The following is a 71,292-nucleotide window of genomic DNA, read 5'->3' as shown; positions in this document are numbered from 1 at the left end:
AATAAGTGTATACAGTCACTCAGAGATCTAACTCAGACGATTTCAAATATTCTGCATGCTTTTTGACAGTGTGAAGGAATTAAAGGTGACCTAGAATCTCCCTGAAAAAAGACACAGGCAGCACTCAGACTGTATTCAGAGTATTTGACTCTTGTAGATACTGCATGTAACACGCTTGTGTCTAGAATATGGCACTGCACTCACTTCATGCTAACCCAGAAGTTCCACTATTTCCATTTCTCCACGTAAACCAGCGTTTGATTTTCTAGTTACTGATTTATGACAAAAATCTAATCTTTTTGTCTTAAATGGGAGAAATCCCAGTGACAGCTCTTAAACTCTGACAAGATTATTACACCTTATGGTGTAGAATCATCCTTACAACACACCATCTTTTACAACATCTGCAGTAACATAAACTGGCTTTGTCTTGCACGCAGGGAGTTTCAAGGATAACTCACTCTCTGCCGTAACTGTTCTTCTCTAAACACAGAGTACCCTGAACCTAATGGTCTCCTACTTCCATTCCTTAGGGCATTTTAGCTTAATAATTAAATGCTTTCTCAGTGCCTGCTCCCTGATTCTTCTTTAAGGTAGACTTTAATACAGTTCAATAAGCATATCTGCTTCTCCCCTTGTCAAATGGAAATTATGTAAACCAAAATTCAGGGTCTGTGAACAATTTTAAATACTAATATGTTCCTAAAGTGCAAGGTCTCTCTGACTGGTTATTGAGGATGGTCAGAAAACACTTCTGATAAGTGTTTATGTAAGTTTACAGCTCACTTGCTATTTTTTTTTTCCTTTGATGTAATCAGTGATGTCCAAATAGGTCTAAGAACATAAAATACCTGGCTCCAGGGTGATTTGTGGAAGACTGGTTTTGCATAAGTAACTTTCTCTTCTCCTTGTCTAGTTCTGCCAGGATTGCAACCCTATTTTTATTCTGGAAACCTGGTGGGAATGACAGAAAAATATTAGAGAGATTTACTTTATTTCTGTGGCCCAACTCTAACCTTGTGGAATTAAAAGCCTCTGTACAGTATGACATTATGATGAATACACTGATCTTCAAAGCTTTGCACCCATCTGAAAGGCCATTAATAAATAGGCTTCATTTTTCCTTTTCTCATTTTACAACATGAAATAGCTTCCTTAAGCTATCATACATATTAATACATTTTCAAATACAAGTTAGATCCTACCCCTTCCCAAGCCAGCTCTGGAGCTACAAGCAAGGTACATGATCAAATACTTGCCTTTCAAAAAAAAAGTAAACTTACCAGGTTCTAGATTTAAAATGCAGTCACTAAACATACAGCTCAATGATAATAATGGAGTAATATTACTCAATGATAATAATGGAGTAATATTACTCAATGATAATAATGGAGTAATGGAGTAATCACAGGGCCTAATTCTTCATGCCAGTGAACTCAAACTATATTAAGTTTTACCTATGTAACAGGTAAGAATGAGATGACCACTAAGCTTGCACAAAAGCTTAGTGCTTATACAAAAAATTACAACCTTTTATTCAACCTATGCAGAAAGGTTTTAGTTTTAATATACTGGTGTCCTTACATATACAGACTACCCTTATTCTGAGTATGACCACAATGCTGGAATGGAGAAGCAAAATTAAACTGTCTGGACACAATACAAGAACACGGCCTTTATTTGCTTTGTACATCATTCTCCCAAAGGGACCCTGTATACTAGAGAAGGGGTCAGGAAGTAGAATGACTGAGGGAATTTAGAAAATGCCTAAAATAGCTGCCATTGGTGTATTTTCAAAGTTGCCTTCTAAATGAAAATGTGGCAAAACTGCTGTACTTACACAGGACTCCTATATGGTAAAGGATCTCATTGCGGCCACCAAATAAACCAGATACACAGGTCCCTGCTGTTGCCCAGTATGCCCGTACAGCACAACTGAGGACAACAGCTACAGAGCTGACTCTTACTGGCCTTTATGCCACTAAGGACATTCCTCATGTCAAAATATACACTTTTTAAAATCTCTAATTTGCTGCTATTCTATAAATATCAAGCCACTACACTGTCATTAAAAAAAAAGATATAAAAGTCAAGTTATCGCCTTTATTTCCTCCATACAAAAAGTCAAAGTTATTCCCATTGGAAACTGCTGCATGTTGTGCCTCCGATCCCGTCTTGAGTGCTGTTTTAGTAACACCACTAAAAAATGGTAGTCCACAAGCTGTTAGGAAGGCCAGACATGGTAACTCTTAAGGGGAGTATTAGCATGTCAAGGTAAAATGATTTCAAATTTATTTTCAGTAGCTGCACTCAAAGTTCATTCCCTTTGAGAGATCTTCTGTTGCTGCTCAATTATATAATCCAATATTCCTTTCATCAGCATGGCTCAATGAAGGAGAAAATTATCAGGTAGAAACCTTCAACTCTAAGTAATAATTTGCATTCATACTGCCTTGCTATCACACCCTCAACTTTTTCTTTTACTATGCCTAACATACGCACCCCTGAATCTCAATGTCTCAGAGTTCTCGAAAGGAGCAGAGTCATTTGATTACATTTTACTGTGGTTTTATGCAAGATCACCCACAATCATCTCTACATTTGTTAACAGATTTTTTTAATTAAATTTAATTAATCGCTATTTTCCCGTCTGTTAATCTCTCCTTCCCACATGGCATTAGTTCCACTTAAACTCTGTTTTGTAAGAGTATTGATTCAGGTCTTTGATGTTTCCCCGCTCTTCAGGTATTGTACACTATCTTTTTTTGAATATCCTGCACTTGCAATGAGTTTGAAACATTAGAACACAGCTGAATGTGTGCTCTAAGAGATACAAAGGCTGAAAGATCTTACTAACAAGCCAAGATTCAACATTTCTGAGTTGCAGCTAGCTCAGACTTCACTTTCTTGTAAATTCTGGAGACAATGCTGTAATAGGATGACTGAAGTACCTCTAAGAGAATCTGAGCTAAAGTGGTCATGTCTGTATGCTCATTCCACAGTCTTCAGCCAAAAAGCTTAATACTTGACATATTACTCAGCAGCCTTCTGCTAGTGCTTGTTTATCCCGAACTGCATAAACCTAAATGCATGCTTGGAATTCAGACGATATGGTGATTGAGACAAGAAAAAGGAGACCACTTTTTAATATAAGTTGCTGTCAGCTAAAAAATAAAGACTAAATATGCTTACATTTATCATGAAGCAGATGGTATGATTCAGAAAGGCTTGAGACACGTAAGAATAAAATTTTAAATGCTGTTTTCAAACTGTGATCAGAAACTGTGCAAGATTATCACTGTCTTCTATTTTAGTATGAGTCTTGCTATAGTATCTTACAGCAGAAACTCTAGAGGGATTTAGAAGAAACCCAAGTATTTTGTCTTCCTTTTCTTATCCCTCTACTAAGAGAGGTTTGTTTTTTTTTTTTAAAAAAAACCAACCCAGTAGTATTTTGCTCTAGAATTCAGACAGCGCCCATCAGCAACCTGCTGTACTGAAAAAGTAATTTGTTTAAGAGAATTTGTTAATGGTAAGTAGAAAAAAAGCCTAACTGAGAAAATGGAGGAGGACATCCAACATGTACATGTTAGTGCTCCTCAGCTGAGCAATGTGAAGTTCCTACAGCTATTTTAAACTTTTTTAAAATGCAAAGTAAAACCTGTTCCTTTAGAAGTTAACAATGGAGGGGTCAGGACATGAGAAATCCATTTTAGAGAGAAAATCTGGCATCCTTACAAAATAATTCATCATATCTGGCAATACATGAGCAAGACTTCCATTTAGATTCTTCCCTGCCCAGGACCCCAAAATGCTTCCATAAAGACCAACTTGAAACAGCTACAGAAGTTTCCCACTTCAGTTTTAAAGAAAGTAATTTTTCATCTGTAGATTTGATATGTCTGTTCTGCTTTCTAGTACTAAAAATGCAGACATGCAGAAAAAAAGCCATGCTTAGTATAGACTGGATTCTCATCTGTGAAAGGAAGTGTAGGTTTTCAAACACAGCAATTTCTTAATAAAGCTTTAAGTTTAGACTTCCCTTAACTGAGCTGAGTTGCACTCCTATTTTGAGTTTGAACAGTTTATGAATATTGCAGTTCATTAATATTCTTCTCTGCAGACACAAGAGTCCTGACGCAAAATGACACGTTCAAGGCAGCTAAATAGATTAATGGCAGTGTCAGATGTCAAACTAAGCACCTGGATCCTCGGAGTACTCGCTGAGGTAGCGGATTCAGGACATTTAAAATTTAAACCTGTTCTTTCCGACACCTCTATTGCTGACATCAAACATTGTATTACTGCAGGAGCTGAAAGTTTACTTGCACTGATGTTTTGCATGTGAAAGGCAAAAAATTAGAGAAAGTTGAAGCCTTGCCGAGTGATACTGGTAGCTTTAAGAGCTCACAGCAAGCTTCGCTCTTTAACCTAATCCGACTACCCTACCTCACTGATATCTATGTCAGTTAGTTCTACTAGCTAACTTTACATGGTAAGAAACAGTATTACCTTTATCTGCTTTAAAGTTCTTGCTTTTCATCTCATATCTTTTCCCTCATCTGTTGGTTGCTTCAAATTCACAGTATGTGTAAGTTTTTTCTAATATGCATTATTTATCATTTGTCCATAGATGTTGTCATGGTTTAACCCCAGCCAGCAACTCAGCACCACGCAGCCGCTTCCCCCTCCCCGCTCCCAGTGGGATGGGGCGGAGGATCGGAAAAAAAAGATAAAACTTGTGGGTTGAGGTAAGAACAGTTTAAAGTAAAATAAAATATACTACTACTACTACTACTACTAGTAATGAAAAGGAATGTAACATAAAAAAAGAGAAATAAAACCCAAGAAAAAACCAGTGATGCACAATGCAATTGCTCACCACTCGCTGACCGATGCCTGAGCAGCAATCCACGCCTCCCGGCCAACTCCCCCCACTTAATATACTGGGCATGATGTTCCATGGTATGGAATACCCCTTTGGCTAGTTCAGGTCAGCTGCCCCGACTGTGCTCCCTCCCAGCTTCTTGTGCACCTGCTTGCTGGCAGAGCACGGGAAACTGAAGAATCCTTAATTTAGGATAAGCACTACTTAGCAAAAACTAAAACATCAGCGTGTTGTCAGCATTATTCTCACACTAAATTCAGAACACAGCACTGTGCCAGCTACTAAGAAGAAAATTAACTCTATCCCAGCTGAAACCAAGACACATGTGCAACAGCACAAAAGAGCCCTCCGCCACTTTGTGTTCAAGATAGACTTCTATTTGGAAAAACGGTTTCAAAGCTGGATGTCTACTCTAAGCTCTGTACATTAAAAAGCACTGTCACTGCACACTGTTCTGCCTGCTCAATTCAGAAAGCATTTCACAGCAATTTCTTTACTGAAGTGCATGCTTTTATAAATGGTAGCCTTCACGAAGGAAGGCAGCAACCTCTTAAAAAGCAGAATCTAAAGACCTTATTAAAGAAACAATGCTTGGGAAAAAGGATGGAGTAATTGTATTTTGATTTCCTCTTCTGCTTATGACTACTGGCATCACAAAACATCATCTAATAGTCTGCTGCACATCAATACTTTTCAGTAACAATTTACATTCGGATATGCTTTCATATCTGTTGTGTGGCACTGAAACAAAAGGCATATTAGCAATTTAGCAAATTAACTTGAATTACTAAAAGATATATTAATATATTTTGTCTGTCCCTCCAGAAGACAGCTGCATGCATAGCTGAATGTAAGTCATTAACTGCTTATGGCCGCAAAGTTCTCCAGGGAAGAGATATGCTACAGCCCTCAAGTACTATGCTTGCACACAGATCTGACTCAGATGCAGAGCAGCAAAGTTTGTAGATGATGACATAATTCAATGCAGAACAGCACGATCTTCTGTTTTAACACAGACTTGGTGAACAGAATGCTATATCTAGCTGCTCAGACTGTGTTACATGAGTGCACTCACATACCTTTAGGCCAAAAGGATAAACAACCACCAGGACAGAAAGAGACCTTGCAGAATTGGTACAGCCTGAAGCTTAGAATTCTGTACGTATTTCAAGAGCTTGGTTCTTCCAACGTACTAGAACTCTTCTTTTCTGAAAAGTTCAGCCGTGTCTGAAACAAGACTTGTATTTCTTCCACCTTTGGGGACCTAAAGGAGAGTTCCTTCCTGAACAGTCACATTTCTCTCATCTCAGAGGGCTTCCTCTAGGAGAACTTACACATGGAGTCTTTAATTTAGTAACATGCAAGGTATGCTCTGGCCTTGCTGTGCACAAGCAAAAGCACTGCAAGAACAGCCTTATTAATGCATGTTGCGTAAGTACTGTGAAGCATTGCTGCAGAAGCAGTATATTACCAAGCACCTGAAAGTAATTTCTGTAATTCAGAAGCTGATTCTGCCCCCCCTCGCCACCCCCCGCCGAAAATGCACCACTCTGGTCTATGAGCTCATCTTGTGGACAACACACAGCATGCTAAAAGCTTTTCCATTTCCTGTAAATGCTGTAATCAGTCTCATGCAATCAGTTCCATGTAGTACTAACAGCCTGAAGTAAGGCTTTCATTCTATTCGGTTTTGCTGCACTCATATGCAGCTCCTCATCTTTGAAATTCTAATCAAAAGAGGGCTTTCCTAAGATGCCACTGAATTAAAGGAAGTCCAGTCCACAAAATCTTAACCTTTGTAGTCTGAGTCTGCAATTAACAGAAAACTCAGTTAACTCCTAGGAAAACACCCGGTACTGATGACAAGGGAAGAAACAACTCCATACAAAAATTTACAAACACAGTCTACCTGTGTAGAAGGCTAATGTTTAATTCCTCCTTACAGTTCTGTCTGATTAGGTGCTACCATTCATAACCCTTTCAGTGAGGGTTTCAGTAAGTCCCTATTCCTTTTGTCCAAGAAGAGGGAAATGAGAGAATGAATTGCTTGAATGGTACCAATATGGGTGCCATGCAGCAAGCTGAAAATGCAGTATTTGTCTCAATCATTTTCACTACTAGATTGCACCTGGCCAAGAGAAAGATATAGAGGCCTTGAACTGTTGCTCATGTTTACCTGTTCCTTTCTGATTTTCCTAGGTGTGTTATTTATAGGCTCATTTGGGTGATTAAACTTGATAGTGTTTCTTGCCTGCTTAGTGCAAATAATTTTCATATGATAATGAAACAGTTCCTTTAGTGAGTGTCTAACGGGTATCTCAAAGTATAAAAGCAGATTCCAAGGCTCTATTAAATTATAAGCCTCTGGAATGTGAAGGGAAGCAAAGGCAATCTGGCACTAAAATCCCATCCTACTTCTCAGTAAATTCACATATTTAAGAACAAGTAGCTTTTAACTCTCTATGACAACATTCTATTCCTTGCAAGGATGCTGACTTGGTATTCACAGAATAAAGCAAGATTTACCATTACATACCAAAAACTTCTCAGAGTTAAAATTTGCAAACAGACAACTACCTGCAATCTGCAGTACTCCTCTCTCAACACTTCACAAAAGCTCAATGAGCGTTCCAAAAACTACCTTCTTTTCATCAAGCAGCAAGTAAAATCTGTCTTTTGGACTAACACATTTCTTCTGTATTTGTTTTGAAAGCAGAGGGCCGTTGCGGGGGGAGGGAACCACACAAGCGATCTGGTACCCCTTCAAAGTATCCGGACTTCAGAATTAATTATACCCAGCTTTGTGGGTCTCCTTTCCCGGATAAGGACACTCACACACAAATGTGCACGAAGAATTCTCTGGCTGCTGGGAAACTGAATTCATTTCTCATAACCAGTAAGTGAAGAGCCATACCCGAGAAGCTTCTTTCTCCTCAGCTCTTCTGTAGAAGAGACAAGCCTCAGAGTTCCACTAAGATTTTCCAGAAAGCACCTCTAGAGGGCGATTTAAGACCCTCCTTAATTTACCGTGTGACCTTCCCCAGGCCCTCAGCTCCCTCTAATGCACGTGCCTCGGCTAGATAGATGGACAATTTCCACGTCTTGAACGACTTTATGGATGCAATTCAGATGCACCATCATGCAAAGAAACATTTCATCGGAGTTAGTATTATGATTTCATTTGGGTTTTCCTCCTAGGCCTGGCCACTTGCTATCTATCTTTTCACAGCTATTACTGCCTGGGTCTTGCTGCTCCCATCGCGACATGGAATATATTAGATTTCTGACCGTTCCCTGATGCTGAGTGCAAGAGCTGCAAGTCATGTTCAATGCTAAGTGTTGTAAGTATCTGAAATATGCTTCAGGAAGTAACCACAGCACCACAGGTACTTCATAACCTGAGCGTGAAGGAATGCACAGTAATTCAGAGCTCCCCAGCCATCAGTGGTCTTTTTCAACCATTTAATGCGTGTGTCTTCTCCCAGAAGGCATGCTCACATTCTGCTACCTTCAGCCCCACCTTCCTGCTTGTCTTCCCATTTTTGCTCTTTCTATAAAATAAACTTACAGTTTTAGTGACCTCACTGACATTCTGCACAGTCTTTCCCCTTGAATACTTAGATTAAAACCTACCTTGTCCTGAAGGATTTGCTGCCATCCTTCAATTTTCAGCCCTCGTTTTATTCAGCTGCAGTTCAAATCTTTTAAACCCACAAATACCTGCAAAACAGGCACAATATAAGATAAACATATTCCTTTAAAAGAAAAGGTTGGATTTCATTCTGTTATAAATTTCATAAATGTGGCAACTGTTACAAAGCATAAGCCAAATACAGCATGCGTACTGCTTAAAATATGTAATACTATTTATATTGTTCTGATTGAAATTTTTAGCTTGAACTATCAAGAGTTGTGATCAATTCTTTCTCAGATTCTAGTAACTTAGGAATAACCTTTAGAGTCATTCTGGAGTCATATACACTTTTTCCTAACAGAACTTCTTCCTGACAAAGTATGTCAGACTACACCTAAGAATCACATTAAAGCATTATGCTCCTTAAATGCTAAAGCCCTGGAAGGCCTCAGTTTAGGCTCTAACTCAAGAAAACTGATTATTTGAGGAAAGACGATTTAAATCCCAGCTACGAGGCCTGCTGAAGGCTACCATCCTCACAGCTGTGGCAAAACAAAAAGGGATGCCCGCTCCTCAGCCGTACGTCACCTCGGGCCACCATCAACTTCTGTCTCCATTAAGGTTGCCCGGCTGTGAGGTGCAGTGGTGAAGGGCTCCAGCTCCGCCGGGTGGAGGGGAGGGATGGGAGCACTGAATCCTGCGGGAAACGCCAGTCAGAAGTCTCAGTCAGATTTCAACAGGAGACGAGGAAACAGCTACACCCCGGAACTGCGGGACCCTGAGCAGCGACGCCAGTGCAACGAAAAAGGAATTCGACAACCGTGTTCAGAGCAGCGACGCCGGTCAGAATGCGTCTCCCCCAGAGGAACGGCCTGACCTTGCACCGCGGCAGCGGGCCGGGGAGAAGCGCCCGGGAAGGCCAGGCCCCGCTGTCCCCGCTGCGGGTCGCCAAGGTCCGCGGGGCCCCACAGACCGCCTCTGCCCGGCCGCTGACGGGCTGATTCCACGCGGAGAGCCCCGCAGGGCCGGGGCTGTCCCCCGGGCTGGGAGGCGGAGAGCCCCTCCCAGCGGGAAGGCAGGGGACGGGGACGGGGACGCCACGCTCGCACCGCCCGCCAGAGCGGGCTCTCCCGTCGCTGCCTGCCCCCGCCCGCGGGAATGGACTCTCCCACCCATTCTTCCGCCCACCCCCCCCGGTGCGTGTGGACTCTCCCGCTCACCTTGTCCCCCTCGCCTACAAGGGACGGACTCCCCCGCTCTCTCGCCCTCCCCGGGCCGGCGGGGACGCACCGCCCGCCTCGCCTCGCCTCGCCCCGCCCCGCCCCGTCCCGTCCCGGCCGGGCACCTGCCCTCCCACTACCCACCTGCCCGAGGGCTCCTGCTCCCTTCCTCCCTTTCCTTTCCTTTCTCCCCCGCCCGCCCCTAGCCGCAGCCCGGCGGGCAGACGGCCATCCCGCCCCACCCCCTTCCCAACTTGGCTCTCCCCGCCCAGCCCCGCCACAGCCAATGAGCTCGCGGCACACGCTCATGACGCACACACTGCGCGACGACATCCACCCCACCCCACCCGCGGCGTCTAGCTTCTTCCCGGGCGGCGGCGAAGCGCGTTACGTCGCGTAGCTTGACGGACAGGTCGGAATGGCCAGTCCGCTTAAAGTGGGGGGAGGGGGACCCGCCCCCGCTTCGCTCTGGGGCCGCCCCTGGTCTCTAGGCAACTGGCAGGGCCGGCGGGCGGGGCCCGGCATGGCGGCCCGGCGGGGCCCCGCTGTGGGGCAGACGTTTGCCCAGGCCTCTTCTGCCTCCGTGCGGTGCTGCGCGGGGCGGAGCACGGCTGAAGGGGTCGGGGCCAGAGGACTCGGGCTTGTGCATCGCGAGGCTTAGTTCGGCCTCAGTAAGTGTTCAGTTCAGGCTTTAAATGGTAGTTGTGCTTCAGGGCTCCTGCAAGGGGCATCAGCCTGCGTACGGGAGGGGTTCGGGAGCAAGTGTGAGGATCAGCCTTGGATCACACTAAGGGGGCTTCAGGCATCAGCGTAGTTAAATGGGAAAAAAAAAAAGAAAAGCGGAAGGGAAGGGTTGTTTCATTTTTTATCACAGCCATGGAGTCTGAGTTTCAACACAGCGAGAATGATTATTTGACATGAATTCCAGAAAGGGTTGTGCATTCATGTTACTAATGCACGCTTTGTTTTTGAAATGCCAAGTAACAGCTTTATAAATAAGAGTATCTTTCCTGAAGTGATCAAGACTGTCCTGGAGGATAAGCGGTAGTCTTAAACAGCAATCTGTGACTTTTATTTTACGTCCTTGTGGTTAAAATACTTCAGCTTGACTCAAACCAAGCTGAGTATTGATTTGAATGGTGGCCCTTAACAGCTGTACCTCTGATCATACACGAGTAAAATCAATTCTTAAGAATGGCAATAAGTAAAATAATATAACAGGCTGCAAACAGATGGGGCCAACGCTGACCTCTGGCTAGCCAAGAAATCAGTCACATTGCCTACTTAAGTTTTATACGCAGAGGTTTTTTTAAGGCAGTAAACAATTTTCATGAAATAAAGGCCTTTTTTATTTTAGAACCAAATTTAAAGATAAGTCCAGAAAATCAGTTACTTTTTTTTAAAATAAGTCTTAGTTCAAGGTGTCTCTAGTTAGATAGGCTTTTATTGCAGGATACTAAACTTTTTAATACTGAGATTTTGGTGGTGTATGTAACAGCCATTCCTGAGTAAATGACACTTACGGCAAGGGCGATCTTGGATCTGGTAGTCCAACCTTCTGTACACTGCAGGGCACTTAGTTTCATCTGCTTCCTCTTCCATCAAGTCTTAGAAGCCCATAGCCTCATCACTCTCCAGGCTTAAAGTGGAAAAAGGGCTTATTAAAAACTGTTGTTTTAGTTATGATGGAATTATTTAGACTGGCAAGAACATATACAGGGTGTACACAGTGCTAAATGCCACACTAGTCCATTAGCTTGGACAACCAAAAATATATATAATTGTTGAAGGCAATTAACAATTTTTTAAGATCTGCTGCTGCAGCCAGCTATACTAGATGACGTAGAAATAAATTACATTTTTGAGAGTGGACAGAATGTATAAAAATCCTATCATTATCAATAACAATTCATTTGACTTAAAATAGTGTGCATTAGTATTATGAATAAAAATTCTGTGAGATAGGGAATGTTCTGCTAACCAAATATGCTGTCTGTCCATGCATTTATACTTACTTTTCAAAGCCTCACTAAGTGTGAAAATTGTAAAACTGAACAAATTTATGTCTAGAGACTTGTAATGTCCAGACTTAGAATTTGGTTACCTAGATTGTTTGCCCGGTAAAACCAGTCTCTGTGTGTTTGTGTGTGTGTGTGTGTTAATGAAAACCCAAACCAGCACCTGAGCAAGCAGCAAACATCTGACAATCTCAGGGAGATTTCTATTTGCTTTAAAGCTGTGTTAATTAATACTGTGGAAGGCAAACATTGCTGCCTTTCTCATATATGGGCATTATTTTCAACTCTTCTCTTTGCCTGAACAGCTGATTGAGGGCCTTTCCTCCTTCCGATGTTTTGTTGGGGTTTTTTTTCATTTTTCTAATTTCTAATTGTGCCTTGAGAACTGTCATATGTGCTATTTTTTTTTTTCCTTTTAATTATTCTCTCTTGGATGATCTGCAGTCCATTTTACCTAGATATCTCGCTTGTAATCCGTAACTGCTGAGAAGCATTGCGAGTGAAAAAAGCACAGCGCCCAAGCTAATAATCCTGCCTGGAGCATTTCTCTGCATTGTCATGCCAGGACTGAGGACGTAAGTGATTCTGAAAAGCTGCAGTTTGAGACAGACGGGCTTAGCTGCTGGGCTCTTCTTTGACACAGCTAACACTGGTAAGAAGAATTAAGTAGTGGACAGTGGTCCTTGGCTGGGGATTGAAGAAGGAAAGTAGAAAAGGAAGAGGTAGCAGGGCAAGGAGCAGGAGTCATCAACAAGGAAACTCAGGTGCAGAAAGGTTGGGACTCATTAATTCTGCGGTTCTGTACAAGTGTGACAAAAATTGATCATAGTAGTAACTTTGAGCATCTCTACGAAAACATAGTCCTGCCTCAAGTCAAATGATCCTTTGGCTTTGGGAGGAGTTTCATATCAGTAAATTAATTTCCTCCTTGGGTTGTAGAAACAGGAAGGAATGTAGCCCTTGAAAGGAATGGAGTCTAATCTCTCGTGCATCAGAATACTTTCATTTTCCCTGGAATTCCTCTTTCTTGTTCACCATAATCAAATAAAAAAATTATATCACGTATATAGCGTGTCTATTGGAAAGTCATTACAAATCTTCAGTTTAAAAAAAGGCTCTTCTCGAATATTGCCTCACAAATCTGGCCATGCTGCTTCTTGAGCCAATAAAATGTTGGTTTTCAGGCTGGCTGTTCTGGTCATCTTGGTGTAGAGGGAGCGGTGTACCTCATGAAATAAACAAAAGCTGAGTTAAATTGGATGTGATACTGAATGTTCATAAACTGCAATATTTCAGAATGGCCATGGGCAGTTCTATTCACTACAGGCTGCTTGCAGTTGACAAAGCTGAGGTAAAACAGTGATCTACTCTTTTTTTTCTTTTTTTTTTTTTCACCTAAGTGAAAATGGGCTGTGCGGGATGTCTCCTTGGCTTGAGACAAGATCTTCTAGAATGCTGCTGTTATTTCCAGCTGGCAGTGCTACTCATACGGATCCATTCTAAACACTTCCTTTTCTTTCTATATTTATTGTGCATGTCACCCCCCCCCCCCCAAACAAACAAATTAGAATGTTTTGAAGCGTCTCTAAACATTTTAGTTGGATTACTTTTTTATATCTAATAGCCTTCAGATACTGTATCCGTAGTTGCAGTCTTTCTCCATGGTTGGACTGCTGATTTTTCATTTGATGGCCCTTTAGCACAGACTTCCACTTTCTGTCACAAGTGCCCTGTCTTCCCACAGTCATGTTTGTTGCTTCCCCGTCAAACTTGACAGCTTTGAAGGCTTTTGATGCAGCAAAAGCTTACCCATTAGTTTAAATGTGTGCATGAATAGTGCTGTTGACTTGAAAGTGATCCCATCTCTGTACAAAGTCAACAAGTACATGCATAAGATTTAACTGGGTCGGGTCAAAAGCCTGCTCTCTTCAATCTCTGCAGTACAAGACATGAGCTGTAGTAGCATGGGGAAGGAAGGACCTTTTCTCAAAAGAGAGCTGGATTTTACTTTTTTTACATCCTCTAGAATGGTCTTGTTTCTTACTGGTTTCATATGTGCTCATGTGCAGACAGACACAAACATTATCCTCGCCAGGTAGAGCACAGGGGGAAAACGATAAAGCTGTGAAGGAGAGACTGTCGACAGTGGGGAAAAAAGCTTTTACTGCCATTGGCCTGGCAAACCAGGCAAGCCTGACAGTCTGGCTGGTGTGGCCTCCAGCCTACCTTATTGTTTGTTGCCTGTACTGTCTGGAGTGTGCTGTAGAGATGAATCCTATAATTTAGGCTTTAAATAGAATACATGATGAAAAGCAGGTGGGTTTTACATGTCTGGTCTAGTAAATAAATTCAACCTGAAGTTAGCCTCCTGCTATTCATTGTAAGCCCTATTGCCATTTTATGTCTCATTATCTGAACAAGATGAAGATCCATTACGAAAAGAATGTTACGAAACAACTGAGAGTCCTTTTCTGGCTCACACTGAGCACTCACAAAGCCATCTGCCATTATAAAAACATCCTGAGTGGTATTATTGGAGTACCTGGCACTCCAGATCAGAACAGCAGTAAACCACTGGTGCTCCGTATCTTTAAATTTGTAAATAGGTTTTTCTACAGGTGACTTCCTGTTATTATTAAGGAGCTGCTCCAATTCTTGCTTTGAAGAAAAGCACTTTGCCACCTAATATTGTATTGCTGCCATGTAGTATATTTGCTGCTGTCTGTAACATCTGTCAACCTATTTTAAAATTAGGAATTGTATTAAATAAGAAAATGCTCTTTTTTAGAGGATTTAGGCAGTAGAGAAAGCACCCAGATCTCAGAACCCACCACTGAACTGCTTCTATACCAACAACTGCAGGTATGTCGTACATAATGCAACTCAATAGCACTGCATAGAATCTCTTCAAAATGCCTGTGCTTACTTATGTTGGTCTATGTCCCACACTTAGTAAAAATGACAGGAGATGTAACATACACAGAATGATCTCCAGTTGGTGCCAAAGATGCTTAATTATCATATATATCAGCCCTGGTTGGGAAGATACAGCTAAACAGCACAAGTAATATGAGTACTTCCTGAACTTAACACTGCCTTAGTGGAGGTGCAAGAGTATCATTGAAAAGGCAGGATGAGAAGGCAACCTGTAGATCCTTCCTCTATTTATCCTAGTAACAATCCAAAGAGGTACGCTGTAGGACTTTAATTTCGGTGATACAGGGGCAAAACTATTTTCTTGAGAAAAGAACATGTGAAACTGGTGACCTTTGTCTTGAATTAGTGAGATTCTTGATCCCCAAATTGACCATTTGTCTTCTTGCCCAGTTAGTATTATACGCATACCTATTCTGTTTTATCTTGCTTTTCAGCTGAAATTATGTAAACATAATAAATAGTTAGGATTTTGCTAGGAGAGTGTGCCAGTTTTTTCAGGTTAACTTGGGTTAAGAGGTGGGCATTGAATAGCAGTCTCTCTTCAGCCAGTCACTAATTTTAATTCTCATTGTGTATTTTATTTTGCTGGTTGCATGTTTCATGTGCTGATTGGTTTTAGCTTGGTCAATGTTTAATAAAAAGAAAACTATAAAAAAAAAATCAAGGAAATATTAGTCATAAAATTATAACACCACAGTTGGTGGTATGGAGTAGGAACTGGAGAATGGAACATTACCATGTTTTTAATCACTCATAATTTCTTAGCAGAATTAAGACATTTATTCATTTCAGTGCTGCTACTATTAGAAAACCAGACACTTTCCTTCCTCAGTTTTTGGCTGTACATTCTTGTGCCTGCTGCTGGTGCCAGATGACCCACATGCATTTAGAGGGTTTCTATTTGTGTGTGGAAAAAATTTCCTACAAGAAGTCAGCTACATAGTGTACCTTTTTTCTGTTTTGTTTCATGCACAAAAGATGTGGAGTTGTTTATGGCCTCTGTTGATAATGCGTGACTAGTTCTAATCAAGGTACAAGAATTTGCGCCTAACTGTAATTTTTCAAACGCAAGTCTTAAAATGTTCTGTCTTTTTGAAGTTCCAGCTCTTGAAATCAAGTACATAAGATTGTCATCTTCCTGTTAAAAAAAAAACAAAGAAGGGTTTCTCTCATGGCTGAAGAGGAAGCTAAAAACTCACCTCAGTCTGTGATACAGACTTGCAGAGAAGACGGCAAAGAAAAGGCCAGCCAGTTGTACAGATTTTTCAGATTACAAATTTAAAGTAAGTTTCATATATTTTGAGATACAATTTATGATTTTTGAACTCTTCTGGTTCTCAGTATGACAGTTCGCATCTGCTACTGAAGGTATACATCATTGTTAAACCTCGATTGCTGCCTACACAGACACTTACAGACTTAGTACTCACTGAAATTAGAGGAAGATAGACATCTTCAGTCCTTAAGAAATTTACACATACCCTAACCCTGTCTGTTTGGTTTCACAAAATGCATGTTATTATCAGAAATGAGTTGTAGTGAACATTTATATTGAAGTGACCTAGGGATCAATATAGGAAAGAGACCTGCTCAACAGTTAACCATCTTGACCTTATAGCATGCTATGGTGTTGGAATTCTGAAATTTAAACATAACTATCATAGGCAGAATTCAGGAGTATCACCGTAGTAATCACCAGGTTTGTCTATTTTCCTGGATAAAAGTCCTTATACTAATGTCTTCTGAACTTTTTCCAACCAGACCCAGCTTGCCTGTACTCACAGGTGCACAAATATTCCTCTATTTTGCATATACTGATCCAGTTAGTTATTTGAAAATGTTCCTAAGTAGTTTGTGTCAGATGAAAAGACTAAGGATGAAACCTTTCAGCTCCAAGCAGAAACCATCTAGGTAACACAGGGAAATGTGATTAGTAAACAAAGAGGCATATGTTGCCTGTACATACAGTATTCACAGGGAGCTAGACTAGTAAGTGAATCACTGGAGCTTGGAACTTCATCCTTGTATACAAGAAAATTGAGAGGTCACCTCACATCGCTTCAGAAACTAGACGTACGACTTCCATAGCAACAAGCATTATCTGAATCACTGAATCATTCAGGCTGGAAGGGATGGAGGGAGGTCTCCAGTCCAGCCTCTTGCTTAAAGGAGGGTCAGATGTGAGATCAGACCAGATTGTCTTGAAAATCTCCAAGGGTGGAGACTGCACAACCTCTCTCCGCAACCTGCTCTGCTGCTTGGCTGTCCTTGGGGAAGAAGTTCTTCCTAACATCCATCAGGAATTTCCTGTTTCAATTTATGTCCTTTGTCTCTTGTCCCCCTGCTATGCACCGCTGTGGAGAGCCCGGCTCCATCTCTTCCATCCCCTCCCTATGGGGTACTGGGGGCTGCAATTAAGTCTCCTTGAAGCCATGCCTGCTCCAGGCTGAAAAAGCCGCAGCCTGCAGCTGCTGCTTGCAGGGTGAGTCCTCCAGTCACCAACCATCTCAGTGCCCTCCTCTGAACTTTCTCCAGTTTGTCAGTGTCTTTCTTGTATTAAAGGGCCCACAATCAGACACAGTATTTCTGATAAGGTCTAACGAGTGCCAAGTAGAGAGTGACAAACCCTGCCCTCGATCTGCTGCCTGTGCTGCTTGCTGTTTAGGCAGCCCAGACACCGTTGGTCTTCCTTTCTGCAAGGATGCAGCAGGCATATGCCCAGCTTGCTGCCCACCAAGCCAATAGATTTAATGAGTAGAACGTTGTTTGTGCCTGCACAGATCTCGAAAGTCCCCAGGCTTCCAAGTTTTGATGGCATTGGTGTAAGCGTCCCTGACAGGCTTCCTTTGGAGAAGGGTCCGAGTTGGAAACACAGCTGGGTGAGGATGCTTAAGGGAAAAGATAGGAAGAGCTCTTGGTTAAGTCATACACCTTTGAGATACAGGCTTTCGCAAAACTAAAGGGAACTGGTTCCTGAGCAGTGTGGCAGATACATGAAGCCTGCCTGCTGCTTTATCACAATAGTTTCCAGTTACAGTGTGGATAGTCTAGAAGAAAGCTGGGGTGTATGTATTTATGGTGCCTAATTTGTACTGTTTCTTTTTCCTGATAGATAAATATTTTTTTTTTTTCTTTAGTGTAATGAACAAGGCGTATTTCACAGCCTCTTTCTCACTGGGGCCTGGGAATTGGTTGGGGCTTTTGATTGTTACTGGAGTTCAAACATTACGTAATACTAAGTAGTCATTTATACTAAGGAATGATTTTTTCATGTTTTTTTTTTCCTGTGACAAATCACGTTTCTTTTTGTGACGGAAGTCCACAGTGTTGCACTCCCGTCTTTGTCCTGCTGCGCGGCACCTGGCGTTGACACCTGTAAAATGCGCAAGCTTAGCTTTAGGTGGCCGTGCTGCCCTTTTGATTTCAGTGGGCTGTACTCCCCCCTGGAAAAGGTAAACACGAGCAAAAATGTTTACAGCATCCAAGTCCTGTTTGCTCACATACTTCTATGCATATCTTTATACATCTATATATAGCCGGAAGGGATTATGACAATCTTGCAGTGATCCATCTCTTCCCCCAGTAGCATGTTACTCTATTACGTCTAATTAGTGCCGAGCAAATTATTCACAAAGAATAATTTATCAGACAAATGTAGCTGCTTTATCTGCTCAGGGAATATCTTGAACCAGACTATGATTTTTCTCCTATTTATTAATTATTCAGCAGTCATCAACACTTTTTTCACATTGTTAACTGTGGATGGATCACTGAATTTTTGTAATTGATACATACTGTTACACAAATTCGCATGGAGCATTTCTACAGGACTCGATATAATCTTTCAGCTCATTTTAGCAAATCATGAGAGCCTGAATTTAAGGTTGCCTGAAAAAGTACAAAAATTCCGTCCACACAGGGTAAAACTTTTCAGTGCATCTTCTGTAAAATTCTTTTTTTCAAATATAAAAAGAATTCTCTGCAATGAATTTCAAGCGGCTTCAGTATGAGACATCATTCTACAAAAATGTGAGATCTCTCAAGTGCGGTGAAAGTAAACCACCTGGCAATCGCTGAAAGCACATTGCCGTAGTTCGCTCGCCTCAGGCCCAAGACATCTCCCTGCGCCTCTGCTTGCGGCGTGCGCCCAGCCCGTTGTAAACACGAGGTCCCCACGCCCGGCGGGGTGGGTCGGCCTGGCCGGTGGGACCGGAGCAGGCGCCTCCTCAGCCCGACTACCCCTTGCGCCCGCGTCGTGCCCATATCGCGACCGACACGGGCTCCCCGTCCCGCACGGAGACCCGCGGTTTTTGCAGAGTTGCCCTTCGAACGCGCGGACGGTTTGAGGTCGGCAAGCTGAAGCCGAGCAGTTGGTTTGCTGTTCCGGCGTTTAACCGCTCTTCGACACCGGCGTTCGCGCTGCAGCCGGCGGGTCACCGTCGGGGCCGCCCGATGGCAGGGCGCGGGCGGCAGCGCCCGGCCGCCCCGCCCCGCCCTTCCCGGGGGCTTCGCGGACCGCGCGGCCTCCCCCGCCCGCCGCCGAGCGGCCCGCCCGGGCGGCGGCTGGCACCGGCCACCGGCCACCGGCGACCCCCCCACCCCGCCCCGCCGGGGCCTGCCGGGGCGGGGCCTGCGCCCGCCGCCCGCCCCGCCCGCTGCCGCCGGGGGGGGGGGCGGCCCCGCGCCTTCCGCTCGTGGCCCGGGGCAGGCGCGGGCGGGGCGGGCAGCTGGGCGGCCGCCGCCGCGCGGCGCGGGGCGGGGGAGGCAGGTGGCGCGGATGGTGCTTTGTAAAGGGGCGGGCGGCGGCGGCGCGGGCAGGCGCTGCTCTCGCTCCTCCTCCTCATCCTCGTCGGCCTCCGCCTCCTCCGCCTCCGCCTCCTCCTCGTAGCGCGGTGGCGGCGGGCAGGCTCCGGCCGCGGCCCCGCAGCTCCCCGCCGAGGCGGCGCGGCCTCCGCTCCCTCCTTCCTTCGGTCGCTACCCGGCCCCGGCGCGATGTCGGGCGGCGCGGCGGGCGCCCCCAAGCCTCTCCCGTCCTCCGGGCCCAAGTCGCTGCGGGAGATGCCGCATCCCCTCGCCACGTCCAGCAGCGAGGAGATGGGGCCGGCGCTCACCCCCAGCCCCGACCTGCTCCTGCCCCGCAGCATCGCCGACAAGGTACGGCTCGGGGAAGGGGGGCGCGGCATTTCGGGGGGGTGGTGGTGGTGGTGGTGGTGTCTCTGCTTTTGAAGGGGAGCGTGGAGAGGAGGGAGAAGGGCTGTGTGTGTTTCCCCGCCACGTCCCCTTCCCCGGCTGCGTCCCTGGCTCCCCGCGGGGCAGAAGCCCTGGGCGCTGCTGACATCCGTTGCAAGAGCCCGGGGCTGCCCGGGGGGAGAAGGCACCCGGTGTGGGGGCTGCAGGTACCGTGCCTCTCCCTGCGAGGGACCAGCTGGGACACCGGTGCTCGCACTCTCACCGGAGTGGCTGCGAGAGGCAAGATTTTACTGATCGTATCTTCCTGTGGCTCATACCCTCTACAGATGGGTCTGAATGCTTCAGGAATTGCTGCAACTCCCTCGCCGTCTCCTTCCTGTAGCCCTCACGGGGAAGGCTTGGAGCTGCCGTTGTTTCCTTACCACTGAGCTTGCCATCGACTTGTCTGTGATTGTCCTTTCCAGAGCTGAGCTCCTGCTCGCTTCTTCACGGCGGTGTAATAGGGAAAGGATGCTGTAGCAGGAATATCTGTGCCTGCTTTCCCTTCCCTAGCTGTGGCATGTGTCCACAGGACACTAGCAGGCTTTGTAAAGTGGGCCTTGGATGTAGTAATTCCTGAGTGTGAAAGCAATAGTGGCAGCACAGCACTGCTGATAACCTTAACTACTCGTGCAAGGACTTAATCTCACTGTGGGCAGACTTCCTGAAATGTGTTAAGGTAGGATTTCCTGGGAGCAAGGATTGCAAGGGGTGAGATTGGTTTGAAACTTTATAATAAACAGTTCTGGGCTAGCTGGTGTGCGTTACAAGATGTTACAGAGCTGCTGGTGGCAAGAAGTGCTTCCTATGGCTGTTGTCCTGGGGAACGTGGAGCTGCTTCTGGGCAGGACAGATCTGTTAGCCTCCAAAACCTTGGAGCTGCCAGCAGTATCTGGTCCGATACACTCCCATGCTCTAGGGGAATGAGTCAAGGTAGTCTGGCTTCTTCCATGTGTCACCTTCTTTTGCCCTGTAACTGTGCTGTACAGATTCAGCACTTGTTCCTGCCCATGTAAGGAGCCCTCTCCTTGAACATTTGCCCACTGTTGCTCAAGTGAGAAGCCAGGCTTACCTTCCCTTTGGGAACGTATGCCTTCATCTAAGAAACTTACCAAAGAGTTGATGGCCCTCTGAGAGAAGGGGGTATGTGAGTAAGGTGGGAGTACGAATTGTGGTGTTTTTTTGTCTGTGATAGATTGGATTTACTCGTGTAACTAGGTTGCTGTCTGATCAACCTGTAGCAATAGGAGTTGGCAGCTGCTGTCATGGGTCTTCTCACAGCTCAGGAGTGCACTTGCTCTGTTAGCATTGTCCATCCACACTGCTGTGTAGCTGGTGAGAAGCTGTGTTCTGAGGAGTAGCTCACACCCTATAACTTCTTTCCTCAGCTGTATTAAAGAGCTTTTTTGCTTTTGGAGCACAAGCAAGCTCCTCTGTTGTACTGCTTTGAGGTGTCTGAGAAGTGTATCAGCATCCCTGATAACCTAGGAGCAGAAGTACCTCTCTAGCCTCAGGCTGTGGTCAGCTAACTTCTCATCAGTAGGAAGGTTCTTGCCCAGTTTTTCCACCAGCAACACAGGTGAAGTCCCTCTTCTAGTACCTGTATGTAGTACTGTCCTGTTCAAGGCACTTGGCAGCACAGGAGTACTCTGAAGGGGAGAGCAAAAAGGGGCCGAGGTAAGTGATTTTTAGACTTGAGAGCAGTTCTGTGGTTGACCTGGAAATGGCACTAGGGTAAGGAGGCTTGCAGAATAAAAGGATTTCCAGTAGGAAGAGAGCAGCATTCTTTTTTTTCCTTCTAGCTGAATTAGCAGAAAAAGCCAAACGTCTTATCCTTCTAATGGAAGGAGTCCAACAGCTCTGCTGTGTGAGGGATGTCCCTTCTGCTTAATACCTGATGCATTGGCAAGAAAAAAATAAGTTTACTTCTTTCCCACCTCAGGAAAAACTTCAGTGATCAAACAGGTGTTCCTAATTTTAAGGCAATAGTAAACTTCAACTGCTTGCACTGTGTATTGAGTAGTCTAGGGAGCGAGTATGGTAAGTGGAACTAAATAGGTAAAACCGCCTTTTAGGTGGTTAGTATGTTTCTTGGTCTTAATCTCTGGTGGTGGGCCATGAATCTCTTGAAAGGCTGGCTCACTGATCAGCTAACAATGTGTGGGTAGCTCCAATAGTTGGGTAACAGAGGGAGGTCAGTATTCAAGTCTGACTCAGGCTTAAAGCTCTGCAGCTGTTCTTTATTGGTTCTTGAATAGGAGCTGTGCGCTCCCTTGGCCTTTCCAAGGGCCTTTCTGGAGAGTCTTGTGGAGATTGGCACTGAAGGAGAAGTCTGGGTTGAAGTCTCGGGCTTCAAAGTGGCTCTGAGTCGGTAAGCTTCTGTAAGGACCACTGTCCATAACCAGGCCTGTACTAGGACATCCCTGTGGCAGAGGAATAGTGGCAATGGCTGACCCATCAGCGTGAACTGGATAACTTGCTTTTTCTGGCTGCTTCTTACCTTCTCTGAGCAAATACTTCCTAAACACTGCCGCAAGATAAAAGTACCTAAGACTGAAAGCCTCTGAGGGGAGAAAGTGCAGAAGGGAAGTTGTCTGCCCATAAAGCAGTGCTTCAGTTTCCACTGCCACAGATGTGCAGCCTGAAGTGGTTGAACCTGTGCCATCACTGCTTTGCATTCTTTAAAGCATGCTTTCCTTGCTTTTTTGGAGCCACTGAGTAAGAACACTACTTTATCCTGAGTCAGAGGAACCTGGAGGACAGGAACACGGCCTGTGTCTCCTGTTGGTTTTTGATTCAAACATGGGAGTAATCTAGTAGCTTAGACCCCGTCTAACTTTGAAGTCTCATAAACCTTTGGTTGCTGTTTGAGAACAGTGGCTAATGCTACTAGAGCAGTAGGTCATGGGAAAGGGAAGGAAAACCTTCTGTGCTGTTTTCTGTGGCTTCTGTGGTTCTGAGGCCCTCTAAGTAGACTAGTCCCATGTTTTCTGAATCTTATGAAGAGGGCTGCAGAGCTTGCGTTGTCTGAAATAGCGTCTTCATCCTGACTTGTAGGAGACCGCTGTTCTAGGAGCCAAGAAATCTTGACTTCTGAGCAGCATCTAACCTCTTAAATGAAATGAACATTTCTGGCTAAGTACTTGGCTTTCACAGTGATTCTGCAGCAAACATGAAACACTTGAGTTGTAGATTCTTGTCTCTGAAGAATTTCTGTATTGGCCAGATCTTTCTATAAAGATCTTTCTGTTCCTCTGAAGTCTAACTGCGTAAAACATTGTTTGTTCTGATACCTGACCACCATCAGCTTTTTTGAGCTTATTCTCTCTTTACCCTTGCTAACCTGCAAATGAGGAGATGGCTAAAGCGGAACCTAAGCTGTATTGACCCCCCATTTTTTGGTTTGGTTTTTTTTTTTGATATCAGGTGAGAGGGAAACATGCAGGAGGAAACAATCCCTCAGGATGCATGGCAGGGTCCATTGCAGAGTTAACTGTAAAACTGAGTTCTTGCTCTCTTACAGAGCTTTTGAAAGGCCTGCAAGCTAATTGAGATCTGCTTTTCAGAGCAGATCCTCTGCAGAGGAAGGTGAGACAAATGGCGAAGTGTCACTGTGAATTTCTCTCCCTTTTTTCCTTTAAAAAAAAAACGGAAGTTCTGCTTTCATGTGACTACTTGACTCCACTAGTTTGTCACTTTCTGTAGTGAATCTGCTCTGTGCACCAGGACGAACACTTTGACGCTGAGGAGAAAGGCATTATTAATGGGCTACTAGGTTCAGAGCAGAGGTGAGAAGTAGATGGTATTCTACTGTGTGATTTTACCCAAATGGTTGTAGAACTGTAGTAAGACGCAGGATGCAGCCCCACTGAGGCTGTGCAGCTTTAATAGCATGCTGCTAAGTGTTGGAAGTGCTAGGCTGTGCAAAATTAGAAATAGTGTTCTGTATGGCTTACTACCACTGTCCTCTAGCTGTGGTCCTTGTAATCCCTCTAGACTTGCGTTGTGAGAGTATCTTCCTAATAGGGTGAGGTTCGCTGTTCTTGCTATGGTTTGCCTTGAGACTGGCAGGTATCTGATGGGGTCCTGACTCCCAGTACTGGTTTCTTGCCTATCACTCCAAAAGCTTTCATATCTCACCTGTCCTAGGGCTCAGACTCCCTTGTCCTCTTTCAGACATCTCTGACTACCTGTAACCTGTTCAGCTTTTCTTCTTTGAAGATGCGCATGTCTTTTGTTTGGCTCTGTTAATGCTAGACAGCTGAAGTGAGCTTCAAGGCTGTTTTACAGGTAGTAAGTATGTCAAGCAGAGCTGATGTGGAATACCAGGCTTGCAATGAATGTATAGCTTGAATTGGCTAATTCATGGAGATGGATGTTAAAACTGCTACTGCAAACTTCTCATTACTAACTGAAAACTATTGCTTGCGTATGACCCCCTGCTCATCTACTTCCAGGCTACCACCCTGGTGAACCCCTAGGCCTGTATTAGCACCTGATCAAGTATAAATACTTGGTGTGTTTGCTGGAGTGCTGTTACTTAGCACTCATATTCTGGAAGGGAGCCTGGCAGCTATCCAAGAAAAAATATACCGAGTCTGGAGCTCTACTTCCAGCCTCCTTGGTTGCTAGTTTATAATTATTGCTCTTAACTTCGTCCACCCACAGATGAAACCAGTTTGCAGTATAATCTGAAAGCTTAAAATAGATCTGCCTGAACTTCTACAAACCTCTTCCTTCTCTGAGTAAATGAGAACTGTTAGACCAGCACCATGTATTGTTCTTAAAGCAAGCTGGAGGTAAATTCTCAGTCTTGGGAGAGACTGAGGACTACAGAAAGTCAGAAACTGAAGTTGGTGAACTTGTGAAACAATGTCAGATGGATGAGTTGCTCTCAGTTCCAATGTACAGGAATACAAAACTGACAATCCCAGAGAAGTTGAGGCTGGGAGGCACCTCTGGATATCTTGTAGTCCAACCTCTTGGCTCAGAGCAGGGTTGGCTACAGCAGGCTGCCCAGGACGCTGTGAAATTGATTTTTTAATGTGTCTCTGGGCAATCTGTTCCTGCATCCAGTCACCCGCAAAGTAAAACTTCTTTCTCACATTTAAGTGAAACTTCCACTATTTCAATTTGTGCCTGTTGTCTCTTGTTCTGTTGTTGCATCCACTGAGAAGAGTCTGTCATCACCTTCTGTACACACTCCCATCAGGTATTTATCCATATTGGTAAGATCCCCTGAGCATTCTCCTCTCCTTTGTTGGCCTTCTTTGCCATGAGGCATATTGTTGGCTCATGGTCAACTTTTCCAGCGGGATCTGTGGTGTGGGATTTTTTTTGTGGGTGGGTTTTTTTCCCTTTCCTTCTGCCAAGCTGCTTTTCAACCAGTCAGCTCCCAGCACCCACTGCTACATGGGGTTATTCCTGCCAGGTGCAGGACTTTGCATTTCCTCATGTTGAATTTTATGAGGTACCTGTCAGCCCATTTCTCCAGCCTGTTGAGGTCCCTGTGAATGACAGCACAGCTATGTGATGTATCAAGCACTCTACCCAGTTCTGTACCCTCAGCACACTTGCTGAGGATGTTCCCTGTCCCATCAGTTAGGTCATTAATGAAGGTGTTAAACAGCAGTGGCCCTATTACTGTCTGCTGGTGTACTGTGCTAATGACTGCCCTCTCCAGTTGGAATTTGTGGGACCACAACCCTTTGAGCCCAGCAGTTCAGCCAGTTTTCAGTCCACTTCGCTGTATGTCTGCCTAGCTTGTACCTCATCAGCTTGTCTAGGAGGATGTTATGGGAGACAGTGTTGAAAGCCCTCTTAAAGTTGAGATCAACCACATTAAAGCTCTCCTCTTGTACACCAGGCTAGTCATATCTTCATAGCAGGTGTTGGGTTGGTTAAGCATGACATGCCTTAAGTCCATGCTGAGTTCTCATCATCATGTCCTTCGTGTGTTTGGAAATGATTTCCAATAGTTGCTTGATCACCTTTCTAGGGATTGAGGTGAGGCTGACTGGCCTGTAGTTTCCTGTATCTACCTTCTTGAAGACAGGAGTGACACTTGGTTTCTTCCAGTCCTCAGGAACCTCCCCTCAGCACCATAATAAGGATAAGATAATTGAAAGTGGCATTACAGTGGCATCATCTAGCTCCCTCAGCACTTTTGAGTCCATCTCGTCATGGGTTTACATCTGTCCAGTTTGTTGAAATGCTCCCCAACCTGGTCCTCCCCCACTGATAGTGAGTTTGCCTTGTTCCAGAGTTTCCCACGGGGCTCAGGGGTCTGGGATTCCTGAAGGCTGGTCATCTCAATACTGAGGCAAAGAAAGCACCAAGTACCTTGGCCTTACCTGTGTCGTTTGTCATCAGGTCCGCTACACCATCAGGACTGCATTTTCCTTGTTCTTCATTTTGCTGCTGATGTACCTGTAGAAGCCTTTCTTGTTGCTGTTCTCATCCTTTGCCAGATTCAGCTCCATCGCACTAAACCCATGCCTGCATGCTCAGACAGTGTCTCTGTATTCCTCCTGGGTCAACTGTGCCTGCTGCTGCCTTTTTTATGCTTCCTTTTTATATTTGAGTTTAGTCAGGAGCTCTGTGTTCATGCATGCAGGTCTGCAGCCACCTTTGCTTGACTTCCTGCTTGTTGGGATGGACCAGTTCTGGGGCTGGAGAGGTGTTCCTTCAAAATCAACTAGTTCTCCTGCATGCCTCTCCAGGGCCATGTGCCTTCTTCTTAGCAGATCCCTGAAGAGGCCAAAGTCTGCTCCCTGGAACTCTGGGGTTGTGATCCTGCTCTTTGCTTTACTCCCTCCTCTTGGGATCCCAGACTCCACCAGCTCATGGCTGCTGTGGCTGAGGAGCCCGCTACCTTCACATCCCTGACAAATTCCTTCTTATTTGTAAGACTAAAGTTCTGCAAAGCATCTCCCCTTGTCAGCTTATCAATTACCTGTGTCAGGCAGTTGTCATTAATGCAATTCAGGAACCTTGTAGATCCATGTCACCTCTGCTGTGTTGTCCCTCCAGCTAATACCATTGTGATTCAAGTTATCCATAAGGACCTGTGAATGTGAGGCTTCTTCCAGTAAATCCCTGTCCTTGTACGCGGAAGAAGTGCTTGAAGGACACAGGAATGTTGTTTTCTACCTTGGACAGTAGGATTGCTGGTTTGGTTGAACTGTCTCCTAACTGTTTCAGAATTCACCTATTTATGAAGCTATTCCCCTGGCTCTTGAGAAAGCCTGTGGTTCTGTTCCCCCAGTCACTGCACTGAATGGGGAGGTTACATTGCATAGTAGATGTGTGTTAAATCGCTGAACCATGATTCTTAGCCCAGGAAGCTTTTAGGTACAAGCAGTTGTCTGCCACATGCTCCATAAGTGGTCCATCAGCTCTCAAAGGCTGAGCTTAGTTGTCGTCTTGTTTAAAGGAACGGCTGTCTCTTCTCCTGTTGCATAGTGTGCGTGTGCACTCTTCTAGTCTTCTAGTTAAAAGAACTCTTAAACCTAGCATGGCTTTCAGCTTGCCATCAGTGCTCTACCCACAGCCAGGCTGCTGGCTGAATCCAGTTTCCCATCTTTCATAATGGTGGTAGCTAGAACTGCTTTCTTTAGCTGTTTCACCTCTCAAACTCATGGTATAACTTGGATAGGTTAATGCCATGGTATCTTACCGAAAAGGTAGAGTGCCTGCCTCCTTTTTGCTTGTAGCTGCTCTGGAGTTTGATGGTGTGGAAGCACATACAACAATGCATTGGTGTGCTTGCTTACACTTGCCTTCATTTATAGAAATAGGGTTTTATTGGTAAGGGTGTTTAATGGTATCTTATAATGTAGGTGCTATAGTACTGTCGTAAAACTGTACTTGGTGGTCTCTTTATGATCCACAACTTCCCAGTACAGTGAGTTTCTCTGGAATTGGGAATTCCCATCTCTTCTGAACAAGATGAAGGATAGCTAACACTTAACTTGGGACAAACACTTGCATCAGCATAACTGTCTTAGTACCATTACGTTTTTAATCTGTCCATCTGGTAAAACTGAACATAGCTTCTACTGTATAACAGTATTATTACTTTGTGGTTCTTATTTCAACTTAATGGAGGGAGGGGTATACTTTGAGGTTGAATTCGGTGTTGCACAGCTTTCATAATCTTTTCAACAGGATTACTTCATACTTAATGACACAGACTATTGAAAACAGATACTCAAAATGTACGTAGAGGAACTTGGTTCTTCAGCTGGGTTTCAGAAGGGTGAGTCTTGGCAATAACTTGTCAGCCATGGTGGAAAAAGTTATGCTTGGTGGTCGGAAAGAATCCTCTGGGCTGCCTGTGCTGGAAGGCCTCAAACCTACCCAAGTTGCTGGATGCTGTCTGAGCTCTTTCATGGGGAGAAGGGAATAAACAGATTGATTAAGAAGCTCTCTTTTTACAGCTGTGTGGGCACATCATTCTCCTATTGGTGCCTCAGGGGTTTGTGATAAGCCTCAGGCAGCATGTCCCTGTAATTAATGATGGGAGGGGCAGAGGATAAAGAGGCTTTCCTATTGACACACTGTGATCTGGGAGACAGCGGTTCCTAGATTAACCTGCAAACTATTGTCCTGGTGTCTTCTAGCATTGTGGACTACTCTTGTGGTATCTCAAACAGATCATCTGGCTGTCACACTAGCCACGCTCTTCCTTATCTGAGTGGAGAGGCTAGTTTCTGTAAAGTAGGTCAGGAGACAAGACAGGAGCTCTTACGGTGCAGTGAGACTTAGCTCAGTACTGCTACATGAAAATCTACTTGCAACACCTGAACTGCATCTTTGAGATTGCAACTTGCATGTGCCTTCAGTGTGCAGAAGACAATATGCCAATTAAACCCAGCATTTCATCTTGTGTATGTTACTCAGAAGTAACTTCACTGAGGCTTGTTCTCTGCCGACCTTGAGCAAGATCCTAAATGCTGAGCTGTACTGACTCTTTAAGCTGTGGCTAATTTGACTGACTGAGCCTGGGTTGCAGCGCAGCTGAGACTCCAAGCTCTTGTGGCTGCAGAAAACTACTCTCATCACTAGGATGAAATGGGGCAGAAAGCTCCAAACTCTACCTTGGAGGTGGTGGCAGCTGCAACCCTGAGATAAAAGCTGAGTGAATTTACTTTTAGTAAGAATTTACTCCTAGTAAATTATCAAAAAACTGTGGGGGACTTGTTTCTTTTTAAGTTACTAAGGGCAATAACTGACAGCAGGGTAGCTACTAGCAATACTGCAATGACCAACTGAAGATGGAAAACAAATCCAGTGAGCTGCAACTCTTCTAATGAGTTAGCATTCCCAATCCCAGTCCAACTTAAATGGTTTTTGTTGACAGGTGAATTTATGGCACATGTTTTATTTTCTAAATTGGGAGGAGCAGGGGGCAAAAAGAGGTGTTACCTTCAGCTGTAGATGATGTTATAGTGCCTAAACCGTTGATTCTCAACCAGATATTTCACAGAAATCACAAATATCTGTCTGAATAAGCATGTAGGTGACATGAGTTAGTGAAATGAGCTGAAATTGTTCTGAAAATAAACAAATAAAGGCAATAATCCAAAATTCATACAGCAGGCAAGGAAAGAGCTCAGCCAAGAGCTGTATTTAGAGTGGTCCTCAAAGCATAAATTCCTTTGGAGAACATCACTGTCTTAGAGCCGCATTAAGAGCTCCTACACTGCTGCTTCTATGAAGCAATAAGCAGTAGGTGAGAAGTTACTCAGGAAGCAAAAGTGGTGGTGTCTCTAACCCCTAAAGATGGGCTTCTGCTGGACTTAGTTTTGTAGTTTTATGTATCTTAGGTTGAAGAGAACTACACTAGTGTATAAGAGCAAAGACATCACAAAAATGTGTAGTACTCTCCAGGAAAATGAACAAAATGTAAATAGCAACTGTCTTTACTTGCTTCTAGATGATACCCGCAAAGTAAGGAGTGCAGACCCTACTGTGAGGATGACAACCTCTCTCCCTGTCTTGGAAAATAATTGTTACAGTGGTCTGTAGTGTTATTGGTGATGGGATGGCTTATAGCACTGAAGCACATGCTTTAATCCTGATTCTCACTCTTAGTCTGTGCTCTAACCTCAGGTGGAATTTAAGCCTGAAAAAGCAAGCTCCTTTAAACCACCCTAATGCTGCATATCTGATGAGAGTAGCTAGTAGCCTCTCAAAACCAAAATACTAGCAAGGGGTGAAGCTTCTCTGTGTCACATCTGCCAGGAAAGCTGTTACTACACTGGTTCAATGCCCTGTCCTCATGGGAAAGTGTTGGCTTACACTGCTTGAATGGAACTTGGTGTATCCTTCTGAAGGGCCTCTTAGGGTATTAAAAAAACCTGTCTTAAAGTCTGTCTGCATAGTTGGCCTCACTTTTCCAGTGAGCTTGAATGATGTGATGTGTTCCTTGAAAGAAATATGCTGCAGTGCAGGTGTTGCTCAAGGGCAGAGAAGCCTCTTCCCCCTCAGTGCTGCAGATGGTGTTAGCAACAGCTACTTTCGACTAGCTCAGTGGTGAAAGCGCTGACATGTGGAAATGATAAGTGATAGACTACCCCAGACAATACTCAAACGATGCTTATCTGGGTAGAACTGGCATCTTTGCTGTAGCTTTTTAGATGCTAGTATAAGGCAAGTTGTAAGTGAAAATCTTGGATACTGCCAAGACGAAGCTGTGTTTTGGATTGTAGCCGAGAAAATCCCTGGAAAATTTTAATCAATACCGTTTATTGCCAGTGATCAGCTTGGCCTCTTCAGGATTTGTATGCTGACTTTCAGTGTGCTGACTAGCTTGCTCCTGGATCAGTGTAGTTCACTTGAAGCCATGTGTGCCAAACACCTGTATGTGCTACAATGGCTGTCCGGAGCCTAGGCCACATAAATAAAGGGTGTTTCTATAGATTAATTAGTCTATAGATCTCATGCCTTGTTTCTTCCCTCCATCAGTCTCTATAGCTACTTTTCATACTGTGAGGAAATACTGCAAGACTGCTTTTCCTCACTTGCTCCCCTTAAAGCAGGGAGTGAAGCAGTCATACTGTGTGGTTTTTTGTTTTGGGTTTTTCTTTTTCTCCTTCCAACACATACGCACTTTGTTTATTTTACCCCTCTGGGAGCAAATGCCTTTAAATGTCTTGCTTATCAGAAAATGTGATGGAGGGCTGTCCCTTAAATTGCACCTGTGTTAAACTAACTCTGAGAGCTCCTCCAAGAGCACATTCCTCCAGCTGTTCCAGGGTTTGAGATGAAAACATGAGTTCTCCCCTTTGAATATCTCTGTGTCCTTTACTTGCACAGTGATGTCTCATCAGTCTGACTTGCTGTCATGAAACCTCCACTGATCTTGTGTAGGGAAGTGCTAATGCAACTCTTCTAAAACAGTGAGCATGAGGAAACCCTCATCGTAGTGCAATATGGAAGTGTATTCTTGCTTGTTTAAACAAAGTATTCACCAGGATACTACAGTGCTTTCCAGCCCTCTGTCATCTCTTTCCTTCCTGTTTCTTCTCTGTGCTTCTCCCCAATCCTTTGTATCTGTTCACATGTAAAAAATATTACTGTTTGCTCTCAAACATCTCAGCCAAATTGGCACTTTGGTGATACTGGATACCTAGATAACTGATGCAGCTAAACCTACTTCTAGAGCGTGAACAGGAAAAAACTGCTGCACAATATGTCTGGCAGAGCTTTAACACAAAGCCGTATGTCTCTAGGAGAAAGCAGTTTAGTTTGGACAAGCTTAACAAACTGTTCCATCTGTAATCAGATACAAATCTAGTTTCTTGGATTAGGAATGACTCCTAGTCATATGCTGGATTCAAGTTTTCCTGCGCATAGTCTGAATCCTGGCTGCTGCTTTGCTATTTAGAAGGTCAGAGCTCAGGTTCTGAAAAGGAAGCTTTAAACAAAACACTGGGTGTGTTTAGGCTTGTTCATTAACAAGGTGCTCTTCAGCATGTTAAAATGGGTTATGATGTTCCTGCGCACACAGCTGCAGAACCCTTCTGATAATAATTCAGGTCTTATGACAAACAATATTCTTGAAACAAACTCCTTGCAGATGGACGTGGAACTTAACATAGTGGAGGAGAGTAACTGGAGACTTGACTGAAAAGGTCTGCATTTTTCTAAATGTTTCTGAAGACGTCTAGCTTCTGCCATTTGTGGAGATCTTTGAGCTCTGAAGATAAGAGTGGAGTGGGTGCCTATTACCTTCTACTGAGAACTGTAGAAGGAAGAAAGAACCTTTAGCTCTGCTAAAGGATGCAAATCCAAGTCTGCCCAAATGTTAAACTCTCTTGCTTTCCTTCAGGTCACAAGCGCTCTTCTACTACTTTCTACAGCTTAAACATAACTGAACAAATCTTGCTGGACAGTTGCCAGACTGGCTTTTTGCTTAGGAAGGTAGATAAAGCTTTCTGTGAGGACTCTAGTGCTTTGTAAACAGATGTAGAAGCTAACCTTGGATCTGGGACCATTTCTTCCAAGAGAACGGTTCATCCCGTGGATGTGTTAAAATACCTCTTTGCATTTAAAATACTTTGCCACAGTAAGGGAGCTATAAGACGTAGCAAGCATCCAGTTACTCCTTGCACTTTCCTTCCTGTTCAGAGGATATGGGGAAGTACATGTCAGGTTAGTGAGAGTTAATAAGACAAAAGTATGTCTTATCTCTTTACATTTTGCCTAATTAATGTCTGCTCCAAATAACAATCTATTTCACCTGCCAAATGCCCAGCCCCCATAGCCTTTTGACCTTTTGTGCACAAAGCACAGGAACATGGTTTATTACTAATACTGAAGGACTTCTTTTACAGCAGTTAAGACATCTGTGAGATGCTGCTCATGATTCTCATTTTTAGAGTGTAACCTGAACCACATTTAGCTTTAGTGTAATATTGCACAGTTCCCCTTCCAGACTAGGAGAAGAGGCCACCCTCTTAAGGACTCTGTGAGAAGACATATAGCCAGACTGTATGAACAGATGGTCTGATGTGGTACTTGACACATTCTTGTGACACCTCCCTTTACCCTCCTGCACAGGAAGGCTGAAACTGAGCCGTATTGTAGCTGAGTCCCTGAAGACTTCAGCCACAGAAGTAGGAGGTGGCTTATTGGTCTTGCTGAAAATGCTGTTTGCAGGAAACACTTCTGTGCCCGCATTCTTGCTCTGGCTAGCTTAACTGTGATGACTTATGGGAAAACAAACCACAAAGTAAAATAATCCATCCTATAAAACTTGGCTGTTAGCCTCAGGAAAGAGGTGGGAATCCCATGACCTGCATGAGAAGGCTTGGAAAGTGTTTGTGTCAATCATGTAGTGTCTCTGTGAAGCTTGTTACAGTGTTTCTCTGTCCAGCCAAAGTGCAAGGAAACACTATTCCAAATATGATACCTTTATAAACAAGAATGCTCCCAGGTTTTGACTGCTACCAAACTGCATGCCATTACGATCAGCTGCTGCATCTGAAATTCTTATTTTTTCAGGGATATTGAGGAGTCTGTCTCCAGGCAACTGTGACCTACAGAGCAGAAACACTAGTTTGAGTGATGAACTCCAGAACAAAGTCATCAGACTCATGGCTTGGCAGCATGCTGTACTCTGACACTATTTAAAAGATCCTGAGAGCAAATTGATCCAGCCTTTATGTAGTGGCTTTTTGGTTAGATGGGCAGAATACCAAGTGGTACTGCTGGAACTGTAGAGGTGAGGCTTGGGCCAGGTGTGGTATGCATGCCCCATTAGAGTTAGGGGCTTTCCGCCCAATGGTGCAGGGCCCGCAGACTTGCTGCATAATACTCTCCAGGGCTAGGAAGCAAAAATCTGGGCTTGTGTCCTCAACACCCAGCACTGTCCCTCCTCTGCTGATGCATTTCCAGGTAAGAGCAAGAAGAATTGCTTCTGATTTGAGCTTAGTCTGTATTGCTCTTAGAACAGCCTCAACCTTGCAGTCTGATTCTAGGTGATTAATATAGTGGAGAACTTTGACCTCTTCTGAGGATAGAATCTTGTTCCTTGTGAGTACACCCACACATACGGTACTCTCCTTCCCATTACTGGAGAAGGATGTCAGGACCTGATATACATGTAACCACTTACCCTTTCCCAGGAGAGTAGGTCCAGCCTCAGAAGTTCATTCTCGCAGTTCTTGTCAAACTACGACTTCAGACTGTCTTGTTTGTGGATCAATGTAGAAATGTGGTACTTCCTCCTGGGAATGAATAGGGTTTTTGGAGTTTGTTAACTGGGGTTTTTGTTTGGTTTTTTTGAACCTTGTAGAGCAAGACTGCCGCCTTATCCTCCCTTCTGTACTGTGTCCAGAGCGTTCTCCCTTCTGTGCAGTCTGGATCCCCACTTCGGTCACTCTTGCCTTAAAGTAGCTGCCCAAAGACAAGTACAAGAGGAGGGGACATGCAGTATCTCGTATCTACCTCAGATAAGTGAGGGGAAACAAAGGTGACCTGCAGCAAACAAAGTATGATGCTCGTGCCTGGTAGAGAATGAAACTGAACATATATAAAGGAGAAGCAAATGCCTCTTCTTCCCGTCTTCTCTATCTGAAGAGAAGTTTAGGTATTTGTCTGCAGCTGGTATTGGATAAGTCTTGTGCAAACTGAGATTTCACTATGTAGATGCTCAGTGAGATCTTCTAATAGGATACTATGCTGTCAGTGATAGATGGACTGATCTAGATGGACTGGAGGATGGAAAGATGCTTTCTCTTTCTATGCAGAACTGACTTGTACAGACCAGTGGCGGAGAACTCTATGAACAAAAAATACCTGCTTTCAAAACTTGCTGGGATGAGACAACTAGTGCTATGAACAGATCTGTGAAAGCCCAGTTAATGCAAGCTTTTGTAGTGTTCTTGGGAATATTTACATCTAAACCATTTTAGTTTTCCGTTTAGGAAATGGAAAATAGCAATTCTGCTATGACTTATTGTCATGTACTGAAGGTACGAAGGTAAGGCTGTTCCAGAAACGAGCTGCAGTCGTTGTGTGGAATTGTACCCTCGGCATGACTGTATCTGTGGTTGTCTCTTTGGGAAATGGATGGCAAAAAGCAACGGAAAACCTCGAAAGACAAGGAGAAAGGTACAGCACTCTGAATTTCAGAAGTGAAGCAGTGAGGCTCTAGGAGTAGTACAGACCTGGCTGTAAGGTCCCTGAGTTAGGCAGGGATATTTGGGGTTAAGTGCACCACTTGTGTCTGAACAGCAACATTTCTAAATGTCTCTTACTGTCATCTAATACTTGTTGAATGAGAGCAATGTGCTTGCGGTATCAGGTGGTTTCAGGCTAACCCTTTCCAGAGATGAGCTTATCTGTGCTTGGAAGACCTAGCTGAACCACCTCTTCCACTTCCTTCATGGACTGCTGGTTAGATAGCAAAGCTATCTGGTTAAGCTGTACACTTGTTAAGGCAGGATAGGTGAGAACTAACATTCAGTTTGTAGAAGCTGCAGTATTGACTAGCTGCACTTAACTCAGCAGGAGACTGCATGATCTTCACTTGACAATAAGCCAATACCTACAGAATTTTAGACCCTTTTTTAGCCTTCAGGGGTTGAATCCTGGATGCTTTCTCTGGTGTGTACTACTCCATTGGGGGAGGCTGCCATCCAGCAGACTGAATACCAAGCTCCTGAGGTTTTACTTTACGTGGATCCAAGCTGCTCTGTAAATCTAGAGTCTTGGAAAATGTCCTGGGAGAATGAAGGAGGGAGAAGATGACATCAGCTGGAAACTTCCCAACTCATTTTGCATCTCACATGCAGACTTCAAGTTTATAAAATTCAGCTGAATTTTAAACTTGGATGAAGTTAACTTCTTGATAGATTTAGTATCTGTTTCTGGGCAGGCTAACTAGTCAAGATGTTTGGACTGCATAATACAACAAAAGAATGTAAAGCTGCATCCTTACCAGATAGCAGCCTGCATAGCTGGCAGGGCTCATGCATTTCCAACACAGGCCGTTAGTTCCTGCTTGCCCTGCACTGTAGGATACCAAATGTGTGCTGCTAGGGTCATCTGATCTCATGTACCCATAAACTTGGGTGTCTTGAGGAATGCTACAAACTCCATAGGAATGCGTGAGGAGTCTGCCTGTAGGTGGTTGTACAACTGTGCACAAAAGCCTCGTATATAACCAGTAGATCATGAACCTGAAGGTCTGAATGTCATACTATTTCTGTTATGGGTTGTGATCCAGGCCTTGCTAGACCTTCACCTGACCTGCTTCAGCAGGTGACAAAGCTATGAGACTGTCCTGAGGAGGTGAGGGACAGAGGCTAAGGACCTTTCCTCTTTACTCTAGAAAAAGCTTTGAAACTTGAGGAAGTCTTCATGGATACTCTCTAACACTTGAAGAATGTCTTGACAGAACGTGTCCTCCATTCCATCTGCCTGGCTGCCAGAAGCAGCCTCCCCTCCTCCCTGCTGTGGGACTGCTCAGATTCATGGCAGGCTGACTGTACTGTGAGTAACAGGTGCTGTGACGAAAAGGCTGCTTTTTTTTGCTATGAAGAGCTTTGTGAACAGTAGGTACCTGCTGGGACTTGGACTCTGCTGATCTCTGATAATGCAGATAGTTACTTAAAACAGTGGGTAAGCAGCTACTTGGTGCACTAAAGGTGAAGCTGATGCATGACTCCCTGGCACTGAAGTCAGACTCTCTGTTATATAAAACAATTAATACTAGTCAGTATTTCACATGCTTGTGGGTATGATAACTACACCGACAGGTAGAAATGCAGATGGCTGCAGATCTCCTTTCCTGCTAGGCTCTGCAGGACATACTCCTCTTTCTGTGGTAAAAGCAGACTAGAACAGATGATGCAGTCTTGCTTCCCCAACTGCAAAAAATCCCCCAAGTCCCATGGAAGAAAGCCAGTGCCAATTAACATGACGACGAGGTGCTCTGCTGGAAGGATTACAGCCTGAGACAACTTAGATTGCTAGGCCATCTGCTGTGACACTTCAAAGCCTACCTCTTTCTAGCAATAGCATAAGAATTCAGCAAACTGATCCTGCCTACTGTTAAACGAAAGTTCAGCAGTCATAAGCATTGTTCCTTGTGCAGTTAGCTAGGAGGCTCCACCCATTAAGAAGGACGAATAGTTAGCTTCTAACTTGGCCTTCAACCACTGAAAACTAGCCAAGTAGCAGGGCATGATGCCAGCTGTGACTGCCAGGGGAGGGTTCTGCCATCGCAGATGAGGCAGTATAGCACAGTAGTACTTTTGATGTACACATCCTCTGTCCTTTCCCCCCACCACAGCTAGCAGCCCTCCTGCCCCTAACCAGAGCTGGTCTAGAGCTTTACTTGATCTCAATCTGGGGTGTTTCATCCAAGGCTGAGATCAGGTAAAACTGTCACAGCCTTTATTTTAAGACCTGAGACATTCCATAGGACCCATGACTGCAAGAACACACTCAAGTAGATTGAAGTGGATTCCAGCCTTCACAAACCTCTGCCCTGCTTAAAAAGTGCAAGACATGCTAGTATGATATTGTTATCTCCCAACAAAATTGGCAAGGAAAGTTGCTAACTTCATGCAGGTGGCTGCAAGCTCCATCTCTGGTCCTTCCTCCAGTTGTTCTGACACCTTGATGCAGAGTTTTTGTATTTTAAGCAGATTCCATCATATTCTTTAAGCTCCCTTTTAGAAGGGTTTTGTTACAAGCTTTTGAGATCTTCTGTGCAACCAGGCTTAAGCTGTTTCCACAAGTTAATTCATTTCCATACTGGAAGCTTAGAATTTGACTGGCTGCAGTTCTGGCACAACCTGTCTTATACTAATGCTTATTGCACATGGGCAATGAAGAGCTGTCTTTTCCTTTTGGAAACAGGAACAGCTTTGTCTACAGCTACTGTGGTGTCCCAGGGTTTGCTTTGCTCTTTGCTCTGCTCAGCCGAATTCTCCTGCCTAGCTGAACTGCAGATTTTCTGAAGCCGTCTCCTGTTGCTAATCTTGTCCTGTCTTCTGCTTATTCTGTTTGTGTAAGTCCAACAGAACTCCTTATCTGCTGAGTTGTTGTAGCATTGTTTCTTCCTGTTGTACACTCTCCTGCTATGTTGAGTCTGAGCCAGATGCTTGTGTGGTTCAAGCTGTCTACCTCATGTATGAGCTGGCAAGCTGTGCCATGCTCATCCTGCTCTTTTGCCCTTTTAAGAGAGCATTTGAGTGCCTACCTTCCAGTTCTTGCTCACTTGCCAGTTAAATTTGAAATCTCTCATCTGTTGGCCACCACTTCTGAACATTAGCTGGGAGAATGCATCTAACCTCTCTGTTAGTGGACAATAGTTTAGATCACCCCTTTCCCAAAACATCTAGGCTAAAGCATTATTCTCCTACTTCATAAGGCAGTCCTCAAGGTGAAGAGCAATACTACCACAGTTCTGCAGGACTGCAACAGGCAGAGGGCTGTCTACAAAATCCCAGTGCTCCCATGATGGGTTTGTGACAAAGACTGGTAGGAGCTTAGCCATGTTCTTAGCCATTGTCAAAGGCAGACCTTCTTAAGTAGCTTTATCTTGAAGCTCTTGCCTGTAATTCTGAACCCTTGAAAAAAGGAGGACTTCTTTTGATGGCATGGACTACCCTTGTCCAGCTGGAACATAAACCACAATTGCATAAGGAATACTGATGGACAAAGAGGATCTTACCCAAACAGGATTGCTTTGCTAAGATTACAGTTTCATTTAGCCACTTAAAGACTGTGTGAAGCTGGGTCTAAGCAGTAATTCTAAAACTAAACCACTTCTAGTTCATGTGCTGCTTAGCTGTAGTGATGTTTCTGTGTCTAGCAACCAGAGGAACCTTTGTCCTTACAAGGGAAACACTCTGTGGATAAATCTGTTCTTGTGCTACTGGTTAAAACAAACAAAAAAGTTCTCTCTTCTCTGAAAAGAAGAGCCATGGATCTTTGGGACTCTCTAATACTGTTGTTAGATGTTCCTACATATTGTACGACTTGTCACATGCTGCCAGTTCCCTCTGCTACAAAACCAGAGCAGAGAACACATGTGAAGTTGCTGTGATATTTATGCAAAGTGGAGTAACCACTAGCTGTATGGAGTAGTTGGTCTGTATCAAAGTGTGAGACTTGAAGGTGTGGGAATGTACCAAGCTGGCTATAAAGACTTTGGGTTTTTTTTCTGCTGCTGAGTCAGTTTCAAGGAATTACAGACTTCCCAAACCCTGTGTCTCTTCCTAAAATAGCCACTTGCTGGTTCTTTTAGCCTCTGTCTTCCCTAGGCACTGGATGATACTCTTGGAGTTGGGAGGATGGGAACGAGGACCTCTCCAAGCAAAACAGTGTTTTCATTGGCATTAGGACTCCAAAAGGGAGGTGTGCATAGACACTGGTGCTGCAGTGTATGATCTGTGACTGTCTTGTAGTGCAGTGATGGCAATTCAGTCTCTGACTGCTGTCAATGTGTTTGGAAGTTAATGGGCTGGATGGGAAGCCTCTGATACAAGTTTGCCCTCCTTCCTCTACCATAGGAGTCTCCAGAGGCAAAGGCTGACTGCATTCCAGTCAACTGAACTGTTGCCACTTTGCCTGAAACCTGTCTTACAAGTAGGTCACTTGATTTGCCTAGCTGTTTTGTTTTCAGAGTCTGAGTTGGTTCAGTCTCACCAGGAACTGTTGGTTCAGCAGTACTTCTACTTCCTCATGAATAGAAACCAGGTTGCAGCATACTAAGGGGAGGTATGGTGGTAATGTGCTTTCTCTTCAACTTATGGAACAGTAGAACAACCTAACGCTCAAAGCCCAGACCTTAAGGGATTGCCCAGGTGTCCTGGAAAAGGATGATCCTTGGACCTGCTGAAATAAATAGCCCTTGTAGTATGTCAGTGAAGCTTGTCAGTGGCGTCTTTGAGAATACTGTGCTTTACAGTGAATCTGTTCACTTATTAAAAACTTGCTGTTTTTTCCTCTCCAATACAGGATCTCAGTCTACCCAATGGCACACCTGTGGACACTTCCAGCCCAGCCTCCTCCTCATCTCTCCTCAACAGACTGCAGCTGGATGATGACTTGGATGGGGAAACTAGAGACCTCTTTGTTACTGTTGATGATCCCAAAAAACACGTGTGTACAATGGAGACATATATCACATACAGGGTTACAACAAAGGTACAAAGCAACATTCTCCTTTCCTAGTACTTTTTTTCTTTGGGGAGATTTTTAAGGGCATGTTCTGGACATCTATGCTTTGCATTGTATTTCCTTATCTTGAGGACAAGAACTTAGTGTCTTGCAGTACCTTGTGAACGTGTTGAAGGTGTGACTTCTCTTGGCAGAACTGTTACTACTTCAGTATATGAAACTATGCAAAACTTTTCATGTGTCAGCTTAGGTTTTTGTGTCTGACTCTTAAATAGAACTGTTTGTAAACTTGCAAGGCCAGTTTCTTTCATTAACTTGAAAGTTTGTTCATATAAAGTAATCTGACACCCATTTGGTTTGAGTTACTTCCCCTGAAGGGGAATGTGCCTTGTTGTTGATTCACTGTTAATCATATCACATTTTGTGTCTGTCCTTTTCTGAAATGCTTCAAGCTTGTTGCTTTAAGTGTTTACCACACTTCCTCTATCAGCCACTTACCTAAATCATAATCTTGATCCTCAATGGTAAACTAGCTTCCATGCAGTTGTTAGTACAGAAGGCCGTATAGCTGCTGCTAAAACTAAGTAGCCTAAGAATGCTGCTGCCTACCAAAAGAAATATGCTAGAGATTTTTTCACCATGTGTTGTAGTTCAATCATTAATGCAGTCTAATTACACTAATAGGAAGAGTGATCTGAAAAGTCCACTGCACTCACAACTGGAATGTTGATTTCTGTTAACTAGCTCATTCTTGTTAGCATCAGCTCCTAGGTGATGTTGACACCTGTTTTGCACACTGGTAGTTACTTAAGGCAAAAAGTGTTCACTAACTTCATGAGGAATATACTTGATCCACTTGTCCAAAAAGATTAACATTCCTTAGGCCTACTTAGATGGCACTATATGCTGGAGAGAATATTTTCCTTTGAGATAAGGAAGCCTTTACAGGCCACAGAACTTTTTTCAAAATGTCTACTCCAAAGTTCCACTTTCAGGCTGCACAGGAGAAAATATGGTTTCTCTAAAATAGTAGCTATCTCTTACTGCACACTTAACATAGGTCATTCTCTGTTGCTCTAAGTGTCTTAATCTTGCAAGAAATGCTGTATCTTAACTACTAGAAAATGCTAAGTATTGTAGGAAACTTCTACTTGGAGCAATGTAGCCTTCAGCTGTTACACAATCAGAAGGAATAGGAAGCACAAAATGAGATGCAACTTTCCACAGGCAAATGGCTAAAATGGGCTAAAGTTGTTTCTCCCTTAAATTAAGACCCGATTATTCTGCCAAGATAAAATATCTCTGTGTAGTGGCACCCTAATAATGTTCCTCTGCTTGGAAACCTGTGTTCGTACAAGGATCTCCTTCCTTCTTAAAGCAGAACTCTGGAATATGGGTAAGGTATTTACCCTAATTAGATCAGATGTATTACTCAACAATGTCTTCTTTTAAATTAAAAAAACCCTCATCCTGTACTTCTGATTTTGTGTATCTACCTACCTGTCTGTTATACTTGTTTTATTTGGGATCTCACTGTAGCACATAAATCTGCTATATCATAGCATTACCATACTATTGTGAAACAGTGCATAATTTATTCTTATCGATCACCATGAAAGCCCCACCTCTTCGGGTTTATTATTCTTGTAAACTTCTGGCTAACCTCTAGTGTCAGCACCTCTAGCACTATCTACCATTGTTTTAAAAAAGGTTGTTTGCAAGACTAACAGTATTAATGATCTCACTTATTCTTGCCATACAAACAAGGCCTATTTGATGCCAAGCTAATTGCCCAATTGGCCATTGTAGCTGAAAGCAGTAATTAAACATGGCAAAAAAGCTGCACAGGAATAATCCCTAGACAGTGATGAAGATGAGTGATGCTTGCATCTCTAGGTTGTAGGTCAAAGTTCTATAGCAGACCTTGCTCCTGTCGTCAGTGTAAGGCCATACCTTCCCACCACCAGCTCTGTGAGAAGGGTTTGAGACCTGTAAAGGGCTGAAGGGGTCTCTGGTGGCGCTGGCTAAGGAGGCAGGGATGGCTCCTTTTTTTTCTCTCTCCACTGAATAATGCTACTGGAACCTCAAAGGTTTGGATAAACATAGGTCCTAGAATGAGTTATACTGAAGACTTCCTTGCTGTGAGAAGCAGCATCCCTAGACAGAAGAGGGGAATGCAATTGCTAGTGCTGTAATGTGCGCTTGTGGCTGTGACTGGACACCACTGTAGGGAAGGGTGTAACCTGACCACAGTCTTGTTTTTGTGTTGTGTGGTTTTTCTCTTTCTTTAGAAAGGTCCTTCATTGTAACAGCAAAAAAGAGAAGTCTTGCAGTATACCCCAACTTCTCATCTACTGATAATGTCTGTCAGCAGGTGGTGGTGGCTGAGGAGGGATCCAAAACATTTGGTCCAAAACGATGGCTTGCAGGGAAGCTGAGAAGAAAGCTTAGAGTTTACTTGGTCCTGCTTGTGCCCCTGCTTTCACAGCTTCCTCATAAGAGCCAGGTAGCATTCCCCAGCCTGTCTTCTGGATGGACACATTGAAGAACATAATGGGAATCCCCAAAATAATAGGGACAGTGATTCAGAGCTGGCTCTCTTGACTCTTTCATACCCTGCTTTCTTCTTGGTAACAGCTGTTTCCTTATACAGGGAGGCTAGTGAAACCAAAAAGGTGGGTGAAACTTGTGCTGGAACTTAATTGGTCTTGGCTGTGATGATTGAAGTGTCTCAGCTGTTCTTGATGATACACCTTTGTGCTCTTCAGATGGACTGATGTGGACTCTAGAGGGATTTTATCAAGCAGATCTTTTGGGGGAGGGTGGGGGGAGATAAAGCTTACCCTTATGTAATGTATTCATCTATCCCAAGGGAAGCATAAGTAAGTGTACTTCTAACTTCAGTTTTGTTGTACTTTTTAGGATGGCAAGGCCGCCTTCTGTGCCTTTTCCCACGGAGGTCTGAACAGCTATGTCCTATTCCTCAGTCATGCAGTTGCTCTGCAGGCTTGAAGGGGGAGGCTTTCAAACCAGTCAGTACTGAAGTGGAGGTCTTGTTTTCTTTTTCCTGTCTTCCTCCTCCTGCTTCCAGTGCATGCATTGGGTAGATTACCTGAGCACATGAAATAGCTTGATCCCTAGGGAGGAGCAGGTGTAAGTACTATGATCTCTCTTTCAAACAGGCTAAACTATTTGAGGCAAATGAAACTATGAACTACTAAGAACACCTGCTAAGAACACCAACCTTGGTCCTTTCCCCCCTCTGCCATTCTCCTCTTCTAGTTGAAGATTTTGCCCCAAACTTAAATAGTAACATGGAGGTGAATCCACAATCGGGTGTAGTGAGTAAGAGACTAGAACTAGGGTACAAAAACACTTTCACATAGTCATCACAGGCTAGCTTTAGGTTTGGCTGCTAATTCCTTTCAAGAAAGACAAGAATCTTACACAAGACCAAGACTTGGTGATTGCGTTAATATTGCCTCAAGTCAAAACTATTCCAACAACAGAGGTAAAAGTGTCTGTAACCTTGCCTGCTTTCCAGCAAGTAAAACTGAGCCTGGAATACTGCAGTGCTGACTTAGTGGAACTGTGCTGGAGTCTTCAATAAGTCCCTGGAAGTGTCTTGCCCATTATTTTTGGGAGGCTGAGATCTGCCACATAAGTGTCTCAGCTTCCTTTGGGAGGGACATGTGTACTTGCAAGATGAGATTTATGGATCCTGCTAAGAAAGCAGGAGGAATTCAACTGTGTGAAAAACAGACATTTCACTTGCCGTCCCTGGACAGTGGCAAGACCCTCTTCACTTTTGTGTGCAGTCTGGGGAAAAAAATCTTATGCCAAGCTAATGAACAGTTTGATCTGAGATCCAAATTCTTTCAGCATTAGTGAGGTGTCTTTAAAACCTTGAAGGGCCCTTACGTTCTGTCCAAATAGTCTTTGAAAAGCTTATTTCCTGTCTAGATTTGACAGCCTGTACAGCAAACACTGAAATGCTGATGACTATGATGTATTTTCATCTGACTCCCTCTGAGGAACAAAACCTGATATATGGAAGACTGCAAATCTGCTTGTGATGTAAAGGCATCAGGAGCAGTTTGCTGGAGATGAATAACTGTCCTGGTTAAACTCACTAATGTAAAGTTTGTGCACTGGGACTTATCCCGCTTTCCTAATTCTAGACTAAATAGTGTATATATACAGTTTTCCTTAACTGTTAGCAGAATACTGGTTAATAAGGTTCTCGGTGCTAACAGATGGGAGACTTTACCTTCATCCTCATGCTACAGGATAAGACACTGTAGTGTGTATACATCCTGATTACTTTCATTCACTCACTGTCTGATCTCTTCTAAGAGGCCTTTGCCCAGTGACAGCCAGTTCACAAAAACTCTCCCTACTACTAAATCATTACACTTTTTTTTTTTTTAAATTTCAGGTCGTCTCCTGCAAGGTTGAGATATAGTTGCCCTATTAACACAACAAAGCAGTCAGCACCACTGGCTGATGGGGGTTGTCTACATCTGTGTGAATTATCTTGTTCTAGTGTAATGCCGTTCAGTCTCTTACTCAAAACAAGTGGAAATGGTTCATATGAAGTCTCAGAAGTTTAATTTATAGTGTGGCACTCTAACACCTTAAATAAGCTGGTGTTACTCTGAGGTGTAGCTGAGTAAAGCACAAATCTGCAGTGGATATCTAGGTCTTGGTAGTCCCTAATCTACAAAGACAACTTCTCCATTGGTGAGCATTCATTATGTTAGTCCATGGACTAACGTGTGTATCTCTTACCATAGCTAGCAGGTCAAAGGAGGGAGGAAGTGAGCTTGATTTCTTCTTTTCTGTGTCTCTATGCCTTCATTTTCTAGAAACCAAACCATTTCATAGGTAATACCACATTAGCATGCTGTTCATAGTATACTGTTCTGTTGATAGTGTGTTAAGGCTGCTGGCTTCCCCCTAGAAAGAGATTTCTGACATAGAACTTATACAGGATCCCTAGTGGGGATTGGTGGGAGTAACATGCAGTAACTCAGGAGTTGGAGCCATCCAGAGAGCAAGTGAAGCAGTGGATTGCATTTAAAGGCTGCTACTTGGCTCTCTCCAAATACGTGGCAGTTGCTCTCAGTCTGGAACTAAACACAAAATCTCTGCTGGAATTTAGCAGGTGGTTGTAGTGGCTAGGAGTAGCAAAGCAACCTAGTGCTGGACTCAGTGCCAGTTCAAAGGTAGGAGAGCTGGTGCATTCCCCAGAATGCAGTGGTTTTGATGTCTGGCTGTAAACATGTAGTGTGCTGGCGCTGCAGCATCACCTTCATTGCAAGATGGTCTTGATGCTGCAAGTAACTAATTATAGCTCTCTAGGCTTCTCTGTGAGCTGTGCTTCTCAGTGGGACATAATGATAAGGGCCATCCACCTTCTAATCAGGGCTATCTCAATACCAGTCTCTTTAGCAGAGACTCCTAGTTGGTACACAGTTTCATTAGTGCTTTTAGGCAGTTGCAGTATGTGCTGTGCAAGCAGCCCCATGCAGTCAGCTTTCCAGGCTATGGACTGTTCGAGGACTGGATAAAACATTGGCCAGCAGTTTCTCCGCATACTTACCTTCTGTCTCAAACTTGTAACGGCAAGTTTAACTCCTTGCCCTGAAGAATGAAAACTTTAGAGATATCAGTACATTAAGTTAAATCTTTAATCAGGCGTACATGAACTTAATGTAAACAAATTCGTTTCTTCCTCTTGGAAATCAACAAAAACAGTCCTTCGGCAAACCTAGCAATGGCTTATGTACTAATCTTTTAGCCTTGAAGGAGTGTGATAAGCCTGTCAATTCTGGAATATGGGGCAGTGGTGAAACATTTTTTCACCCATGGTTAATGCACATCATAGAATAAACAAGTCATTAAATATCTTTGCTTTTAGTTCTTGATGGCTAAAATAGCCTCGTCCTTGGAATAAAGATTTCATACAGTCTTCCCCGCAAACTTGTAACTGCCAAGAGATTAACATGCTGCACAGTACTCTCCCCTCCACAGACTCCTCCCATAAAGTTTCTCTGAGCAGAACATGCGATGAAGTATGAATAGATCTTAAGAACACATCAGCTCCAAGTAATCATTTTTCTTATTGCTGGCTTTCCCGCTGCTTGAAAGGCCAGAGGATCTTTCTGTCATGCTGCAAACGTGATTTTGGGGATGGAGTCCCTGTGCCAGGCTTGTCTGACCTCACCCTTGCGGTGATGGCTGTACTGCATTTGCTGCTAAGCTCCCACTTCAGGAGGTTTTGGCGCACACTAAGCGTATCCTGTTCTTCTTTTCCAGACCACGCGAGCAGAGTTTGATTTGCCAGAGTATTCTGTCCGCCGGCGGTACCAAGACTTCGACTGGTTGAGAAACAAGCTGGAAGAGTCTCAGCCAACGCATCTCATTCCCGTGGGTAGTAAGCAAGAATCTGCTATTAAGGACAGTTCTGTATCTGTCTTCCAAGGGTGATATTTTGGTGATACGTCTCTTTAGATTTAAATACAGTACTTCATTCTCTTGTAGTATTTAGATTTGAATACAATACTTCATTCTGTTCTAGTGGAGTGGGAAGAGCTTCCCATTCTTGACTGATGATGAAGCTTAGACTTTTCTTGGGTGGCACACCTGAGAGGTGAGCTTTGGCCGCCTCCTGTAGGACAATATGCATGGTGACTACATTTGTTGTGGCATAAATGGAATACGCTTCATCTCTTTGCTCAATTATTACATCTAGATTTCCAAGTATCTGAGGCTTATGAAAAGCCACACAGGTATTTCAAGTCCTAGTCTCAGTCAGTTTTCAAGGTGGTCTTTTGAGCTGGTTTTAAAGAGTGTTTTAAAACTATTTGTGCTAACATTTAATAGCACAGACTTAAAAATCTTAGCCTCTGGCTTGGTAGCTATTGCATGCCTTCAGTAGGCAGAAGTTTAGCTAATGAGATTAGCTAAACTACTGCACCCCTTCTTGTCGCTGAAGCTGGCAGTCTGACCACCTTATGTGATATGAAGAGGTTGATACTGATCTTCAGCAGTCTGGTTTTCATGCTGTAGAAGGTGTGAAAAGGTAGGAAGGATGGAAAAGATGCGAGATCACCACCATCAGCTCTTTTGCACAAAGAAATTAAAAGGCCTGTAGGAGGTGAATTGTTGGGAAATAGCAACACTGCTAGCATACCTTAGCTTGGCCATCTGGGTTGGGGGGGAAGTTTCTCTGCTTTCCCTCCCTCAGCAAGGACTAGGCTATGTGAGAAGTATTCAGTTAGGCTGTTCCAGGGTAGAGAGCTATTTAAATCCTTAATTACTCTGGGAGTTGCCTCTAAGTGGAATAATAGCTCAGTCTCTCAAAGATAAGAAATACTTCACAAAATCATGTGACACCACTAACTGGCAGCAAATATGTTTACTGAGGGGTAGGGAGAAGAGGAGAGAGTGAGCTTGCTGGGGTAAGGTGGAGACATGAGATTAATGTGTTAGCTGCTCAGACCCTCTTTTCTCCCTCCCTGTTCTCTGAACAGCTGGAACTATCGAGGTTAAGCTTCTACAGATTCTTGAGTATACTAACAGGCTGCCAGTCCTGCCTGAAGGCTGCAAGGCAATAAATAATAGTCTAGTGGCAGAAGGTGAGTCACAGCCAGGGAATCAAGCTGCTTTGCTGTGACCTGGAATTTGTTGCACATAGAACAGCAAATTTGGCACAAGTGGCTCTAAGACTGGACATGAAACAGGCTGCAGAACAAGGCAATCTCTGAAGTGCCTCTCCTAGAAAATCTAAAAGCATAGGGATGCGCTGCCCTCTTTTATCTGTATATGCACAAGTTAGTAGTTAAGGAATTTCCTATTAATCTCTTCCATACAGTGGTATGGCGGGGAGATTGCTGAATGCTTTATGTATTTATTGCCTAGAAGTAGATGGGGGAATAGAAGCTAAAGGCAGTTTCAGGTGCATTGTGACTCAGGTGTATTCTGAAAGGATGTTTCAAGCAATCTAAGAGTATCTGTATTTGTAACGAGATACTGCAATCCCTGGAGGCCTTCTGTCTAACAAAATACCAAAAGGGGGTTGTCTTCCTCATCTCGGTATAGTGACTCTGCTTAAAATCTTCCTGTAACAAATGATGTGTCTTCTCAGTGCAGTGAGTCATGATAGCCTACACTGAGGAGCCCAAACTAAACTGAATATGGGTTCCTTTTAATCTCTTTGGTTCCTGATTTTTAATTTTTTTTTAAATTATCTGAGACTTATTCTGATCTGTTCTTTCAAACAACAGTAAAAATGCTCTCAGATCTCTCTAGACTAGAAAGATAAGCCTAACATGGCCAAGGATCTTGTCTTTAGATGGTGATGTTTGGATACTTGAAGCTATTTCTGACTGCAGTGAACTCTGATCACATGTCACGGCAGGGAAAAGTAGACTATTAAGTTGGAAGACTATAAGGTAGATAAGTAACACACAGTTAAAGCAGGATATCGGTTGCTAGCTGTGTGTACTGACTACTTGGCATGGACCTCTGAAGGCCTAAAATGTAAAGGACTAACTACTGCTATAGCTAAAACCAGGTTAAATGGCAGAAGTCTCTCTAATAGAGGTACACCCTTCTGTGGGTCTGAAATGCTCAGACGTTAGTGATTATTCAGTGCCAGTTTGCATGTGTTTAGTTTAAAGAACCCTAGTTCAACCAGTCTTCCAGCTTGTCCTTCTCCTCCTGCATATAGTGCTGAGGTAGTGACTTCCTAAAGTAGAGAGTCCCAGCTAAAGTTTACAAAGCAAGGGAAGAGAGTTTCTTCCTCCCTGAAGACTACTGCACTAAGTATTGTCCTTCTGAAGAAGTCTAATTAGAGTGTACCTTACACTGGTTTAACCAGAATGACTGATCTGAATGCTAAGCATAATAAGACAAGTCTTAAATTTATAAGAACTAAGTACGGTGGTCAAAATGTAGCTGTGTTGCAGCTAACTCATGCTGGTTCGGTTTTTTTAGGAGAGGCAATCCTCTTGTACATCCCACATCAGCTAGGGTATAGTGGGAAAGGCATATGCATGCACAATTTTTTTTTTTTCTTTGAATTACTTTTGTCACAAATTTCAGGTGACAAAGACTCTTTGCAGAGGGAAATCCTGATTCCTGAATTGGGTGAAAATGGCCGTCATTGCTAGCCTAAGAGTAAGCAGATTATCTGTCTGGGTGGACTGTTGACAAAAATAGAATGCGAAGCACAGTTTTAAAACTGATATTAGAGTCCATGCTGTCTAGAGAGAACAAAAGCAGATCTAGTGGTACAGCTGAGACTAACCATGCTGAAGCTTAAAGAGTTATCTTCCATCTGAAGTGGGACTTTGAAGTCTGGAGTCTAAGTGTAACAGGAGGGACTGCAGAACTAGCAAGTCTGGAGGCAGACTTGGGCTTGCGTGTTAAGCTGAACTGCAGAGATGAACTGGTGGAGTTGAAACAGGAGTAAGATGAAAAAGTAGGTATGTTGGCAGACCTTTGTCACTTACACAAACATGCTCAGAAATGTCGGCTATGATAGATGACAGAGTGTGCAAGTGCTTCAGGAAGGCTCCAGCCTGGACTATTCAACCATTTGCTGTCAAGCCTGCTTGTCTGTCTTTGCTCACTGTGGTGCTGTCACTAAGACTATCAGCCCTCCACAGAAGGGCCCTGTCCAGGAGCTCTGAATTGTTCAGAAGCGGGGGAGGGGGGAAGGAGTAAGTAGAATTGTTAAATTTTCTGAATTTCCTTGGACTAAGCAGCCTTGCTTCAACATCGGGGGGGGTGTGCATTGCTGTAGTGAATAGTGTGCAGCTCCGCTGGCATCTCCTTTAGAGCCGGAGTTTGAACATGGATACCAGTAGGGGGGAATGTGCTAAGCTATGCTAGAAGTACTTAGTGTGAGTACTGTCTGGGCTTTGCTGGTGTGGCTCTCAGCTGAAGCCACTCAGTAGAATTGCTAGCATTAGGCCTGACCAGCTAAGGGGTAATTCAGAGCAGGGCCTGCATCCCATCTGATGTGTGGTTCCTGTTAGCAAACATAACATTTCAGTTCCTGTTAAGACTGGAGTTTGCTTGCTTCTGCCACTTGGAAATATACAAAGCAAATTTTTGGTCTTCTGAATCTTGTGCATTTTGCTTGTCTCTGACAGCCTCTTCCTGAGAAATTTGTGGTGAAGGGTGTTGTTGATCGCTTTTCTGAAGAGTTCGTGGAGACGAGGAGGAAAGCATTAGACAAATTCTTGAAGAGAATAACTGATCACCCAGTGCTTTCTTTTAATGAGCACTTCAATGTGTTTCTCACGGCCAAGGTAAGCCAGCAACTTCCAAACACTGTCATTGACAGGGACAAGAGAACAGGCACCTTTGCAGTCTCTTTTGAAATGAAGGTAAAAAGGCATTAATAAAACTACATGTGCGGATCAGAACTTCCCCTAAAATACCAGAGAGCTGTTGGGGACCCTGAATGTTGTGTGTGACAGACCCCTGTGTGTGACAACCATATGGGTTCCCTTTGCTTGAAGAGAGGGATGGTCTGCAGATTTACAAACTCAGTTCTCCAGACCTGCTTGTTTTGTATCCCTGTGTCTAGAACATACTCCTCTGATGCAAGAGAGGTTCAGAATTTAGAAAATTGTAGACTGTGTAAAATTCTCTTTTGGGGCAGAGGGAGCTGCGGGAGGAGGAGAGATCTCTCTTGCACAAAAGCTTGCAAATTTCTTGACTTTTTTCTTGTCTGTGCCTTCTATACTGCTTGCACTTGTTGCCCTCAAAACTAAGCATGAAGACGTCGTTCTTGTTTGTTCTCGGTCAACAGTTTCATGCTCATCTTCTGCGTGACTCATCCAGCAACGTGCGATTTTCTTTGGCTGTCTTTTGAACTGCATTTTAGATAAGACTAGGAGGACCTACAGTCATGCTTGGGTTTGACCTGATAAGGGAGGAGAGCTGTGAAAGCACGTCTTTCCAATGTCACATTATGCTAGCTAACTCAAATGTGACACTTAATTTGAGCTCACTTTAGGCTCATGCTCTGCTTGCTGGTAACGTGAGACTCAATCTCCAGTTCCCTTTTATTTCCCCTCCATGGTGAACTTAACTGCTGAAACAGGCCAGAAATGCAGAAATTTTTTAGCACCTTTATAGATAAATGTCAGATAGCTTTGTTCTGCTTTTCAGCTGTCAAAGCATGATGCAACTTTCTTAGCTGCTTAGTCATCTTCTCCCACCCCTGTAAAATGAACGGTAAGGGCTTTATGCTCAGTCCTGGGCAGGGCTTGCCTTGAGAATACAGAGCATCCAGGGAGGCTGAGGGAAAAGGACATGTATTCTGGCTGTCTCTAGTGTTGGAACTTGCTGTATTGCAGCAGTGACGTGTCAGTTCAGTGTGCTAGGACTTCAGAATTTAGTTACTGCAGAAGGTCATGAGACCACCTCCTGGTTGAAAAAATAGAAACCAGCCTTTCTTAAAGTTCCATGTTTGGACCAGTAACACACCAGAATGCTAGAGAGTGAGTGAATAATTTTGAGTTAAAGGGTCTTTTTCTGATGCCTGCTTGCAGGTAGTGCTTAGGACAGGCAGATCTCAAGAGTCATGGAACCACTGCATTTAAATGCAAACATAATTCAAAATTATAGTAGCTGCTAAGATGTCAGGTTCTCTTAATCAGACATAGGTTTGACTTATACATAAGTACCTGGAAAGAATACCATAGTACATGTTTTGAAGATGGCTGTTGTATTTTTTTAAAGAACACTTCAGCTTTTAGTCTAGTCTGTAACAGCATGTCTTGATTCTTAACCTCTACAGGTCTACTTGGTTTGAAAACATCTCTTCCTCAGGCTGCATAGGATAACCTAGTTATAGCTCTTAAGCCTGTTTTGAGATGTTGAATAGTGACCCCTGCTGGAAGGAGTAAAATGCAAAATGGACGGCGTTTTGGCTAACTAAAATCAGTTTTTTCTGATGTGCTGTCAAGGTGAAATCCCCTGAATATTGTAGATAAACAACCTTGTTAACATAGGTTGTCTGAATGTTGATTTATGCAAATGTGTAAAGCATTGGCAAGGAAATTTAAGCTTTCTGTGCAGGCAACATGGCTACATTTGACCCAGCCTGAGCTGCAGTCTGTCTTGCAGAGAACCTGTGCTAGTCTGCCCATGCTGTGTTTTTTTTTTCTGTGTAGTCTTCCCCTGCCTCCTATCTGACCACACAACTGGTATGGGGAGGCTGCTCACCAAATAGGCATGCAATATGTAGCTCTATACTAGGTCATCAAAGCCAGCTGGTACATTTGCATAATACTGGTATGGTGGGCTATGACTTAAAAGTATGTGTGGATGAATGGCATGAACAGTATTGTTGGAAACAGAGCTGTTAATATCACTACTTCCCTGGTGACAGCACAGGAGCATGGGAAAGCCTGGCCATGTGCAAAGGTGGACCACTTACTCATTTATAATGTCCTTCATACTATTCTCCTGGATAGCTTATCTCCATCTAGAGGTAGTCTTGAGACTGTGCTCAGCCGTACAGCTTGTACAAAGTGAGATGTACATGGCTAGCTGTCACATGTAATCTCTTGCCTTCACAAGATTTGATCTTGACTGGAATATATCCTTCACTGCATTAATCTTCCAACATGCAAGTGAAATATTTCCAAACTGTTCGTTGTTTGTTTGGTTTTTTAACTTCCTAGGATCTTAATGCCTACAAAAAGCAAGGAATGGCATTGCTGTCAAAGATGGGGGAGTCTGTCAAATATGTCACAGGAGGCTACAAATTAAGAAGTCGGCCGCTGGAGTTTGCAGCCATTGGGGAGTATCTGGACACATTCTCTTTAAAGCTTGGTACCATTGACAGAATAGCGCAACGGATTATCAAGGAACAGTTGGGTAAGGACACAAGGTGCTCTATCATAATACTTCAGTCTGCGTGCTCTGTATCTTGTTCTAGTTGATGGCATGACCAAGACAACTTGCATCAATGATTCTGGGCTGTAATGAGGCACACACTGAGCAAAATCTAATGCCTCTTGCGGATTTAAAACAGGCCCCAAAGCCTAACACAGTATCTTACCTTAGCTCAACTCTCCAAAACTTTTTTTAAAGTTGTTCTTGTTGTTATACCAACCTACTTTCTTACTAGAGTTATTTTTGGAAAGACTTTAGGGGGGTGGGGAACCTGTAGATGCCGTCTGGAGGAGTACAGATGGAATTCCTAGACAACGATAACCTTTACAGACCTGTCTTAGCAGAGCCAAGTTTTACATATGTTTTAAAAAAAAGACTTTGGCTACTGCACAGATGCAAGTGTCTTTGTATTGGAAGCTTGTCGGAATGGTCATTTAAGCAGAAGGCAACTTGGACCTGTCACCTGTGCAGCCATAGAGCTCTGTCTATTAAGATGCTAATGCAACACAGGACTTGACTCCTGAGGGAGTTAATGTTTGCCAAGCTTGGTGCATGGTTTCTCCTGTTTGGTGTGAGTGTTCGCAGATCCTTGTGTCTCACTCTTACTCTGTTAATCTACTTTTCCATCTGCCTCTTGCAGAATACTTGGTGGAACTACGAGAATATGGACCTGTTTATTCAACCTGGGGAGGACTGGAGGTTGAGCTATCAGAGCCACTGGAAGGGGTGTCTGCCTGTATTGGAAACTGCTGCACAGCTCTTGAAGAACTCAGTGAAGACATGACAGAAGACTTCCTGCCTGTGCTTAGGGAATATATATTGTACTCAGAGTCGATGAAGGTAAAGAGAGCCTTGTGGCAGAAGACGCTGTCATTGTGTTTGCATGGAATGATATATCAGCGAGTTCATCCTTTCTAACAGCGAGAAGCGTTGGTGGTGGGAAAAGTGGGGAAGTAAATAATACATTAAGTAGGAGGATGTTTTCATAATCAAAACAAAACTAGGTATGTTTAGTAGCAGGGTACTGCATGGGTAGCATTATCTATCTGCTGTGCTATTCAGTCAAGCTAAGGTCTGTAATGCTAGGGTGCACACAAAGTGTTGAAGAGTTGCTTCTTCATCGCAGTGGCAGGTAGTACTCTATAGGACACATCCTGTGGCTGCCTAGAATCTTCTCTTTGAATTGTTAGAAAGTCAGTCGTGGCTCAGCTCTTCACTACTGGGTCAATGTCTGGCCCTGCAGAAAAGGTAGCATTAGCAGCTTCTGTCACTTGTATGTGGCAGGGTTGGGTGGCTCCTTTTAGAACCATGTGTCCACACTGCTTCCTTTCTCATCCCCATACCCAAGGCAGGATGTGTCTGTTACAAAGTTCTGCATACCAAGTAACTGCTTAAAGATGTTGTTCTGTGACTCTTAATCTCTTTAAGAACTTGATATCTTACTGCTTATGCAGAAGTAGTAAAAGCTACTTCAGTGCAGTTTTTATTCTCTTGAAGTTAAGGAGCATTGGTAGTCAATCCCATTGCATGGGGAAAAGAATTACTGAGTTAACTGCACTGAAAACTGAAACCAAGGACTTTAGTTTGGGTGTTAGAGCTCTTCACCACATGGCCATGGTACAGTATGTATTAGTCTTTCTATAGGGTACTAACAGACAAATTCCTTCTGAGGACTTTCCACTTGGAACAACCGTTACAAGACTATGATGTGCACTCCTTTAGAGATCTAATAGCCTGTTGTAAACCTACAGTCTGAACACGGTAGTCCTTCTCCATCTTAATCTTGGTCATCCTATACTTCTCAAACTGAGAATTGAAAAAGTTACCGCAGATTTCTTTTGCCCACTTCAGATGGCTAGCTGTATGCCTCCTGTCTTGCCTGGCTGAAGTATTCTTGCAGAAGGCTTTGCACTAATTCCCTGAGTATACTCTTTGCTTTCATAGTCATGGTATTGACCCCAGCATAAACAAGGTGCATTTTCTTTACAGCACTATTAACACCCAAGTATTGCTGGAACACCCGCGCTGTAGGGTGTTCAGGCTTATCCTTATTTTGTAGGAAGGGGTGGGTGTGTGTGTACTTACAAATAAACAGAGCATGAGGCTAGTGGTTAAAGCTCTTAGCCCGGAACATCTGGCTTTTGATGCTGCAAAGGCCACGGCCTACTGGAGATGGCATCTGAAGTGGCAAGTGGAGTTGAGAGGTGCTTTTCACAAATGTAGTGGGGGAAAATTTTTTTAAGCTAAAAAGCAAGGGTTTCTTCAGCTGAAGAGGTGCTTCAGGCAGTTAAAGACCACTTACCACCGGGAGAGTGGCATTAAAGGCTTGCAGCTAGACTACCTGTTGGCTTGGAGACAGCCCCATTCTAAAAGGGCTCTTGTCAGATGATGGCAAAGATGCTAAGTGCAGCATCTGAGGCTGCAAGTCTCCAGAGGCAAATGCTCTACATAATTCAGTGCTGCTATTAAAATGTTATATGAGCTCTGTATGCTTAACACTGCCAGAAAGGCTTATCAGATGATGCAATCCCCAGCTGTGTGCTTGGATGTTACTTTTAGTGCATGTTTAACGCAAGTACCACATGAATAGTCTCTCTAAAGGTGTGCAGTAAATAAGGATCCTCTTGTGAGGTCTAGTTGTGGTAGGAAGCTATGTGGTGTGCAAATGGCATAGGATTGCGATTTGAGAAAGGAGGCTGATGGCAAACTCCTGAAGCTCCTTCAGAGATATGGGCCAAGGTGAAATGTTTCAACTAAATACAAAATGCAGAAGGACCTGCCTCACTGAAAGCAAGTTAAGTCTTGCTTGTACAGGGACCAGTGGTTTAGTTCTGTCCCCAAATAACTGAAGTGTGGTGTGTGAGTTTCTTCTGTGTGGTGTTGGTTTGGTTTCCTCCAACTTTTTAATTTTTTTTTTATTTTTTAAATTTTTTTTTCTCTGAGGCCTTAACTAGCAGAAGTATTGCATGGGCTGTGGTAGTTCTGTGGGGATACTTGGTACAGAGCTTTTCAGAGGAGCTGCTGAAGCATTAATGCATTGACCTACAACTGAGAAGAGATTGCCTGGAGGTGTCAGAGGAAACACTTCCTTTCACATATGGGACAAGTGAAAGGGAAGGCAATATTTTTCTCATCACAGGTCGGCCATTAATGGGTACTTAAAGCTGTATTCAGAAGCATATTGTTAATGGTCCACAGTGGATGGACTTGAGCACTGAAGGAGAAATAAGACACCTGCCCTTTGAATCTAGTTTGCCGATACCTGTTAATCATTGGCTACTCTTGGTACAGATCCAGCTTACTGCACTAACTCCAGGCTCCTAAAGGCTGAATGCAGTTGCTGGAGGTGGTGGTTTTTCTGAGAAGAAATTTCAGTTGACTCGGGTTCAAGAGGCAATACAAAGTAGAAATACCTGTTAAATCTCTCAGGCTTTTGCATTGGTAACCTCAATCACTTAAGGGCTATTCCACATAGTTGCTTAGATTCCAAAATGAACGGGAATGTTGTGGTTTCTCAAGCAAACACGACCAGTGGCATGCTTACTTGCATCCCTTTGGGGTCAAAAGGGAGGGTTAAGCTGCTGAAGGTGAATTTTTCAGTTTTGCCCCCTTTTTTTGCCTAAACCAATAGCAACTTTGTGGATGGGGTGCCATTCCCATTTATCATGGACTGAGGTTTGTAAGAATATTGATTGCAATGTCTCCTATCTCTACACTAGAGCAACTGCACTGGTGACCTTCACTTGGCTTAAGAGGGAGGAGGGGAAGATGATTAGTAGATACAGGGTTTGTACATCTTTAATTAGGAAACAGATCTTGCCTAGACTGACTCTTAGAGCTCTGAGAACTACTTTTAAACATATTTCTGTAGGTAGCAGTGCACATGACTAGTTCTGCTTTACTAGCCTTGTCTGAAACTGTTAAAATGACTAGTTACCTCCTTTTATCCTAGTGGGGTAATTCCTTCTGGGTGGCAGAAGGGAAGACTCAAAGCATGAACTGGCCCAGTTGGCTGCAAGAGAAGTTCTTATTTACAGATGTTTCAGCAGTGAGTGTTGGCAGACTTCCTTCTGAGCATTTTTAATAATAATTTTGCATCAACTGAGTTATAAAAAAATTACTAGTTGTTTCGTTGTGAAGACTGAAGAAGTAAGTTGCCCACTCTTGCAGATACAGAACTGCTTATTTTTTGGTGGTATATTCTTAAAAAGACTAATTTCTGTGGTTGTTCTTAAATTGTAAGACTGTGGTATAACCTTAGTGGAGATCTTGGCTTGTGGATAAGTGTAGCATCTTTTGCTCTCTATTCTGAGAATACTCTGTCAATAAAACTTTGCTGCTTTTGAAACTCACTCAGGTGGTTCAGTGCCTTTCACTTAAATTGTGCTTATCATCATTTAAATTTTTTTAATAAACCCCCAAACTGATCTAAAAGCAAAGCTTACTTTTGTTCTAACACGAGAATGTAACAGTTTGCTATCAAGGACTTCGAGGAGTCTTTGCAAGTGAAAAAGGAGATGTAATGCCTTCTGTGGTGGCCTTCCTGTCTCTTAGCCCATGCTGTTGTCTGTCTGCTACTTGAGGATATCAAAAGCTTTGCACTAGTCCTTGACAGCTTTGATGCTTTTGTTTATGTCCTTTTCATGCTAATAACAGGTCAACTGATGAATTGAATTTACTTAGTCAGGGTTATATTCATGGTTACATGACAGCTTCTGTCTTGCTTGTCTCCAGCTTGTCCAAAAGTTGAATTTTATCTGACCCTACCAGCTGCTGGAGAACAAGTGCTCTTTGTTTTTAAAAGCTACTTCCTAAATACTGTAAAATAGGACAAAGTAAGTCTGAAAGTCTGACTTAAGACTGAATTAGCACTTAAGCTGTATCACTTTGCAGTTTCTTGCAGGCTGGGGAGGGAAGGAACAAGAGGATCCCTCTCACAGCTGTCTTTTTTCTTGCCCATAGAATGTGTTGAAGAAGAGAGACCAAGTTCAAGCGGAGTATGAAGCAAAACTGGAAGCAGTAGCCTTGAAAAAAGAAGACCGTCCAAAGGTTAGCACTTAAAACTACTCTACAAAAATAGTTTGCACTCACATTACTTTGTGAGAAGAATGGAGAAACAGAACTTGCTTTGTCTCAGTCTGGCGGCTTCTTTGCAGTATAAACAATTTCTGGCAGAACAGAAGTTTGTTGTTGGCGAGCTAGTGTGAAATAAAGACCTAGGTATGAACATATATAACCTATCTAGCAACTTCTGTACTATGGATCTACCACCATTCAGAGCAGGATGGCTCTGACCTGTGTAACACTTGAACAACAGCTAGGCAATCAGTTGGAGTGTTTAGTGACATGGACTGAAGCAGTGGTAGAACAGTCTGTGGTGACTGAGCAGTATGTCAGCTAGCTGAGTTGAGGTCCTAGCCCTGGCACTGCTGAACTGTATTGTAGGACACCTCTTTTGACTGTGGAAGACTCCATATTTTGCCCTTTCTGCTAGGGAGCTCTTCCTGTGTGATGCTGAACAGACACAGCAGGTGTTACTGGGTGTCTGGTTTTGGCTGGGCTTCATGCAGAAGCAAAGCTGTAAACTGGCATGCTTATGCTGCCACCTGCTTTCTGCATGAAGCAATATGCAAGAGCCCTATCTTAAATTGCTGCCACTTTCACCAACGATGACGGTAGGTTTTGTTCCCTTCCTCTGCTTGGGGTTTTTTGGTTCCCCTTCGTCTTTGTGTTAATAACTAATGGATGACTTTCCAGTATTAGGACTCCTGTACAATAATCTTATGAGAGGTTCACATAATGTCTTTAGTCTAAGAAGCTGAAGAGGACCAGAGCATAGAAATGCAAACTAGTATTTTTCTGATCTTGTGTCTGTCACGGACTCTACAAATAGTGGTGTCTTAGGTGTCTTGTGGTGCTCTTGTATTTTGATCTTTTGCCTGCCCCACTGCTGGCTGGTGTGGTATGTACTCTTACTTCCTCAGTGTAGCTTTCTATAAGCAGCTATGCTAACAAGTTGTATGTAGGATGGAGGGAACTAAATCTAGCATATCCAGCAAGCCAGTTGAGGTTTTTAGGCATTTGACTTCATCAAGATCTTGATGCAGTGGAACTGCTGAACTTTGCTATCTCTCACCTACTAAAAGGCGTTTGCATCTCACCTCTCAGTGGGATTATTGTGTAAAGCACAGCACCTAAATAGTTGTCTAAGAATTTTCTGAATACTTAGGTCTCCTCCCCAGAATATAAGCATATCTTTTGGCAACTCCTTGTACCTTTTTTCTAACGTAAGTCTTTTGTGGTGTTTACAAGATGAAGTTGAACAAACTAATAGAACTCCTTGCATGTTCATAAAATACTAGCTCACAGTTTCCTTTCCACCTGGAGGGAGTGTCCTTGTCTGTAAGAGCTGGTAGCTCAGAGCTGTGGCTAGCAGCATATGTTACATCCAGTGAGGTCTCCTGACTATGACTTGCTGGAAACTAAAAGCAGACAGAGGGTCATGAGCTGGGTGAACAGTGAACAGCATTTGTGTTCCTTTTGGCATATTTAGCTGTTTTGGCAGAAACTATGTTAAAAAAAAAAAGACAAAACAACAAAAAACCCCCAAAACCTTAAGAGGAAAAAAAGGCCTACTTTTGGATCACAAAATGAGGGCCCATCATTACTTGTTAATCTCTTCCACTGGAGGGCATTCTGGGACTCGCTGTACACATAATCAGATTGGCTTCACAAAGCTCCGTCAGTGTCATTAGGTCATTCTCACATTGAGATGATCAGCTTAGAACTCAGTGGCCTATAAATGCAGAAGGCTTGTAGGGCTACTGTACATGTCTGTCAGCAAATACTGCTCAGAATGCTGAAGTTTACACCAAAAGCATAGTGTGTGTGGTGTTTTTTAACACTAGTGTAACAGTATAGCACAGTCTGCAGCCTTTCTGTTTCTAACAAGTACAGTGGTGAAGTGCTTCTTACCCATTTCTGACCCACACTGGAGCTGGTTTTGCAGTAATCCAGCCAACGCAGTGAAGTGCAGGCATTGTTTCCTTTTGGTGAGATGAAGTCCACCTCTGATAACCTAGTTTATTCTGTCTGCCTCAAGGCAGTGTGGTGATCTATGGGAACAGTAAATATGGCAGTGCAGAACTTGAAGTAGAGGGTGACCATGTGTATTTGCAGAAAAAAAGGCTTGTAACAGTATATGTTTCCAGAGAACTGGGAAGGTAGAAATACCATATTGTCCTGGTTTCGGCTGGAATAAAGTTAGTTTTCTTCTTAGTAGCTGATACAGTGCTGTGTTTTGGATTTAGTATGAGAATAATGTTGATAACACACTGATGTTTTAGTTGTTGCTAAGTAGCGCTTATCTTAAGTCAAGGACTTTCAGCTTCTCATGCTGCCCTGCCAGCGGAGGCTGGGAGTGCACAAGAAGCTGGGATGGGACACAGCAAGGACAGCTGACCCAAATGAGCCAAAGAGGTATTCCATACCATATGATGTCATGCTCAGTATATAAACTGGGGGGAGTTGACTGGGGGGCACTGCAGCTCAGTGATTGGCTGGGCATCGGTCAGTGCGTGGTGAGCAATTGTATTGTGCATCACTTGTTTTGTAGATTATTATTATTATTTTCCCTTTCTTTTTCTGTCTTTAAACTGTCTTTATCTCAACCCACAAGTTTTACTTTTTTTTTCCTGATTCTCTCCCCCATCCCACTGCAGAGGGGTGGGGTGGGGAGTGGAGTGAGCGAGCGGCTGTGTGGTGCTTAATTGCCGGCTGGGGTTAAACGATGGCACATATACAGAGATTAGTTGCCTAATAAATGCTGGATTTGTTGTGCTTTAGGACCATTTGTTAGTTGGTAATGATGCTGTAAAGGACTCTTATAAAAGTGGACATGCTTATGCTGCAAGCAATGCCATCTGCACTTGACCACGCTAAATTCTAGATGTGAGGCATACTTAGACTCTGGTGTCTTCAAGAACTATGTGAAAAGGAATCAATGTAGGTGCAGAACTTCCTATCATATAATGAGGTGACCAGGCTCCTGAGTATACAATTTTATGTTCGGTTCTTGCCTGTATCTCAGTTTAAATTGACTAACTAAAATAGTGATGGGCCCTTCCAGAGTATATTGGAGTTTGAGCCAGTTGTCGCTTGGTTTTGGGGTCTGGTTTTTTTGAGCTATTCAAGTAGTTGAGAGCAGCCATCAGTAAGAAAGTAGCACCTTCCCCCAAAGTCCAGTCTTCTTTCTTCTCAGTTCCTAGTTGCTAGCTAATATTTAGTATCTCCACTGGTAAAAGCAGATAAAAGCATCAGCACTGATGTTTCAACTTATGCCCAGATTTGATGTTAGAACTATAACCTTTCTTTTCATTAACCTTGCACTAGATATAAAGTGCTTGAAAGGTGTTATTAACTTAAAATTTTGTTTCAGCTACTAAGTTGCAACTTCTGTTCTGGGAAGCTGCAGTTTTGGAAGGAAAGGTATTTACACTCCCAGATAGGAATGGTGCATGTGCAGACACTGCTTTCATGATGCCTGTGGAGACTTAGCTGGGGTTCATTTGCTGTTGTTCCTTAATTAGAGTATATGTGACACATTTGCTGACCACTGGGTTGTCCCTGTAGCTCTAAATGCGTACAGCCCTCTCAGCCTGACCTGCAGGAGAACAGGCTGTGAGAAAGAACAGGGTTGTTTTGTTTTTGGTTTTTTTTATAGCTTCATTGTGGTTTCAGATCCTGGCAGAAGAAGCAGGAAGCTGGTGAGTGCTTAGAAACTAACTTAATTGGATTGGGAAATCTTATGTGGTTTTGCTTCCAGACTTCATGACTCTTTCTCTTGATAGCCTAGCCTTTCCCGTTAAGATAGCAGAGTACTTATAAATATGATGCAAGGCGTACTTGCCTTGAGGGGAGCATCTTCTAAACCTTCCAGCCACTGACTTGGTAGTTCTTGTCTGAAGCCTACGAGAGAACTTCATGTCCGGAGTTGTAGCAGAGTGGATTCTGTAGCCAGAAGTATAGTGTTCAGAGAAGGTGGGGGAAATGTGTAGCTACTGAACCCCAAGCTGCCTGTAGTGTAAATCCAGTTGTGTGAATAAAGGGTAGTCAAATCCCATGAGTAAGAAGGAGGTGCTTCCTCTGTCTCAAACAGCTTTATCGGAGAACACATGTAGGACCTTCTCTGAGTCAATGTAGTACTTCAGTGATTGGCCCTAATCCACATCCTGGAGAAGAACCAGAGTTGATATGTTTCTGCCTAAATTGTGTACCTTGCCAAACTACAAGGCAGTAGCACACCTCTAACTTCCTATATTGTTACCCATGAAAAGCTTCTTACATAGTCGGTTCATCCTCTTCCTTCCTTCATGCCCCTCAAAGAAAAACGGAATTTTCGGAAAGTATCAAGTATGAGAGGAGTGACTACAAACTTCTGCAAGTGTTCTTCATTCTACCTTTTGCCTTTGCAAGTTGCAGCTTCCAGAGTGGAAGCTGACTTCTGATGTTGGTGCTAGAGCTCAGGGGTTTCCTCGTCTGAGGTCATGGGCTTAGTCTGCGTGTCCTTACAGGCTTCCTGTCTGTGTGGATCATGCAGCACAAGAACGGAGAGAAGGGTGTTCATGGCTTTGCTGCTTGAAGAAACATTTGTAAATTGTTCCTGTAGTTGCCTGGTGATATGCATGATGTTAGTTAAAACCCAAGCAAAGAACACCAACTTCTTTGGCCTAAAGTGCATCTACCTTGGGCTGGTGGCTACTGTCATAATCCATTTAAATCTCTACCTAGGCTTGCAATAGACTGTCCTTCAAGATTTCTCCCATTGCTTATGTGTGATTACATGTCCAGTGTTGAGCCCAAAGGCCCCGTGAGCCAATCCATAGTGATGCTCATCAGTGCCTTGCACTTACACTTTTTTGAGGCAGCTTGTAAGGTTAAAAGTGGAAGCTAGAAACTAGAGGCTTAAGAATTTTATTCTGTAGCCATAGCTGATCACTGCTGTTTGTATACTACGGTCAAGAGATAACACTGAGGTCTCTTATCCAGCTCTTTGGACAAACCTAAATGTTTGTTGTTTCATACACACTAGTGTAAATCGGGAAATGCCTAGTGCAGCTGTAAATGGGAAGAAGGAGAGAAGGCTTGCTCTGGAGCTGTAGTCAAGCTGCTCAATTTGAGAACTAGGAACTGAGCCTAGGCACCCAGCACTTACACCAAATGGTTTTCCTTTTCATGGGCCTCTAGCAAGCTCTTCCTCAGTCTGCCTCCATATCTGGCGTGGAGATGGACAAGCACAACTGCCCACCACCTCAAACAGCAGTGAACAAATTAAGCAAACCCGTCTTCTCACTAATACAGAATTGGGGCTTTTCTCCCTGCAGCCATAACTGAGTTTATTCAGAGTAACTACTGGACTGTTAACTTACCCTTTCCTCTGTAGCTTTGCTCAGTGAGGTTTGAGCTAATTCAGCAGTCTAGCACTCAGTGACAGTTTCAATCTTCATTTCTTTTGCTGCAGGTACCCACAGATGTTGAGAAATGTCAAGACCGAGTAGAGTGTTTCAATGCTGACCTGAAAGCAGATATGGAGAGATGGCAGAACAACAAAAGACAAGACTTTAGGCAGCTACTCATGGGGATGGCAGATAAAAACATCCAGTACTACGAGAAGGTATGTGGCACTGCTGGAGCATTGGCAGGAATAAGAGTTCTTTTTCCTCTCAGGTGGTGATAATTCTTCAGGAAATCTTCATGCTGTCTTGAAAAAAAGAATCTTGGACATCTAAATCAGTTCTCTAGTGCTGTGGAAGCTGCTCTTTGTCAGCAACTTAGTGTAATCTCTTGAGTTGCTGGTCATGCTCAAGTGATCTGCATGAGACTAGCAGCCTTTTGCAGGCAACCCTGTAACAGCATTTCATCCTGGATGCTTGTCTGTCTTGCATTCTTGACTTGAACAAATTACTGAGCAGCAGTAGTGGTGATGGAAAAGACCAAAATTGCATGTTCTAGTAACACTACCAGACTAGAAAATCTCTTGATTCTGCCTTTTATGAACCAAACTACATGGGTTAATCCATGGATCCATATATAGATTACACTTGGTATGCATAAATTATTCTAATCTCTGTCCCCTTGTGCCTAGTTCTGTCCCTTGTGTGCTAGTCCTGGAAATACCTAGTCAGGTGCCTCTGCCCTCTTTCAGCTGGTGCATGTGTACCTGAGGTTCAGTGTCAGATTTTTAAGTGAAAGGGCCTTGACATTTAGCTGCATATGCTGCCAATCTAGTTTTCCTTTATGCTAGAATAGTGCTTCCCAGTGCGGTGGCTGATATATTAAACACTTCTAGGCTTATGCATGGTGATCATCTTCTTGCCTATTGCTTTTTCCCACATCTACTTTACAAACTTCTTCCTGTGCTAGGTTACCTCTCCACGTAGTAATAATATGCACTTCCTTTGCTCCTTCCACTGTCTGTCTTTGTCAGTAATTCACAACTAGTCACACAGAACTTCCTTCACCCTGGTCTCCTCTGAGACTGCTGTGGAGGGCGATATTAAAGACTCCACTGAACATCCAGCAATTGACAGTTAAATCTGTACATCTTAGTTTTGCTCTTAGCTACAGCAAGGGTCTAATTGCTTTAGGATGCACAACTAGAAATACTCTATTCATCTGCAGTACAATCAGCAAGATTAGGAGGAAGATGCTTGACAATAGTGACTTGTGGATATAAGAGCTGGTGATGAGTTTGCCTATTCCTCAGTGTTTAATAATATGTATTCCATGGTCTATATTTGTCCAGTTTGACTTCTGGGCTGTACATGGTTGAAAGACAGTAATGATACACAGCACAAGGACTGGAGTAAGTACACGTTTCTGGGGAAATTACTCCAAAGCCTGGAGTGACTTTCTAATAACGCAGAAGCTAGACTCCACTTCTATTTTACTATATCAGGCACTACCAGTTCGTCACGCAGTGGAGTCAAGTCCCAGAGGTGTACCAGAGTACACTGTGTCTCTGAACTACCTTCCCTAAATGCATGGGTTTTTCAAATAAGTTTGCTGGAGGTAGTCTATAATAGCTGCTATTGTGTTGAAATCAGCCCTCTCCTACAGTCACACCACAAAGATGTGAATTTCTACTAGAAACAGTTTGTCTGCCTAGCTGAAAGCTGTGGCGTTCTTCAGTTTAGCAGAATCTAGCTTGATATTTGGAAATCTTGGGTATTCTGATGATTTTTAATGGCTTGGACCAGCCGATGACTTTGGAAAGCTTTAATTTGTTTTCTTTGTTTGGAAACTGCAGCTATTCTTTCTGGACACTTTCTTGCTGTGTAGGATTCTGGGTGGTTTTCCCCTTTCTGTAGGGGGAAAAAAATCTGTAAAGATTTTTTTCTGCTATCTATAATGACCCAGCTAGCCTTTTGTGAACTTGCAGTTGGTCTGGAAGGGTTGGTCAGATGTTACAAGAACTGATGTACAATCCATTTTTTTAAATCTTTCTTTCTTTCTTCAGTGCCTTACGGCGTGGGAGTCAATTATACCACTATTGCAAGACAAGCCAGAGACCAAATAAGAAGTACCTTCATGGACAGTCTAGCACTTCTATGCTCAGTACCACTAGACATACTGGAACTGTACGAAGGACTGCTTTTGTCAAGTTAACTGAAATGCCAGCTGCACTTAGGCTGGAACAGACGCTCTGAAAACTATTTGAGTTTTTTTCCTCACTTTCTGTGTTTAAACTGGGGTATGTTTCATCTTTTTGAGTTATCTTGAATGGTTCCTTCTTTATCCTATGGAGTGATTTGGGGGTTCATAGCGAAAGTGCACGGGGATCTTGATAAAACTTACCTCTCTAGTCTGGAAGGAACTGATGAGTGGAACACTAAAAAGATGAAAATAAAACTCTACTGCAAGGTGCCAAATGACATCTTTATTACCATTCTGTTTTGTTTGCTAAAAAAAAGATAATTATTCCTATGATACAGTACTCCCTAACCAATCCTTACCCTTTTTTTGGATGGACAGGGAAAAGCTGGAAATGATTATTTTCTGTTTTGCTACCACCCATATGCTCCCTCTGGATAAAATGGTTTCTGGAGACTTTTCTATGTGGAGTTGGGCTGGTCCTAGACAGAACATACCAACACCACCTGCAGATAGCCTGTGATGCAAGCATGAACTGTGGTTTTTGTGAGTGTGGCATGCTGTTGGTTCATACTGAGTATCTTTGTTTACCTTGGTGATTATGAAGTAATGTCAGTTGGCTGAAGTGTACTTGTGACTGACTCGGGGATCAAAATCAGCCTAGCTGCAGGAGTGAGTTAAACAGCAGCCTTTCAAGGCTTATGGGAATGGTGGAAGCAAGTATGAGTCTTTAGTGTATTTTTTCTAAAGCTAGCTCTGGAAGTTGCATGTTAGAATTCCCTTGGTCCATGCTTTAAATGTTTTGGGGTGTTTTTTCTGAACTAGAGGGCTTGGTCACGTAAGGTGCCTGCTATACTAAAGGTAGAACTCTGCTTTCTCTCCATGTTTTTTGCAGCAGCCAAAAGCCAAAAAGTGTCAAATGCTTGCTTACACCCAGGCATCATTGTGTGTGAAACTTGCCTTAAAGAGGTTGGTGGTGATAGATGGGTACCCTGTTAGGTACACATAGTGTTCATACCTGTCTCTACTGAACCACATGGCAAGTCTTTTAAGACTACTTTTGGTACAGATCTATTTTCTTAGTAGTTTTTATTGGCCTTTAGAAATTTAACTGTTTCTGCAAGTCCCTTTTTTCCCATTCTCTTGCAGTCCAACCTCAAGTAAATGCCTGCTTGGTGTTAATGGCCTTAGGAATGCTGCTGTAATTCTGAGGGTCCCAGAGTCTTGGTTTAACAGCATGCAGATAAATCCTTTTTAACCATCCTAAGTGAGGGGGTTTGGGGCTAATATCAGTGTAATATTGGGATTTAGGGGAATAAATAACTCTGAGCGCTTACTGCTAAACTTGAGTGATTACTTGATCTCTGGCAACATTCTTGTGAAGAATCTGAGCAGTAATTGAGTATGTGCAACTTGTGTTCTCTTGTGACGACCTACCAGGTACCAGTCTGGTTTGGACTTTATCCCTTCATAAACACCAAGTATACCCGAAGGCTCCCTACTCAGCTTGGTAGCTTTATAGCAACTGTCGAGATGAGTTGTTGCAGCAATATGGTAGCTGTCAGGCTAATCAGATGATGCTCTTTGGGTGCAAAAGTCAAGTTTAAGACATTTTAAGAGGTCTTCCTTTTTGACTCGGCCTCCATTGACAACTCTATGGTACTAAACAAACTATGCTTTTTGGTTTAAGTTCATAGTTTGTCAATATACACTTATTTGGTGTAAACGAGAACTCTGCTTTAAGTTGCTGTTAGGTTCAGAACGACAAACTACTCTTGTTGGGCAAGGGAAGTGCTTAGGGGGATCATCTTGAAGTAGTAACCAAGCGTTTTCCTCAGTCTTTCCCTTCTAAAATAAGCACTTCCATACCATTTATCAGTATGACCTTCAGGGTTACAGTCTTCCCTATTTCCCACAACAGAGATCAACATGCTTTTTTGAGCTGGTTCCTGTGTGGTAAACGGAATTTTGTAGTTGACTCTGCAGCATCACTGGGAGTCAAGCAAAATGTAATTTGAACTAATATTTAGACAGTCTTCCCTTCACCTTATCAAAAAAAAGTGAAAGATGAGTAGAAAGGATGGTGTGTTTTTTTCCCTACAGGTGAGTAGGTTTTGTCTGATGCCTTACAACTGAGAGGGAACAGGACCTCAATGTTTTATGTCAAACTGAAGTGGGTGTTGGTTCTGGGGAATTTAGCAATTGACATCACAGCTGTTCATGAGCAGCATAATGGACAGTTGGGAGTACCAAGTGAAGTTCAAATCAACATGTAATTGTTGAGGCTGGAGCTGTTGAAGATCAGCTTAAATTTTCTTTAATGTGATGCTACTGATTCTGCAGCATGGTTTTTAAAGTAGTCCTTATCCAAAACACGTTTTGATTTCGGATATATCCCTTTCTGGCTAAGCTATTGAAAGGCAGGCATGCTTTGCACTTCCTTGTTGGAGTATGTGGCTCTGTGGCACCTGCAAGTTGATTTGGAGGAGAGGTTTGAACATGTGCCTCAGGCTGTGGCCACTAATGGGATTTCTTACATGATCTGGAGCACCAAAACCTTGTAAGACCATACAATAGAAGTAAAACTTAACATTCAAAAGAGGAATCCTCTGCAAGAATTGCTGCAGTGTATTAAGGGGGTGTAGTGGTGGGTGTCTCAGCTCCTATGGGCTATGGAGGAGTCTCTTTATAAAGAGCTGTTGTAAATCACTAGGTAACTGTGGAAGAGGCTGTGAGGTGTGGGGAAGATCCTGACTGTGAGGTTTGGGACAGCAGTGCCAAACGGGAGAACTACAAAATAGCAGGAAACTCCTGTAATATGTAAAGAGTGACACTTGTAAAGGGTGCACTTAACTGCTGTTAGTGGAAGGTTGAGCTCTGAACTGTTAGTGAAACTCTGACATGTTATCCTGTAATCCTTACAGGATAGGAGTCTTTCCTTTGGATGGCCCAAACCTTAGGTGTGAAAAGTAAAAGGTGTTGGTAAAGGGATGCAGGAGTAGTGCAGGAGCTTCCTCTTTGAGTAACTTCTTGAGTGTTCACTCACTTAAGGTCACCCTCTTCACATGCACTAAAATGACATCAAAAGTAGTTGCACCCTTTCTATGAGCCTATGTAACATGTGGATCTTTCAACAGTCCTTAAATTAGCCCAGTTTTCCTTGTAATCCATAGCCAGACCAAGTTCCCTCTGAGAGGATGCATAATTCACTGCTGTCCTGGTTACTTCTGTGTAATTTCTGGGATGTTTGTTTCTTCTTTTAACTGGCACCAGCACAATAAAGCAAGCACTGACATCTTGTTTTCATGCTCGGTGAAGAACCGTGCATTGTTCATATGTATCCTTACCAGGTTCTGACTCTTGCAATAAACATAGATGTTGAAACATCATAGCTTTTTCAGGTATCCATTGAAAAATGAACAGGTAATAGGTGTAGCCCTAAAGACACGAACTTTTCTGATGTGAGTTGTATCAAAGAATAAACTATGGTTTCTTCACTGAAGTCTACTTGGATTTTTGTCACACTGACGCGCTAAGGATAGAGTAGTGGGATAAGTGGTAGAAAAGTGGTAGAAAGAAACATCTGTGAAGCATGAGTGGCAGAGACGGTCCTGCAGAGGTACTGTGAGGTAGCCTTGCAGCAGTGGCTCTGCATAGCCTGTTCGTGATGGATATTGCTTCAGGTGTTGGTCCTGCAGATGCCAAGGTACAAAAGAATTCCCTCCCAGCCCACCAGAAACTGTTCAGTGTTTTAACAGGAGCCACACTTTTGTTAAAACTTGCACAATTTAACTGAGTATGATTACAATTAATGTTGCAGACTGTTTAAAATCCTGGTGCTGATAACCACTGAGCAAAATCGCATAGGCTAAACTAGCTCATTAGATGTTCAGCCGCCTTAAACTCTGACAGTAGAACAGTCTTTCCCTTGGTATATTAACTTTTACTACAACAACCAATAAATAGGGAAAATGGGGTCTTTTTTTAAAAAAGTAGGGGAGTTGCTACTACTTGCCAGATTTTTTTGTTGTTGTTGTAAAACTGGGGATCACAAGAATAAACTTGCCTTCTGGCAGTGTGAATGTTGCATTTTAAACTTTTTGGGAGTGCTGTTTAACAAATTTTATGGCATAAAATGTCAATGCTTAATTCTATGCTTAGCACTTTGGAGTCTTGCCGGGGTGTCTGACTTGTACAAGTACTCAATAATGAACTGGGCTAGTTTTAAGGTTGCATGGTGAAGGCACAGTACTTGTGCAGAAGATAATGCACTTTCCAAAAAGGCGTAAGTAGATCACTCTTATGTAAGTGGCAGGCTAAAATGTTAAAGGCTAGTCACTGTCCTAGACTACTTTGAAGGCCTTGGTACTCCGCTTTGAAGCGAAACCATTTCCTTAACTCTCCTGCTGGGGTATGTATCCATATATCGAGATCAGTCAGCAGGGTTGGGGCCAGTGCCACATTCCCACTGCACAGGGAGACAGATTGCAGAGGGACAGTCTTACAATAACAAACCAGCCAAAGGGCTTTTGTCTTTAGTATATGAAAATAAAGCAGCACCATCCTTGTTCTCTCTTCCTCTGTGCCTGCATGCCTCTGTCCCTCCTTAAGGTTTGGAGAGTTGGGCTATGCAGGTGAAGGCAAGCTGGCTGTGAGTGGAGGTGGATCTCATCCCCTTCCTTGTTGAAGGTGTCAGTACTGGGGACCAAAATGGTGCTGGCTCATTGCCTAGACTGTTCCGCTTTCAACCTCTGTAAACCCACTCACCGGACCTAGAGTCACCGTTCATACCATTAAAAACCAAAATGAAAGCTGTGAAAAGACTTGTCTCTCTGTGAATTAGCTAGTCAACAATGTAAAAATGGGAAAGAGGCTCTTGTTTCCTGCACTTGACCAAATCTGGCAACTGTGCTCTTGTTCAGACTTGCAGGCTAGGAAATGTTGTCTTGCCTTCTGGTGCTGGCATGTTTCTATACCCTTTCATATATCTCTGTATAAATATACTTTGTGTATTGTTTACTATGGAACTAGTATTGATGGAGAAAAAACACTTTGAGGTAAAACTGTTTGTAATTCTCTATTAGTGTGTACATTTTTTTTAAAATGCACCGTTTGTTTACCTCAATTAATTTAATGGAATGGACCAATAAATGTATTAAAAGATGACTCCTTTACCTAGAATATAAAGTTTCATTTTTTGCAGCCTTCGCCATTGAAATGATGTGTGCACTTATTTTGCTGGGCAGCTCACTATCTTACCGCAGAAATACTCTTCCCTTAAATCAGCAGTGGAACAAGATTTTAACTAAGTCATCTGTCTGTTGCTGTAGTACATCTGGTATTAAACGTAAAGCCTGCAGCTGAGGAAACATTACAAGTGTCGGGGGGGAGCAGGGGTGGCAGCAACTTCCTCAGAATAAGGGGTTGCATAGTGAGTAATCAAATTCTGCTTGCTGCATCCCTGGCTTGAACTGAAGCTGCCTGATTTGCCTCCAGATTATTTCAGTTACTGAAGGGCTTTGAACTTGCTTTTACTTAGTCCAAAAGCTTGGAAGCCACTTAATCCTTGTTAATTCAATTAGCATGTAAGTAGACACATAATTTAAGCCCTGATCCCTCTGGGGCATGCCAGTCTTGAAT

The 71,292-nt window shown here is 43.3% G+C and overlaps 2 protein-coding genes across 3 annotated transcripts in view; one reads left to right on the top strand and one right to left on the bottom strand.

The window, feature by feature from the left end:
• The window catches only part of INIP (INTS3 and NABP interacting protein), a 14,194-nt gene extending 4,265 nt beyond the window's left edge, over positions 1–9,929 (bottom strand). Inside the window, exons 1-4 of one of the 2 annotated variants that reach the window (XM_050913116.1) lie at positions 9,887–9,929; positions 9,111–9,219; positions 8,522–8,608; positions 852–954 (exon numbers count right to left, since the gene is read on the bottom strand). In XM_050913116.1, coding sequence (XP_050769073.1) covers positions 852–954; positions 8,522–8,546 — 128 coding nt within the window. In that variant the 5' untranslated portion in view covers positions 8,547–8,608; positions 9,111–9,219; positions 9,887–9,929. Of the gene's footprint in view, positions 1–851; positions 955–8,521; positions 8,609–9,110; positions 9,542–9,886 lie in introns of those variants that run through there. The other variant, XM_050913115.1, reaches the window with a different exon arrangement.
• A 9,656-nt stretch (positions 9,930–19,585) lies between these two features.
• Positions 19,586–70,823, top strand: SNX30 (sorting nexin family member 30). Its single transcript, XM_050912818.1, has 9 exons — positions 19,586–19,851; positions 39,913–40,101; positions 46,396–46,506; positions 50,241–50,399; positions 52,788–52,983; positions 53,642–53,841; positions 57,964–58,050; positions 63,521–63,673; positions 65,519–70,823. Exons 1-9 carry the CDS (start codon positions 19,690–19,692, stop codon positions 65,576–65,578), a joined length of 1,317 nt encoding a protein of 438 aa, XP_050768775.1. The 5' UTR covers positions 19,586–19,689; the 3' UTR covers positions 65,579–70,823.
• Positions 70,824–71,292: the final 469 nt, after the last annotated feature.

Source organism: Gymnogyps californianus, chromosome Z (assembly GCF_018139145.2).
Source record: "Gymnogyps californianus isolate 813 chromosome Z, ASM1813914v2, whole genome shotgun sequence".
Taxonomy (NCBI): Eukaryota; Metazoa; Chordata; class Aves; order Accipitriformes; family Cathartidae; genus Gymnogyps; species Gymnogyps californianus.
This window is presented reverse-complemented; position numbering and strand designations above follow the sequence as displayed.

Excerpts from the sequence above, each read along its gene's own strand:
- SNX30 (XM_050912818.1), top strand. The coding sequence starts at position 19,690 with ATGTCGGGCGGCGCGGCGGGCGCCCCCAAGCCTCTCCCGTCCTCCGGG. Across the intron at positions 19,852-39,912 it reads CCCGCAGCATCGCCGACAAG|GATCTCAGTCTACCCAATGG; the intron begins GTACGGCTCGGG and ends TCTCCAATACAG. Across the intron at positions 63,674-65,518 it reads ACATCCAGTACTACGAGAAG|TGCCTTACGGCGTGGGAGTC; the intron begins GTATGTGGCACT and ends TTCTTTCTTCAG.